This window comes from Setaria viridis, chromosome 7 (assembly GCF_005286985.2).
Source record: "Setaria viridis chromosome 7, Setaria_viridis_v4.0, whole genome shotgun sequence".
Classification (NCBI taxonomy): domain Eukaryota; kingdom Viridiplantae; phylum Streptophyta; class Magnoliopsida; order Poales; family Poaceae; genus Setaria; species Setaria viridis.
The window spans coordinates 200,863-272,056 of NC_048269.2; the positions used below are offsets into that span (position 1 = coordinate 200,863).

The 71,194-nt window shown below is 45.4% G+C and overlaps 3 protein-coding genes across 6 annotated transcripts; 1 reads left to right on the forward strand and 2 right to left on the reverse strand.

Moving 5' to 3' along the window:
• Positions 1-17,996: 17,996 nt before the first annotated feature.
• Positions 17,997-37,106, forward strand: LOC117863433 (uncharacterized). Of its 4 annotated transcripts, none has more exons than XR_011898644.1 (18): positions 17,997-18,605; positions 18,737-18,835; positions 19,831-19,887; positions 20,014-20,098; positions 20,687-20,785; positions 20,973-21,059; positions 21,370-21,593; positions 22,581-22,681; positions 23,118-23,192; positions 23,265-23,369; positions 23,444-23,554; positions 23,638-23,724; positions 23,796-23,888; positions 24,841-24,903; positions 24,975-25,007; positions 32,003-32,153; positions 32,260-32,538; positions 36,196-37,106. XR_011898644.1 is itself a non-coding variant. In XM_072294835.1 (16 exons), the coding sequence occupies exon 16, from the start codon at positions 36,457-36,459 to the stop codon at positions 36,913-36,915; it is 459 nt and encodes a 152-aa protein (XP_072150936.1). In that variant the 5' UTR covers positions 18,026-18,605; positions 18,737-18,835; positions 19,831-19,887; positions 20,014-20,098; positions 20,687-20,785; positions 20,973-21,059; positions 21,370-21,593; positions 22,581-22,681; positions 23,118-23,192; positions 23,265-23,369; positions 23,453-23,554; positions 23,638-23,724; positions 23,796-23,888; positions 32,003-32,153; positions 32,260-32,538; positions 36,196-36,456; the 3' UTR covers positions 36,916-37,106. The 4 variants fall into 4 exon arrangements, 2 of the variants coding, with proteins under 2 accessions (XP_072150936.1, XP_034603021.1); XR_011898645.1 differs by having other exon boundaries at positions 18,016-18,605; positions 23,453-23,554; XM_072294835.1 differs by lacking the exons at positions 24,841-24,903; positions 24,975-25,007 and having other exon boundaries at positions 18,026-18,605; positions 23,453-23,554.
• Positions 32,946-35,628, reverse strand: LOC117863431 (uncharacterized). The gene has a single exon (XM_034747127.2). The coding sequence runs from the start codon at positions 35,554-35,556 to the stop codon at positions 33,244-33,246; it is 2,313 nt and encodes a 770-aa protein (XP_034603018.1). The 5' UTR covers positions 35,557-35,628; the 3' UTR covers positions 32,946-33,243.
• LOC117863432 (mitochondrial uncoupling protein 1) lies at positions 37,079-41,746 on the reverse strand. The gene is made up of 9 exons (XM_034747129.2): positions 41,520-41,746; positions 40,826-41,068; positions 40,648-40,726; positions 40,198-40,328; positions 40,006-40,104; positions 39,821-39,925; positions 39,617-39,691; positions 37,658-37,744; positions 37,079-37,479 (listed from the first exon to the last, which is right to left on the reverse strand). Exons 1-9 carry the CDS (start codon positions 41,583-41,585, stop codon positions 37,459-37,461), a joined length of 906 nt encoding a protein of 301 aa, XP_034603020.1. The 5' UTR covers positions 41,586-41,746; the 3' UTR covers positions 37,079-37,458.
• Between the last annotated feature and the right edge of the window lie 29,448 nt (positions 41,747-71,194).

Below are 71,194 nucleotides of genomic sequence, written 5' to 3' on the forward strand. Positions count from 1 at the left end.
GACAATAATTGGTAGTAACATTTTATTATCTTTGAGAAAAAAAAGTGCGCATCCAAAGCTTCCAAATGCCAAACCTTTTATGCGTTCACAACGTTTTACAAGATACGAGAAGTTCTACAAGTAGTAATTGTCCGGAGAATTGGCATAGCACCGCACTTCCCAAAACTTTACCCAACGCTTCGTTCCTCGGACGTTTTGATTAACCATGGTGTTGATTCTTGACCTTGTTTAGGCCCTATTTGGGAGAGGGGGGCTAAAGTTTAGCACCCCCACTTTAGCTCATTTTAGCCCCCAAGCTTCCCAAACAGGTGGGCTAAATTTGGTGGGCTAAACTTTAGCCCCCCACTAATCTTTTAGCCCCTGAAGGGTAGCTAAAATGGACTAAAACTGTTCCCACACCCCGTTTTCCTCGGATACTGTAACGACCGACTCCTAATCTCTCCCAGTTAGGTTTGATCTCAGCCCTTAAACCTCCGTCAGTTGCTCTGTTGATCGCACTTAAGTGCTCAGTTTTCCGCCAGTTCCGACCCTTGAGATCCGACCCCTACTGCTTCGTTCCTTTTTCCCGACCTTGGCGAGTTCAGCCATCCGTCGGATCCTGTTAATCTTCCTCACCCGTCCGATCTTTTCCCCGGTGGACCTGCGAGATCTTTTCCAGATTCCCCGCATCAGCCGCACTCGAGTTGCATGGCCGCCTCAGAACCTTCCTGCCGCGTGGGTCGCCTTCTCCGACGCCACCGCTCAGTTTTATCTCCGGCAAGCGACCGAGTGGGTTCCCGCGCCCTCTTCCCCCAATAGAAGCGGAAGCCCTCTGCACCCCTTTCTGCAGAGCCTCGCTCCCCGCGCCCATCATCACGATACCAGATCTCGGCCCCGGAGACCGATGTCGCCCGTCTTTTCCGTCCTTTCCAGCAACAGTTGTGCCGCCCGGTCGTCGCTATACGACAACTCCCACACCGCCAACCCCGACCACGGCCGCGACAGTTCCTTCCCCCGCCCTGTCAGACGCCGCCCGACAATCTGTTGTTCCGCACTCTCCCCCGCGCCGCGTCCGCTTGTTCTCCCACCTGTGCGCCCTCGATCCTAGCGCCGTTTAACCGGTCGCTTCTATCACCTCTTCCGCACAGCGACGCCCGCTTTCCGCCAAATCTCAACTACCGGTCTACCCGCGCCTACGCCGCCCTGACAGAGTAGCGCAATGATCGCTGGCGTCACCCCCGGAGTTCTGTTGCACCGCCCGGATTGCTCAATCGCCGCCACGGCAGAGCACTCCATTGCTTCTCCCCGGCCTTCGCGCCGTTTCCCTTCTCTCTCTCCACGACGCTTCCGTTCCTCTGCTCCCGCAGCTATAAAAGGAATGCCCCGTCGCCGGAGTTCCCTCCGCTTTTGTTGCCCTTAGTTCCCGCTAGCTCCCTGCTCAAGCTCCTAGCGCCATCCGCCCAATCTTGAGAAGTTCTTCTCCCAGTTCCTTCTCAGTTCATCCAAGTCACCCCGCAGCTTGCTCTCTTGTGCTGCGCAAGAGCTCTCTTGCAATCTGCAAGAAGCACCGCCGCCGGAGCACCGCCGGCCTTAGTCCCTGTTTAAAGCTTTAGTTCCGTGCCCAAGTCTGCCTCTTCCCGACCCCAAGCTTTCCTTTCAGGAAGAAGGTGAGTGCCGACCCTAAGTCCGCTTCACCCGACCCCTCCTATCCGCCCGACCCCAGTTCCGTCTCGTCCGACCCTGTCTGTTTGCCGACCCTTGTCCGCCTCGCCCGAGGGTCTGGCTGTGATCTTTTCTTCAACTTGAGGGTGTAAGTGTAAAACGTGAGAACCCTTCAGCGCCTACGTATGAGGATCCCAGTTATCACGCCCTCTAGTTCAAGTATCAGACCACTCGTTTCTTTCCTACCCTTACCTGTTGATCATCATCCGCTCTCTCCAACTGCCTCCCCCTCCTGCTCTTTGTCGCAAGTTTCTAGGCTCAGGAGAGCCAGTGTTGCTGTCAAATCAAAACGTTTAAGCTAACCTTTGCATTGCATCCGTGTAGAGCTGCATCTCGCTGACGGCTTCTACGAGCTGCACCCGGCGCCCGAAGAAGAAGCTGTAACCGAGTTCCCGCCCGCTGAAGTTGAAGCCGCCCCCGAAGTCGAGCAATTTCCGCCCTCCTTGTTTGCAGGCAAGCCCCGGTTGCATGAAGATCCTATGTGTTCTTGTCAAACTTGCACATGCCTTCCGAATAGCATGTTTGTGCATTTACGTTTAGGAGTTGTGTGAAACCCTAGATGCATGACTTAGTAACCCTTGATATGAGCACTAGCTGTTGGACTGAGTAGCTGCTTTGCTTAAATAGGAAACGGTAAAAGCCGAGTGATCTCCTGTCACTCGCGAGTTGTAGGAGTTGCATGTGTTACTCTCCTGTTACAACTATAAGGACGATGGATGGGGCAGGGTTTGGTAACTCTTTGGTGGTCGGATGGTTGCCCCGTCTGTCTATGAAAACTTGCTAAGGCCCGACAGTGGTGGTGTTCGTGATCAAGTGTTTGAAAGTACTAGCCTCATACTTAGTATGGGATGAGGAAGCCTAGTACCTGATTGAACCTAGACGTGAGCGGTCGCCCCATTGTTCTTGGAACGGAGTTTCCCCTGCTGGTTGTCGCACGTGGTGGCAAAGCGTGGTCACAGAACGGCAGAGACCGGGTCTGTGGAACCTTGCACCAAAGGAAATGGGCCCGACACGGGTTAGGGGATCGATGGGGAAGGCCGACACAGGAAGCGACCTCCGGGTGCGCGGATGTCGTGGGGCTAGGTTCACCATGCATGGTTAAAGAACTCGAATCGATTCGTCTGCCTCTCACAGTTTGAGACTTCTTGATCGCTATGTCACCCTGAGTAAATGAGGAATCTGATGATGGCAATGATGTTGTTTTATATACACACTTGTTTGGTTCGATGTTGCTTAGAATAGGTTGCACAACTTAGACTGGTAAGTAAATCTAGAACCGGAGCTAAAACTTGAAAATAGTTTACTTAGTGCTGTTGGCAAAACAAACCCCTCGGCCAAGAAGCCTTGCATGTCTAGTTGGGAGAATAGTTGGCTCCTCCCCGGTTAAGTCTTGTTGAGCTTAGTAGCTCAGCCTTGTTGTGGCTCCTGTTTTTCAGGTGAAGTTGCAGTTCCCGACCCCTCCCTTGTTGGCGCTTGGCCGCCCCAGCTCCCGCCAGGCTGGACGGTCGAGTGGGACCCCTCCTCGGACGGCGAGGAGAGGACTCAGTGATGTTCTGGCTGGCCTCGCCCGGACGTCCGACCCCGACGAAGTCTTCCGCTAGTGCTTTCTCTGTTGTCTTTTGTTATAAAACTCTGATGTTAAAATTTTATGACTGAACTCTTGAGTAAGACTGTTTAAATTCAGTGGACTATCTGTATTCTTTTTAACCGCTCACCTTGTGTGGGTTTGCTGAACTCGATCCTGTAGAAAGTGGTTAAATCGGATGAAGTCCGACGGCGCTTCGCGTTGGCTTGAGTTAACCAGGGGTGTCGCATGTTAGGCGGCTGAACTCCGAGTAATCAAGCTAACCCGAGGTGGATCCGCCACAGATACCCCTCCCCTACCCCGACCCCCCCCCCCCCCGCACAGACGCGTTCCCCTTCTCCTCCGCGCCGCCCCAGATCTAGAGCTCTCCGGCGCCGCCACCCCGTCCCCGCACTCCTCCACCGCGAGTCCCTCCGCAAAATCCTCGTCGGCCCCGTCCATCTCCCTCCCTCCGTCGCCGCCGTCCATCTCCCTCCATCCCTGCCCGAGATCCGGATCGAGCCGCCCCCGCGCCGCCACCTCCTTCCCGCACTCCTCCACCGCGACTCCCTCCGCAAACTCCTTGCCGCCGCCATCCATCTCTCTCCCTTCCTCGCCGCCGTCCATCTGCCTCCATCTTCGCCCGAGATCCGGATCAGGACGCCCTCGCGCCGCCACCTCCTCCCCGCACTACTCCACCGTGACTCCCTCCTTAAATTCGTCACCGCCGCCGTCCATCTCCCTCCAACCGTCCCCGCCGTCCATCTTCCGCACTCGCGCCACCACCTTCTCCCGCACATCCTGTCATGGACGCCCACGGCAACGACCACTTATCCCAGCCGGAGGACGTGCTCGCCGGCAACGCCATCGACTTCTTATCCCAGGCGGAGTCCTGCCCAGGTCCTCGAGCCGGGCTCCAGGCGTTGGACCTCAACTCCTAGGCGGAGGAGTACGCGGACATCGCCACGTACTCCGACATCCTCCGCGGAGTTGCTCCAGGCCGCAGCAGTCGTTTCCTTGGCCTGCGCATGGTCCGCAATGGCGCAGGAGGAAGCACAGGCGGTGGTGGATCCATTGCGGGTAGAGGTTCCATAAGCGGTGGAAGCAGAGGTGGAGGCGCGGGGGGGAGCAGAGGTGGTGCCGCTCCTGGTAGCAGGGGGGGCGGTGCTGGAGGAAGCAGAGGAGGCGGTGCTGCTGGGAGCAGAGGAGTCGGCGGTGGTGGGAGCAGAGGAGGCGGTCGTGGTGGGAGCAGAGGTGGCGGCGCGGTGGGTAGGAAAGCGGGCGGCGCTGGACATGGTGGCGGGGCCGGTGGTGGATCCGGCAGGGGCACCGGCAGCCGTGGACCAACAAGGTCCTTGTTCACTACACCTTCCTGTGCTGGTGCATCTGGAAGTCGACGTCGACGAAGATGCCCGGCAAACGATGAAGGTTTCTATGAATTTGAGGGTGCAAATGATGGAGAGGTTGCTCCAGGCGTTGAAACTGTTTTTCCAGGCAGCAAGGTATGAATTCCTAAATCCATATGACTCAATTCTGTTGATTGTATTGATGTTATGTGCAGTGGTGGATTGGCAGTAGGAATGTTTGAGAATGGATGTTTTGTTCAGTACAATTCCAATTGTTTGGCTCCTGTATGGATGTTTCTATAGGATGTATAGATATGGAGTTTGCTCCTGTATGTGCCATGAGACTTGAATTTGTACTGATATGCATGGATTAAGTTTGAGTATGAATGTATAAGACTCTAAAATGTAGAATTGCAGCCATGAATGCATTCCTTGACTGATTGTTCAATAGGTTATGTTTCAGTACTATGACTGATTGTTGTTACTATAGATAATGTAGGATGTTGACACTTTCAAATGTGTTGTCCTGATTGTCCAAAATCTTGTCATTTCTTACATGAACTAGATAAATCATGACAAGGCTTTTTGGTCAGAAGCACATACACAACTGTTGTGTGATCTGTGTGTTGAGCAAGTTAGAGCAGGAAATTGTCATAAGGGCAGCATGTCAGCTAGAGGATACAAGATTATTCAAGAAAAATATTATCAGCAGACTGGGTTGAAGCATGAAAGGAGGCAGTTAAGAAATAGGATTGGAGGGTTGAAAATACTCTATGTTTTTTGGAAATCTTTGTGGACAAACAGTGGGTTGGGCAGGGATGAAGATGGAAATGTGGTAGCATCAGAAGAATGGTGGGAAACAAACTGCAAGGTAAGTTTATAATTGTGAGTTTCTGTTCATGAAAAATGAGGACAAGGAACAGAGGTAGGTAACATCAACTTCATTTGCAGGGTAGAAAATGGGAGTGCAAAAAATTGAAATATGGTGCACCAGATTACATTGACCAGCTTGAGGAGATCTTCCATAAGTGTGTTGTAGATGGATCTACTGCATTCAATCCTCTAGAAGACCAAAAGAAGAAGAAGAAGAAGGACAAGAAGAGCAAGAAAAAGAACCAACAACTGCTTATGTTGACAGCCCTGTTAGCATCAATACAAGGAAGAGAATGAGCAGTAATTCTTCAAAATCAACAGCAACTAGCCCAGGGAAAAAAATCAAAGAGTCCAATTGTTCAAGCACTTGACAGTTTTGTCTCCAAATGGTCACAAGCTGATGCAAAACAGCAGCAATTGATGAAGAGACAAGTTGACAAAGAGGTTAAGGAAAGAGAAGAGATCAAGAAGTGTCAACAACTAGCTATACAATGTGGAGTATCTCCAAGCAGCATGGAGTTCTTTGCTTCCCTGTCCTGTTTTGAAGTTGGTGCAAGAAGGGAGTTCTTCATGAACATTCCAACAGATGAAGCAAGGTTCCTCTTCCTGGAGAGATGGTGTGAGAAACAGATGAAATGAGGGTTTTCTAGGATAGGATGCTAGTGTAGTGCATGTGTTATGATGAACTTGTGGCTTGTTTGAACTTAAGTACTGTCTTGCTTGAATAAGAAGGAAACATATTTAATTTAGGATGCTGATGGTTGAATGCTTCAAGTGAACTGCTTATATTGACTTAAGTACTGTCTTGTGTTGTTTGTTATTTGGTTTTATTGAATTGAAATTCAGTGAGCTGCTTATGTTGACTGGTTCAATTAACTTCATTTGCAAGTGAGATGCTGGTGGCGTGCATCTATCACATTGGGATTAAGTATGATGGATATTAACAGTGTAATTTGATATTAACATTGGTGACATTTTTTTTTCATTATTTAGGATGCCAGTTCCTCAACAGAGTACTCAAGTGGTGATGAAGACAACTACATAATGGATGATTCTGGTATTCAAGACGAAACATTGGAGATGATACTGAATCATCGTAAGAGGAACCGCGATGTTGCCTTTTTCATGTTTGCAGTTGGTATGTATGCTGAAACTTACCTAAATAGAGGTCCAAGAAGGGTTCCAACAGTGACGGGGGTTGAGTGGGTCAATGACACACTGTCTAATGTGACATCATGCTATAACATGTTTAGGATGAGTGCTCATTTGTTTCATCAACTACATGACACACTAGTAGACAGTTATGGGTTGATGGGAAGTAGAGATATGTCAACATTGGAGGCACTAGGAATGTTTCTATGGATTATCGGTGCACCACAATCACTTAGGCAAGTTGAGGACCGGTTTGTTAGGTCATTGGAAACGATAAGCCGTACGTTCGATAGAGTTTTATGCAGTGTTCTCAAACTAGCAAAAGCTAATATTAGGCTAGTGGACCCAGAATTTAAGTCTGTGCACCCAAGATTACAACAACAACGGTTTGCTCCATACTTCAACAATTGTATTGGAGCTTTAGATGGGACACATATACCTGTTGTGGTTAAAAGCGATATGGTTGTTCAGCATACAGGAAGACATGGATATACATCTCAAAATGTCCTAGCTATTTGTGACTTCGACATGAGATTTACTTTTGTCGTTACCGGATGGCCTGGATCGGTCCATGACATGAGAGTGTTAAGTGATGCCTGGGAAAAATACGAAGACACCTTTCCTCATCCTCCGGCAGGTAAAGTAGTGTATGTACGATATTATCTAAATTAAAATATAGTTATTTAAGCTAACAATTTCGTATTGAATTTGTAGGCAAGTTTTATCTGGTAGACTCGGGGTATCCAAACCGTCCCGGGTACTTGGCTCCATATAGGGGTACAAAGTACCACTTACCCGAGTTTCGTAACGGACCAATGCCTAAAGGTATGAAGGAGACATTTAATTATGCACATTCGTCTCTTAGAAACGTTATCGAGAGATCCTTTGGAGTATTGAAAATGAAGTGGCGGATATTGATGGGTATACCTAGTTTTCCAATGAAGAAGCAAAGCAAAATTATTGTTGCTTGCATGGCTATTCACAACTTCATTAGAGAGAATGGTATTGACGATAGGGAATTTGAATTGTGTGATCGTGATGAAAATTTTATTCCAACAACTGGAGGTTCAAACTGTGAAGGGGATACGACGAACACACAAGGAGACGAAGACATAAACATGAATGTTTTTCGTGATCAATTGGCAACTGCATTGTACAATAGGTCGTAAATTATTTCTCTTGGGGATGTACAGATAATATACTTTTTATGTATTTTCGTGGTATTTTTAACTTTGTAATAAATATGAATTTTGCTTCTCTATTTGCACCACGGTTCAAAAAAAATCAAGCGCAGGCAAACTGGCCCAAGCAGCGCATGCAAATGGCCACACGCGCATGCAAACAGTGCGCCATTAGCATGCATGCAGGCGCGGCCGGCGCATGCAGCTGGGACGCAAAATGGCGGGAGGGGCATTAAACGAAGGGTAATAGGGTCTTTTGGCAGAACATGTGCTAAGTTTTAGTCCACCTGCCAAACACCCTCAAAGGCTAAAATTTAGCACTCCATTTGGGGGCTAAAATTTAGTCCAAAGACTAAATTTTAACATCCCTCTCCCAAACGGGGCCTTAATTGGCAATGCTAGGCACAAAGAAGCTACTGTGAACATAACGGTTATTTAGAATGTGCTATAAACACCCAACATTTCTTCAAATATGCGTCTTTTTGCAAAATTTAAATATGCATTCTTGACCTTGTTCCATTGTGAGATGCAATAACAATAACAAGTTGCATGTTATAATATCAATAGAATGCATAATTAAAGGTATATATATATATATATATATCTCAGAATTTGAATATATAAATCTTAGCAAGGCAAGGAAGTGTATCATAAATTGAAAAAAGAAATCATGGAAAAATTCATCGAATCACAATCTTAGAAAGCTGTGGGGATATTGGTCACTGGGCCATGTTGGGCCGTCGGGGTAGCGCTAGTCTATTTTGGGCTGAATGCGTCAAGCTTATTTAAGTCATTTTCGTTTTTCTAATATATGTACAATATACTACTATATATACACAATGTATTGATACAAATAATAGGTATTTACTTGAAAACACTTGACTTGAATTGAGTTGAGCCCTCTCTACAAAGCAGCGGTACCCGTGCAAGCCACCTTAGAAAAAAAAAAGGCATGGCGTCGAGAAGAGAAAATGACACTCGCCTTGGTGTGCCTGCAGATGTCCAGATGGCCCGCGGCCCGGCAGCCCGCCCAGGAGCCCCCTTTTTTGCCTGGTCCAAGCCCGGCTCGGCCTAGCGGCCTTCATTCCTGTGCTGGCCCGGCCCGCTATCTCGTGTCAGGCGCACCCCGGCACGTCGGGCGGCCCGCCCCAGCATGGTTTGAAGAGCTGGCCCATTAAGGGCCTGTTAACCTCCATCACATATAAAAGCAAAGGCAAAACCTAGCTGTTGCTCATTCTTCCGCCTCCCGCCCTTCCCGCCACCTGCCTTTCTCTCCAATTCTCTCTCTCGCTGCGCTCGGACCTTGGAGGCTCAGAGCCCCTCCACGCCTCTACTGCTGGCGCGGCGGCGCCGCCTCCCTCCCTCGTGGCCTCACCACGCTCGGTGATTGCCTCCCTCCGGCCGCCCACATCCTCTCCCAGCTCCAGCGGCCGTTCCATCCCGCCAGTGCCGCTCATCCTCTCCTCTCCTCCACCGCCGGCATCGCTCCCCCCTCCTTTCCTCAACCACTGGCACCGCTTCAAGGCTCCCCCTTCCTCTCTTCAACCGTCAGCACCGCTCCCCCTTCCCTCTCCTCTCCTCTCCTTCACCGCCGGCACCGGTCCTCCCTCATCTCTACTACCCCTCCTCTCCTCTACCACCAACACCGCCCCCCCACGAGCTATGGGCTAGCATGGCACACACATTGTGCCCGTGCTTCATGGGCTGGCCCTGCACGAAATGGGCTCATGGGCCCATGCCTGGGCTGTTGGTGCAGCCCGTGGGTGGGCACGGGCTGGCACGGTGGAGGCATAGTGCCGGGCTAGGCCCAACACGAAGTTGGCCGAGCCTAGCTAGGCCCGTGCCAGGCCAGGTGGGGCCGCCCGTTTGGACATCGTGTGCCCATGCAGCCATACCCCTGATGTTGTCGGCTGTCAAGGAATTTATTGGTGAAGATCAACGTTGTATCATAGCTACAAGAAAGCAAAATCAAACAAGAAAACAAATCATATCTACTCTCTCCGTCCCAAGTTGTTGCAGGTCGTTTTGGCATTAGAAATGGCCAAACGATCTACAATTTAGGATGGAGGGAGTAGAAAAAAAAACACGCACACATTGAGAGAATCTCCAATAGCACACCTATACTTGGAGATCTAAATTTTTTATAGGTAGATTACTAGAAAAAGGTTATGCTCAAGTAGCATACCTAAAACTGGATACCTATAATCCTTTTAAGGACTAATCCACAAATGAGGATTATTTTTTATATTAAAATAACTAGTGGAGATACACGTGCCACATGCATGTGTTTTAAAAAAAATCTGATAAATAAGAATTTTATATTCATAAAAAATAAGAAATAAAAGTTTTATATTTATAGTAAAGATGTATAAATGGCATGTACATATTTTCAAAAAACCTTAGGTGTTAGTGTCCACTACTACTAACATATATGTACACTTAATATCTTTAGTCACGAGGATTTTAATTAAGTGGCTAAGTGCACATATACCTACGGAGAAAAAAATAGTTTAAGACCTTTGAGTCATATAATTGATTTTTTTTAATTTCCAAAACAATGACTAACCATTAGAAGATAGAAAAAAAAATACAGAGCGATACCTTCACTAAACTTTAGCAACTAAAAGTTGCTAAACTTTAGTTGCTAAAGTTTAATCAAGGTTGTTTGGATACCTTTGCTAAACATCATTTAATGAGGTGGATAAAAACCTGTTTGCCCTTAATGAATGCTAACTAGGTAAGCAATAATGAGGGGCAAAGGGTGTCCACCCCACCTTTTAGTAAGGTTTAGCAACAAAAAACTTGCTAAAGGACTAAAGTTTAGCAACCATAGTTTAGCAAACTTTAGCAAGAGTGTTTGTCAATTTTTTTGTTAAAAGTTACTAAACTTTAGCTGCTAAAGTTTAGCACACCCCCTAGTTCATCACCAGAATCAGAGACAAATAAGTACTAGTCGGCCCCGCCCACCTCTGAATCTTGAACAAAAACCATGCCGCCCATCTCCTTGCTGCCCACGCGGTCGCAGCCCCCCTCATCCACATTGCCTTCGCCCACCTGACCCTCCTCCTTGCCCGCCTCCTCCCTGCCGCCCGCTCTGCATTGCATCTTGCTAGGGATTGCACCATGGATGCAGTTTAAATTATGGGTGGGGATGCTTCTGCGAGCGGATCTCGTGCGGTTTGATGCAGCAAGAGGAGGAAGGTGGGGATTGAGCGCCGATTTGGTCCATGTCGAGGAGAACGAGCTCCATCGGGTTGGTGGATTTGGGGGCGGGGCGAGGGGAAGCTGATGGGTGATGTGCGGAAGGGAAGGTAACGATTCTTTTATTTTAATCCGAAGAGAACGACTCGTTCACGCTGGTTGGGAGATAGACAATGGGGGTATTTTGATCTGTTCATATGTAAAAGGTGGGTTGAGAACTCTGAAAGTAATTATATTTGGAACAAATTTTGAACCCTTAAACTAGTTATATTTTGGGACGGAGGGATATACTCTTAATTTGCATGGACCAGCGGTGATCTTGGATTGGACGACCTGCCGTGCCTTCTCTGCTTGATGACCCGTTCAGAAATACATACAGTAATCAGATTAACGCTCTCAGCAAACGAAACAAACCTAGTACAGAAATACTAGGTGGCAACTTGTAGATTGTTATTATGTTGTCAATAATACAAGAGTAAAGGTACACCATTTCATATAGTAGAAAATAGGTTTCTGCATATGTACAGACGGTGCGCACATGGCATCAGGTGATGTGATCAGGACAGATGTCCTGAAAAAAAAATTAATGAATAATATGAGTTGTATTGACAGTGAAACAAGGAAGCGAAAATTCAGGTTTTGGCATGCCCTCTGTTTTTCCATCTAGTATGTATCTCCAACATATTCAGCTACGCTGTACTGAACCCCTAAATAAATCATCGTAAACATTCTATAACTAGGGAATTTTATTATATATCATATAATATCTGAACTGAATACAGATCACCTCCCAGCGACGGCCATGGCGAATTTATGGCGCGGGAACTGACAAAAACACGCGCGCACGAGCAAATCATGTCTAGTTTGCTGGTATTTATATTTCATTCAGTTTGATGGAAGTTGAGTTGGGGATTTTGTTTTGCTGATTTACTTATTCTGATTTCCCTTGGTATTATTGGGCTATGTAGTATTTCGGAGGTAAATTTTATTGATTGCTAACAAAACCTTCTGATTAAGCTGGCAACATGTAAGTGAAGTGATGCAGTCAATGCTGATTGCCATTGGCTGTATGTCTCTGAGGGATTGGAGGGTGTTCTTGAAAGGTTTCTCGAGAAATTCCAAAGGGTGAACATCATTAGTGCCCCTGCTGATACTTGCAATGTTGTATTCTGATTCATCGTTGGCAACTACAATGGTAGAAATTGATTAAATTTGCAAAGATTCTATGAAATTCATCCAAGGGTAAAACACTGCAAAAATCTTCTGTTGCAATTTATATGTGGCTCAAGCTGCACTCCAGAATTTCATGTCAGGTCCACTTGAAAATTTGGCAAGGGAAACTAACCAGGTGTTAGGAAGGGAACCATCTATTTAATCCAGCTACATTATGTGGACCATGCTCTTCGGGACTAGTGATTCAGCAAAGCTTTAGCAAGGGCAGAAGTGAGTCACGAATTTCACATGCGACTTTTGTAACAGAAGGCACGGCTTCTGTTTGGACCCTTAGTTCCTAAGCCTTACATTATGTTTTGCCTCATCTAAACCGGCTTTGTCTGTAAGTTTATTTTTAGAGAATCTGTTTAAATTATGTCTAGTTTGCTGGTATCTATATTCTCATTTAGTTTGATGAAAAATTGAGTTGGGGATAGCTTTTCTGCTGAGTTACTTAGGCCAGTCTTAATGCAAAGTTTCATATTTATTAAACAGTATACCACATCAGTAATTTTGCTGACTTGGCATGGTCATATGAGAAGAGAGAGGGCGAGTTTCATCATATGTGAGTGGAGTTTCATCCCCATCACACTCAGGTATAGCATGTTCTCAGTCTTGATAACCGTGTAATGAAACTGTGCATTAAGACTGGCCTTATTTTGATTATAAGTTTCTCTTGGTATTCTTGGACTATGTTGATATGGCTAGATTGTTGGCAATAGATATAGCTCGAGGTGGATGGATGTCTCGCCCTCACACAGGAGGCTCTGAGATTTGATTCCTCTACTTCATGCTTGATTACAACTTAATCTGCCAGAACTCTTATATAACGAGCCGGCCTAACAAATCTCAACTAACTTCAACTCTATCTCTAAACAGAATCTAATCTTAACTAACTAGTGTCGCCTAAAGAAGCTGGACCCTTAGCCTGCGATGGAACTTCTTGCCAAAGAAGGTGTCCATAACACTTCCATCACCCTGGAAAACAGGTTGCCCTCAAGCTGAAATGCTGGATAGGGCTCCTTGAAATCCTCCAATCGTTCCCAAGTCGCCTTAGCTGGACCACGACCAACCCGCTGCACCAAGAGCTCCCAGGAGTTATTGTTAGGATGAGCACGGACAACAGCATCCGGAGTAGGAAGAGCACGACCATGAGCAATGGTAGGGAGAGGCACCACCTCAGCAGGTGGCTAGCCGTGATGTTTCTTGAGGAAAAAAAACATGGAAGACGTCATGAATATGAGCACGCGGAGGAAGCAGCAGGCGATAAGCCACTGGTCCAATACGCTCAAGCACTTGGAAAAGACCATAGTAATGAGGTGCCAGTTTGTGATGCTGTCCTAAAGTAATGCCTGAAGCCGTACGCTGATGCAGTCGTAGCCAAGCCCAATCGCCAATGGCGAACTCAACATCACGATGATTCATATCATGTGCAGCTTTCTTATATATAGTCCTAGGCCTGAAGTAGACGCTCTCGAATCTCAGTCAGAAACTCATCCTAGTGCTGCAGTTGTCTATCCAGCGCTACCACGTGAGCCAGGCCTGGCTCATATGACAAGAGCATGGGCGGATCACGACCATAAACCACTCTGAACAGGGTTGTCTACAAAGCTATCTGATATGAAGTATTGTAACAAAATTCTGCCCAGAACAACCACCGAAGCCAATTCTTGGGACGGTCACCGGCCAAGCAACGAAGATATACGCTCAGGATACGATTTGTCACCTCGAATTGACTGTCCGTCTGAGGCCTGAACGCTGAGCTGAGGCATAGTTTGACACCTGCCAGAGTGAAGAGCTCTGTCCACAATGTGCTAGTGAAGACCGGGTCACGATCACTGACAATGGAGCAAGGCAAGCCATGTAAGCGGACAATGGAATCGAAGAACGCCTATGCCACTAACAAGGCCGTGTAAGGATGTCCAAGGGGCACAAAATGAGCCATCTTGGAGAAACGATCCACGACTGTTAACACCGCTAATTTGCCACCAACCCGAGGAAAACCTTCCACAAAATCTATGGCGACATCACTCCAGATCGTTGTCGGCACGTCGAGTGGCTGCAACAGACCAGGGGGATGCAGATGCTCAGTTTTGCTGCGCTGGCAGACTTGGCACCCTTGAACGAACTCACGAACCAGCTTAGCAGCCCCTGGATTACAGAAAGAGGCCCTTAGGTGATGCAAAGTCTTCTGAGCGCCCTCATGGCCAGTACCACGTGCAGTCTCTAGGATCTGCAGCTAGACCTGGGAAGAAGAAGGTACAAAGACGTGCCCACGGTGCATGACAAAGTCATCGACGATCGTCCATGCTGCCCCTGCAGTCCCAGCCTCAATTTCCCGTCGCTTAGCCACAATCTCTGGAAGTAAGACAACTTCCTGCTTGAAGTCCTCGAAGAGCTGAAGTTCTGGGCGCGTAATAGATAACGCGTGGAGGGTGCTGGTGTCTTCATCGCAACAAGAGAGAGCATCAGCTGCCTTGTTCTGCTTACCCGGCCTACACTCAACCGTGAAGATATACCCAAACAATTTGCTGACCCAAGTGTGCTTTGGAATAGTGGAGAGGCGTTGGTCGAGCAAGTATTTGAGGCTGCAATGATGTGTTCTGATCCTGAAAGTGCGCGTCAAAAGAGATATGGTCGCCAATGACGGACAGCATGAACCAGGCCGATCAACTTGCGCTCATAAGCCACAAGTTTGGCATGCTGTGGTGCGACAATACGACAATAAGCCATTGCCCTGATGGAGGACCGCGCCAAAGCCAGTTCGTCCGACGTGTCACAATGGATCACGAATTCCTGTGAAAAATCCGGAAGCTGGAGCACCGGACCCATAGTGAGTGCCTGCTTAAGCACTCCAAACGCATCTGTTGCATCCGGGGACCACCGGAAGGCCTCCTTCTTCATCAGGGCAGTCAGAGGAGCAGCAATAACCCCGTAGTTGGCGATGAATTTCCGGTAGTAGCCTCGATCTTGGACTGGTCCATGGCCACACCTTCAACACTGATTACATGACCCAAGCAGGCGACGTTCCTCCCCGAAGACACACTTGGACTGCTTGAGGAAGAGATTGTTGTGTCGTAGGACTGCAAGGATGGCGCGGATATGTTGTAGGTGCTCTGACCATGTCTTACTGTAGATTAGTATATCATCAAAGAAGACAGATACGGAACGGCGCGGGAAGGGGCGTAGAACCTCATTCATCAAAGCCTGGAACGTGGACAGGGTGTTGGTGAGGCCGAAAGGCATGACGAGGAACTCGAAGTGGCCATGATGCGTCCAGTGCCGTCTTGGCGATGTCATCAGGTGTGCACACCTGGTGGTAGCCACTTCGGAGTGGTGAAGTATCTGGTGCCCTTGAGTTCGTCGAGGAGCTCACCGGCAATCGGGATTATTGGCAATAGATATAGCTCGAGGTAGATGGATGTCTCGCCCTCACGCTGGAGGTTCTGAGATTAATTCCTCTACTTCTTGCTTGATTACAACTTAATCAGCTAGGACTCTTATATAATGAGCCGGTCTAACAAATCTCAACTAACTTCAACTCTATCTCTAAACAGAATCTAATCTTAACTAATTAGTGTTGCCTGAAGAAGCTGGACCCTTTAGCCTGCACTGAAACTTCTTGCCAAAGAACGTGTCCATAACATATGTATTATTTTGGAGGTAAGTTTTATTGATTGCTGACAAAACCTTCCAGTTAATTTATAAGCTTGTAAAAAAATTCTAGTTAAGCTAGGATAATTAAGCTCACTGATCCAGATTTTTTTTTTGAAAAAACAGGAGGGGGAGGTCCCCTGCTGATTATATATTTATAAACATGAAAAGGAGTATCTTACAGGATCATAATTAGGAGACAAAGAACGAAACAAAGAAGATCAAAAAGATTACAAGTTCTAATCTAGCCATTGAGACATAGGTTGCTTCCAAATGTCTTTTACCATGTGAATAATCAGAGTAAATATATGCTTGAAACGAATTATTGTGCTCTGAATTGTTGGTTGAATGTTATTAAAGATCCAATCATTTCTTGCCATCCATATACACCAACTCATGATTATGATGACTTCCGTGAAGAATGGTATTTGCAATTGATCCTTGAAAGAACTAAGAACTGAATATGGCTCTTGATTTAAATCCATGAACAAACCTAGGTGAATCCAACATTCTTGCGCAAAAGGGCACTAGAGCAAAAGATGGGATAAAGTTTCCTCGTTATCATGATGGATTTTTGGATGTGCATATGCTTTGCTGTTGTGGAGTGAGTTTTTCTAACTGCTAATTTAGAATATGTTGCATCGTATAGATGTTTTGCAGGAAATTATCACCAATCGAGAATATTCATAACTGATTGTTCTTTTGCTGCAGGGGACCTGGTGCTTTCTACAAGGGTTTCATCGCAAACTTGTCGGATAGGGTCATGGAATGTGATAATGTTCTTGTCTCTAGAGCAGGTAACAAACATGCAGATGCCTTTTTTATTCTATGTTGTTTAAAATTTAAGGAATATAAAGTGCCAATCTTATCATTGAAGGTCTATTATTTCGAAGAAAAAAAATCATTGAAGGCCTAAATTTTGCCGCAACTGCATTCCTACTCCTGCTCCCATGAAATGCAGAAAACCACTGATTCTTTTTTGTATTCGTGTTGTTGAATGAAACAGGTTAGAAGATTGTTTCTGTATGGTTGACGCCAGTACTACACTGCCAGTAGGGGTTGTGCGGCCGGGACAATTGAATGGTGACATATATGATCGGCATGCATACATGGTTGAATGATGATTTAAGGAAAAGCTACAGGTTCCCATGTTGTCAACCAACAGAGAAGCAGCCATGCCATACTACTTCCACATCTGTCTGTCATTTAGATCGCATCGGAGAAATACGCTCTCATTCTCATGCTGTATTTTGATTATTACAAGTTGTATAATCTCCTATCACAGATCGATTATGAACCACTCAGTTGTTGGTATATTAAAGAGAGCGAGCAACAGACATGTGTCACGAAGTTTACGCATTCAGATGTATGTGAAAAACCATAAGGATTGCATATAGGACAATAATACTCATATTGATGCAATATCCATGGAAAGGCACACAAATCTGAAGAAAATCCAAAGAAATGGCGTCGAAACCATTTGGATATGTTTCCTAAAACAATTGATGAAGGAAATAGGCATTTTTAATTTAACCGAAGAGAGTTGTGGCAACTGATAATTGGTAACTTTAATAAAGAAGGGAAATCAAATAAGCTCCGGCGCCATCAGGAGCAACTCCGGCCAGACCTCCTTGGACAGCTCGTAGAGCTTCTGGTCGCTGGATTTGTTGCCCGGGCCGCCCTTGTTGATGGCCGAGAGGAACTTGGTCTTGAGGCCGTGGAGCTTGCTGCTGATTTCTTCGCGGGTGACGTTCCGCCGGTTGAGAACGCCTTTGGCTTCCAGGGTGCGGAGGAGCTCGGACGGCAATGGCAGCCGGCCGGACTCGCGGAGGCCGGCGGCGAGCTCCATGAGGATGGTGCGCTCGTCGCCGAAGCCCCAGAGCTTGTAGGTCGGGCCCAGCCTCTTGCGCTTGCGCGCCGCTGCCAGCCGGTTGCTGTTGGTGTCACCGCCGCTGTCGTCGGATGACAGCGCGATGGGGCCGATGTTGGAGTCGACTGACGACGACGACGAGGAGGGCACGATGATGGTGGACTCCATCTCCATGGCCGCCGGCGGATGGAGTGAAGGGATTCGTGTGGAAGGGTGTAATCAGATTGCTTGATAATGCTGCTGGTCAGGAGTAGAATTTATAGGTGAAGGCAGGAAGCTAGCGCGGAATGCTAGCAGACGATATCAATCTCATCTCGTGATACCCGCCGGCGGGAATCCTGCGGCTGCTTAGCTTCCTAATTAACATATATACTCCTTGATTTGCATAGACCAGCGGGTCATCAGACTAACGCTCTACAGAAATCTCTACTCCTTATGCTCTCTATCTCTATCTCTTCTCTACTCCTAAAAAATCTCTTTTCCGCTCCGTTCCGCCGTCCGCAAGCACCCAGCGTCCTCCGCTGTTAACGCGTGACCCTCCGATGGAACCAACGCCGCGAGTCACCGAGGGCCGTCCGCTGCGCGTCCTCCGCTCCCGCGCTTCACGCCCAGCGCTAAGATCTTCCGCTTGCTCGCACTACGCCGCCGCCGCCGCCCGCAATCAAATAATCATCCTCACTCGCCCTGCTTCGCCGCCGCCGCCGCCACCAACCGCCGTCGTCCTCTCCTCGGCTCGGTCACCCTGCACCGCCGACGACGACCGCCCTCCTCCTCGGCACGGCCTCCCTGCACATCCGGCGCCGCCAGCCCGCCCTCCTCTCCTCGCCGGGGATACGGCGCCAACGAGCCAGGTTGTTCTGTATATTATTACAAACCAATTAGTTTCTGCATATTCCTTAGACTAGCACTTCCTTAGACTAGCAGTACTTGAACGCATTCCCTTTAGTTTTGGGAGGATTGGCCATCTGACTGCTCAATTCAGTGCTTTATTCAGGCCATCGTTGATCTGAAGAAGGGCGAACATCTCCTGAAGTGCGGCAAGAGAGGGAAGCCCAAATTCTGCGCCTTCCGGCTATCATCTGTGAGTAATTCTGGTGATACGCGGATACGCCCTTGCAGATCATGATTCTATTTTTTTTTCTTAATACATGATCTATATACCTGGGGGCGATAATTCTGAAGTTATAGGTACCTCGTGACACTTAAACGATTATGATAACATTCGATTTTTACCTACCCAGATCAATATTTTTTTTCTGCAGTCTATTCAGCTAGAACTATTGAACTAGATGTTTATTCCTTGTGCTCTTTGGAATTGTTGAAATGCCCTGTCACAGATAGACTGGCATGAGGTTCGAATAAGTTGGGTAGCAATTAATATATTATTCTGAACCAATTAGTTTCCGCATATTCCTTAGACTCGTAATTCCACTTGCTGAAATGTCACAGAACTGCATTTGAAGTTACTGCCACCATTCCAAGTTGCAATTATAGAGCAGTCACATTTAACTGTATTATCCACTAATAGCCATACAACTATTTAGATTTATTTCAGTTTCAGTCAGTTGGTTCAGTGAGCCTCCTTCAGACTTGCTATCCCTCCATCTGTAATGTGTTCTGGGCGGTGTGGCCATTGTCCCTACTTGTACTGTTGCATGTTTTTTTTTCATTCTGCCATGACTAATCAGAAGTGCTGCATCTTAAATTGTAATGCATGGGTTTGAATAATCAAGCTAGAAGAAGAGTAGTGAAAGACCTTGTTTCAGATATGCATCACCATTGCTACAATCTAAGAGACCAAGTTATAGTTCTCCATGAGATCAATTGTGTAGTATTCATTTTAAAGGAGTATTCATCTGTGATCATCATACTTCAGTGTTGGCAGAGGGGCACTGGGCACGTGAGCAGCTCATCCTCACCGGATAATATTTTTTTATATATTCAGTGTTATCATTTTTCTGTGGTCTGTGTCAACTTTCATCTTATAAGTCTTCATTCTATAGGTTTGTTCATTTTCAAGTATGTCGGTTTATTTTATTTTATTCTCATTATTTTTTAACTACAATGACCCTGTAGCTTCTCCAAGTCTTCCTGCATGGTGTTTTCTTCACCAAAAAGTTTTCTGAGGTTAATGTAAGTCTGTAACAAATTTCAGTTAACAGCAGCACATGGTTTTCTCAAGTATTACCGTCAACCCATCTTATCAGTTCTTTCTCAAGTATTGCCATCAACCCATCTTATCAGTTCTCCTTTTTACAGTTAGTTTATAATTGAATAATAAATTTGGAGGAAAGCAGCTAGAGAGGCTAGAACCTTGTCCCTCTGCAGACTGCAGGTCATTGAGGTTCGTCCAGTTTTAAGTTTCTGTTTCGAATAAGAGGTTTCTTTAGTTTTCAGTCATAATTTTTGTCCAGTGTTTAGTTACAGAAGGTATCATCTATGACAAACTATATGCTAGCTTTTTTTTCTTTAGTTAACACTTTTTATTTGTTAACACCTGAGATAAGAACTTTTTTTCCAATCCTATAGAGATGATACCTCAAGCAAACTATGCAGTGAAGCTACCTTTGGTTGTTTAAACAATTTATAATGGGAGATTGGGAAAGAATTTGTACAGTATTTGTAGTGTCAGTCTCTTTTATTTTCTATGCATGAAGGTTAAGCAATATGTTCTGTTTTTCTAGGATCTCTAGATTAAACTATGTTGTTATGCCTGCACTTGCTATCCATCCAATTAAAATCGGTAGCTGATCTTGTAGTGCCTACTGAATTCCTTTTTATTACCTTTTGATGATTGCCTTCCTCATCAGTTGTTTATAGCAATGGTATTAGTTTCTGAATATTTCTTAGACTAGCACTTCCTTAGACTAGCACTACTTGAACGCATTCCCTTTAGTTTTGGGAGGATTGGCCATCTGACTGCTCAATTCAGTGCTTTATTCAGGCCATCGTTGATCTGAAGAAGGGCGCACATCTCCTAAAGTGCGGCAAGAGAGGGAAGCCCAAATTCTGCGCCTTCACGCTATCATCTGTGAGTAATTCTGGTGATACGCGGATACACCCTTGCAGATCATGATTCTATTTTTTTTTCTTAAGCTCTGTGTCTGTTGTGGTTCTTGGACAGAAGACTGTACGCAGTTCATTTTGTAATGAAAAAGACATGTTCTCCATTATTCATTGCATACCACAACTATTCTAAGGATTTCATAATTTTGCAGATAAAATTTCTGCGACAGCGTTGCCCGGATAAGGAGTCCCAGTCCTTATCACTTATTTACAAAAATGGAGAGCGATCACTTGACTTGGTATTTGCATTGCAACATTTTAAGTCAGTTTGCTTTGTAAGCTTGTACTGTCCATTTTTCCTTACTGGCACCATATCTTTTGTAAACTATGACCAGATCTTTTCTTCTTACAATAGTTGTGCATGCACTTCTTTTCTTGGCTGTTTTTGCATGTCTTATCTTGGCACAAATTTAATTCTTCATATAGGTGCATCTTGATTTCAGTAACCTTTGTGACTGCTGGATGAGCTTATAGTGAATTTTGGATATTTAGCTATGATATTAACACCTACCACATTTGCTTGTTAGCTTACTTTCTTTTCCTTTTCAGACATTGTTGGCTAATTGGCAAGGTACGGGCCCCTCACAGATTCTGTAATCGCCCTGCAGGCCAACATTTTAGCAGGAGGGTCTACCAATTTTTTAACTGAAACAACAACTCATTGAAATGCCATTCTCTTGAAGTATAATGTGATTTTGTTTATCTTTTCTCAGTCAAATCATTCTGTGCATTTCAGGTGATTTTTTCAGTCAAATCATTCTCTGCATTAGAAGGTACTTACCCAAATCATGTCAGCTTTAGTGTGGACTCTTTATTGTTTCTATTTATTTTGGAAATTTTGAAAGCATGGTAGTGTGGTACTATAGTATGTATGAATTTCCAAGACAAACTATCTGGGGTTTATTTGCAAACTATTGCTGTAGCAAAAAATTATGGTTCATGCCTCCTTGTCAATGCAATTAAGGTCCTTGCCTCCTGGTCAATGCATTGCTCCATTATCTATGTGTTTTGGTAGTGATAAGAAATGGCACTCCAGAAAAACTAGAGTATGCAAATGAAAACTGTGTATAAAATTGAGCAATGCATTTTTCCTGTAGCCCATAGGCCATGAAAGCCTGTCATATTTCAGAACGAATGTTAGTTCTGTATCATGCTGAGTCTAAAAGCAAACATTCTTTAAGGTGGTAATAGCTAAAAATATTGAACATACATGCATAACCAAAGCATTGTGGATGTTAATCCAAAAACAGAGTTGCTCTTCATGTTCCATCTTTCTAGGGTCAATCTTCTCCAGCCATTTTATCAGCGTTCTGGGACACAAAGGGACCATCTGTAAAATATAAATCAAGTTCTTTAACAAGTTTGCCTCTTTTGGTGTTTGCAGTGGGGGCCTCATATTCTTATATGCCTCCAAAATACTACGGTACCTATTGTCAATTCAAATTTTAAGGTCAAACTATTAAATAATTTTGCCATAGGGCGGTATCAAAAAAGTTTTTGCCCATAGGACATTGAAGTGCTTCAGCTGTGTTAATTCTACTTTATCCAGGACATCCTATAACATTGCCTATAATATTGCTAGATTGTAAAAGAGGGCCGTGAATCAGTTTTTCTCTCCTATTAATATTCTCATTTGATCACATACAAGTTAAGTTGAATGCACATGTCCTGTCCTGTTTAATCCAATGTGTACTGCAATATATACTAACTGCATCATCTATCTGAATTGCTCTAATTTTGAGACAATTGTTCTGATTCAGGTTGCAGCCTAAGAGCCTCCTGATTTCCGCAGTTGAGTGCCTTGAATGTTTCTTCAGTAGCAGATTGTTATCTACGAAACACTGGCAGATTTAAGTTACAGGTCAGTGCTGATTTACCAATGTTTTGCCTTTGTTCCAAAATGCTGCAATAGAGGTAGCGCGTAGTCGGCAAATTCTGAATGTTCTGTTTCTGAACCACATACCCGAATGTTACAGATTATTGGTTGTGGACTGCCTTACAGATTAATATATGAATGCATTCCTCAGGCAAGAAAATAAACCTATTGATATAACCTGTACACTAACAAGTACATGCTATAGGTGGTTAACTGATCCAATCAAATTTTAAATTAAGAAATCCTATCAGTAATGTAAGACCTGCCAAGCTAGAGTAGGAATAGTTCCATGTATAATTTATCAGGCCTGTATCCCTATAGGTCTTCCCTGAAAGTTAGCAAAAACTAAATGAGATGCGGAAGCAAATTGTACACATCAATTTTTTGAAATCCGATTTTGCCTTTCATTTGGCTTGTGCAGGTACTATCGTGTTGGTGGAAGGGTCAAGGCGGTCTAGGGAACCTTTTAAAGAACTCACAAACATAACAATTCTAGGTGAGGATACAATTGGACATTTGGGTCGTGATGTACTATGGTCACTTATTATGTCATTTCAATATGATGAAGGTACGCAAACCCCGGATCATGTAGATCCTAATGAACGTGATAGAGAGGGTAAGAGGAGAAACATGGAACAAGGTGCCATTCAGCACATTCCAAACCATCGCCAAGGTACTATTGTGTTCTTCGTTTCACTCCACTTCTACATCGTTATTTTTTCATGACAAAATAATGAGACTAAATAGTTTATGTAGATGACAGTGTACACATGGAGGCAGATGAAAACGATAGCTGGCTCCATAGGGGAGATTTGGGAGAAAATAAAGACATACTTCATGTGGGGACAGGTGAATCAGGTGCGCCTACACACTTTTGTTGTTTTGGAAAAACATCATTGTTTCAGAAGGTGCTTTATTTTTATGATCTTTTAAATATGTAGACGTATATTTAATCAATGATGAGGCTACTTTTGGTGAGATGGAAGATTTATGCGATCAAAGTTGTATCAACCCTATATGTGAAGGAGGTAACCGTGTGCTGAATAATCATATGATCTGACTCTGATTTTAGGAATTTAAAGCTCTAAAACTTTTTTAGATATAAACGCTGCATTACGCATTGATGATGCTACTCTTGGTGACATGGGGGACGTTTGCGTTGAAAGTTATAGCAGTACTGTGGGTGGAGCAGGTAATCCCATGGTGGCTAATTATTTAGTGCTTCTTAATTATGACTGCTTCCTTTAATAGGTTTTTTAATGAAAACATCGCATTAATAAATAAGAGGCGGCGTGATACATATGCCAAATCAAATAGAGATCTTGCTATTCTTAATTGTTGCCATCTTAATGCACTAAACACATTAACCAAACATCAATGCAACTCGTTATTTAGGTGATGGATTAAATCCATGTTCTATGGATGATCATGACCTCTCACCTAACGAGCGTAGGCGTAGAAGGGATAGGGCACGGAGGGCGGCAATGTCTCCTGTGTAGAGGGCTGCAATAAATAAGAGGCGGCGAGATTCATATGCTGGAAAGAGATTATTTATGACGCCAGAAGAGAAGAAAGAGAAAACAAGATAGTCTAAGGGAGACTATAGAAAGAGGGCCAAAGAACAACAGGCAAGCAATTTGCATCCCGACTCTATCGCTATGCCAAGTCCTCACTTTACCCCAGAGTTGGTATTCCCTCTTCCTGATAAATCGCCATCAAGAATATCGGACGAGTTGGAAATCCCCCTTGTAAATGGCAGGCCTGTTTATATCCAGTCAGCTGTGGAGCAATCCCCTGGAGTCGTTACTCCTCAGCTGGTCCCTGCAAACCACACCATCCATAGCAAGCCTGTGTCTCCTGGAATTAGGAATTCAACCACACCATCCATAGCAAGCCTGTGTCTCTTGGAATTAGGAATTCACACCTAAACCGGCGTAATCAAATGTTTGAAGCAACAATTGGCAGAAATACCAAACGGTCTGCTAGTGAAAAATTCAATTATACGAGCCAGTCGACTCAAACATCTTGCGTCATGGACACCGGTAATTAGCTCACATCCTTGGCCCACCTTAGTATTCATATATTCTATTTTTATGAAATTTAAAGTTACCTACATCTATCCTACTTATATTCTATTACTAAAGGTGGCACCCAAACGGACGCTCGCGACTCCTATCCCTTCATTGCATCTAATGTATTTGGAACGGGTAAAAAGAAATTCACTTTGATTATTTGTTAATACCAGTTCTATGTTTCACCTGCAATTCATCTTTTGCAGAAAAAACTAGGCCTGCACCTAATGACGCTACAGGTACTCAGACACAACCATCTATTGTTGATGAGATGTATTTAATGCCTCCACATTTTAAAATTTTGGCGCGAAAATGGTATAAATTTTTGGCGGGAACGACATTTCTGGGGTGGGTAACGCCATCACTCCCCTTGGAAAATAGTTTGCAAGGGCCAGTCATGGCGTCACCCGCCCCTGAAGATACCATCTCTAGGGGCGGGTAATCAGCCCCTGGAAATACACTTCAAGGGGCAGATGATGGCATCACTCGCCCTGGAAACGGCTTTATAGGGGCGGACATGTTACCCGCTCGTGCAAACAGCTATTTGTAGCTGCGAAAACCAGGAAATGTTGTTTCAACCGCACAAATTGAATACTATTAGGTGGCAACTTGTAGATTGTTATGATGTCAATAATACTACAAGAGTAAAGGCACACCATGTCATGTAGAAATATGTATAGGCCGTTGCATATTTACAGCTGGCGTGAGAAAATAGATGACATCAAGTGATGTGATCAGGACAGAAGCCCAAAAAAAATTACTCATCAAACTCATCACGGAGTTCATCATTAGAATCAGAGAAAAATAGGTACTCGTCATCGTCGCCCCCTCCCATCTTGAACAAAATAGACACATTATTCAACCATAGCTCCCTGGCGAGCTGGTTCTCGCCGCCGAGGCTCACCCAAAAACCACACTGCCCATCTCCTCGCCACCCACGCGATCACAGCCCCCGTCGTCCACCTGACCCTCCTCCTCGCCCGCCTCCCGCTCTGCATTGCATCTTGCTAGGGATTGCTCCATGGCTGCAATTTAAATTGGGGGTGGGGATGCTTCTGGGAGCAGATCTCGCACGATTTGATGCAGCAAGAGGAAGGTGGAGATTGAGCGCCGATTTGGTCCGCGTTGAGGAGGACGAGCTCCATTAGGTTGGTGGATTTGGGGGAGGGGCGAGGGGTGCTGCGCAGAAGGGAAGATAAATTCATTCACGCTCGTGGGGAGATAGATGAAGGGGGGAGGGGGTATTTTGGTCTGTTTGTATGTAAAAGGTGGGTTGAGAACTCTATAAGTAGTTATAATTGGAACAAATTTTGAACCCTTAAACTAGTTATATATTGGGAAGGAGGGAGTACATTCCATACGCTTCGTGTATAAATTGAATTTAACCTTTAGTGAAACAATGCCTATGGGAGGAAAAAGCAATCAACCTCATCAACAGTACTGGTAAAGAATCCACACGTGTTACCAGCTGCCAATGTTTTCAAAACTAAAAAACTTATAATGATTGCACTACAAAGCACACTTAACTTTCACAAAACTATTACATAGCAGCCTATTTTTTGAAAACGTCTATCAAATAACAGTTGGTTTTGTCAACAAGCAATCAACCATGTTCTAAAATGTAGATTCGGTAGGCAAGTGACTCTGCGCATCCATAAAATGACCAAGCAATGAGCATGCACAAGAGGTACTTCAACTCCGGCTTCACTAATAAACCATGTCGATCAAAAGATGCTACATGCTCTAGGACAACAGATAGGAAGGAAATTCAATATGAAGCTTTACAGGTTCCTGTTAAACAGATCACCAGCTCAAATACATTATGCAAGTACAAATTTGAAATGCATCAGGATGGTACTGTTTCCTCATATAAGAACCAGCTCACCATGCTTGATGGTCAAATGAAAATTTGTAATTTGTCAAATGAAAACAGTTTCTGTGCATGTTAGCAGAAAAAAGGTTAGGCAGAATACCATTCCATTCAGATGGAGGATGCTAGTAGCACAGCCATCAGAATTCTTGTATCTCATTAGTCATTACTCACATCCATCAGATCTGTTATTTCATATTCTGAGAATGAGTAAATAATATTCAAATTATAAAAAGGATAGAGACTAAAAAAAGTAAAACAGCAAATACTAAAGGCATTCCATCGAGCATTCCCTACCAACTGGGTAATGTTGCAGGCTTGGACAATACGGATACTAAATCGCCTAGAAACCTCCAAAAGAGATTAATCCAGGAAATAGGCTACGGAAGGGTGATAATCAATCTAATAAAATTATGCTCTACCGTTGATCAATAGAAGATATAAACCAAAGATAGGACCCTATAGTTTATGGCAACTTATTCGGTTATTTCTGATTACCAAGATCAAACAACTTCATCTTCAACATAACCTCTATTCTCCGATACTGAGGAAAGTAGGAAACCAGTGGTTTGCAAGTTTGAATGGATAAAAAATAATTGGTTTTTAGAACCTGCAGTAATAACCAAATTTCTTAGTAGTCCCTATAAAGAAAATCATCAAATTTAGTACCTGTCTATCATTGTCTCAGTAATCCCTATAAACGAATCTTTCAAAAAAGTAATTCCTATAAGGTGAACAGTATAAAGCTCAGAATATATACCTTCAATCAGAACTTTTTCCCCTCATAGGATATCTCAAGACAACAATCATTTCTGGTTCATTTTGCCTCATAGGGCACCTACAACAACACAGCAATCATTGATGGTTCAAGTAATCATCCAATTGGCAGCAAATAGATGTTAATAGATCATTTTGCTTTCTGAAATCATATATAATATCCATATTATAGTCACCACTCACCAACTAAAAAGTTCTACAAATGGCTCAACAAGATGATATTTTCCCTTTGGTGGTGATGGTGGTGGTGGTGGTGTGTGTGTGTGTGGGGGGGGGGGGGGGGTTTAGGGATGTCAACGGGCACAAATTACCCGCGGGCAAAACCGGTAGGGTGAGGATACGGGTGCTATTTTGTGCCCACGGGTGCGGGTTTGAGTTTGTGCCCGCGGGCACAAAATTAGCTGGCATAAAAATATTTTACCCGTGCCCGCAAACCCGCGCCTGACATGTGGACCCCTTGTACAAGTATATAATCCATTTCTAGGGTTCCTCCTATCTATCCTTATCCTCCCGCAGTCCACCTCTCCGCCGCCCGCACCCCCACTCGGCGCCTCAGCCGCTCCCGCACCCCGCCGCTACCTCCCCATCAGCCGCCCTCGCTCCCCGTCACCACCTCTCCACCGCCCGCTGCCCCTCATCGCCGCGGGCACGGATGTGCCTGTGGGTAGACTGTGCCCGCGGGTGACGGGCGCGGGCACAAGTTCTTGCCCGTGACGGGCGGCGGGCACGAGTACAAGGTTTGCCTCGCGGGCGCGGGTTTGTAAGCCCTCTGCCTACAGGTAATGTGCCCATTGCCATCCATTTGGGGGGGGGGGGGGGGGGGGAGGGGCAGCATCTGTGAACAAGTATGTGGACAAATTAATTCAAAGAATGAAACATCTTTGAATAGAAAAGTGCATATTGCTTGTTCATCAGGTGCAGGTTCCATCCCCACCACAATAACTGGTGCCTTAAACTGTTAACATACAAATCAAACAACACAAAACAAAATGATGCTTCAAATGTGGCCAAAACTGTGACAAAAGAAAAAAATGTATCCAGAGAACAAGGTTTAACGTCTACATAGACGGAGAATAGTAAGATGGATACAATCACCTACATCAACAAAATTACCTGCTACAGATGGAGGCCCAAGACCACTGATAGTAACATGCGAAGGAAAAATTGTTATGGTTGGAGATGCATGAGCAATGGGGCCTATTTGCAATTTATGAACAATTAACAAGCAAATTGAAATGTGTCTCTAGTAATCATTGATCTCACCAGCCAGATAACACCAAAGCACTGGATCATTTGAGTATGCTCGTCGTTAACAAGCAGAGCTGAAGGTTGATAAGGCAATCTTCTTGCTGTTTTTTTTAAAATGCCATATATGGGTTTCATTTTTGCAAACTTACCCATGGATTATTTTACAACCAGACAACACCATTTCTTCTGGTGACACTAATTTGACAACCGAAATAATTTGACATCCCCTGTCCATTAATCAAAATTGTCATAGGTCTGAGAATTCACCTGGGAATTGAAACAACATCAAGTCATGTAGTAACTTCCTGAACTCGTAATAGACAAATACTGCTCTGGTCAGTCAAATCAGAGGGAGACAGGGACTATCAATTTGCTAAGGGATGAAAATTAAAATTCAGTGCATTTACCATCATTTCCAATGAACTACTTAGCCCAAAATTCCTCCAAACCGGACAATTGTATAGTATAAGATGTATATGTTTCATTTTAGTACAACATTTGAAAGTGTTTAAATTGTTTAATTTTGGTCTTTCCAAGAAAATATTCAGTTCCTAAAGAGGACACTAACAGAGTCATCAAATGTTTATGTTACCACTTGCATCCCTATTTACTAATTATTACGGCAGCACCTGATTATGTATGGCACACACTGCAAGCAAAGATCATTTGCACAAGCTTACAAAGGTATGTTGGGAACACAGATTGCTACTATGAAAAAGAGAAGCTGTGAATAGCTCTAAAAGCATTTGATTTGTTACAATACAAGAGCTAGATTGATGGAAACTTGTGGAGTAGCATCTTACTCTTTTGCCATTAGCACCAGAAGCAAATTGACAGTTGTCATGAGACCACTTGAGCCCACATTCCTGAAAAATGTGTGGAAACATGGCATTAGTAACATGAAGCTGCAGTAAATTTATGCAAATATGTACATGCATCAAAATTGCAATTTTGATATATATGATGTGATATATTATCTAGAGATAGGAACAGCTCACTTAAGGTTTATGGCAAAGTTTGCTAACTGCATGTCTCAGGCATAGAAATCATGCTGACAGAACTAAACTCAAAAACCAATACTGCCCTTTGAATAATATAATTGAATAACTCGGTGGCATAGAAACCAAAAATAAGGATCTGCTGAGTTCATTTATTGAACTTAATTCTTACTATGAGCTTCTATCCTAGCTCAACTCTTTCTGCTGGCCGTGCTACTCAATAAATATTCACTTGATTTAAAATTAAGGGCTGCTAACATCACAAAGACAAGCAAATTTAAAAATACCAATGATATTGACCAGCACATCTATACATACCAATCGAATATGAAGCCACATGCTCGCATCAAATACCAAGCAAATTATTTGTACGATCCTTTATTGTAGTTTTATTTCCGTAGCCAGGAGGGAGTAAAGAGTTTTTCAACAAACTGATTTACTGCAGCCAGGAATAACTTTCCATTACCTTATGAATGTGCTTAATTTGGTTTATCTGCAAAACAACATATATAAATCCTATTTACTCTTAGCTGACTTCAACTTAAGTGTACAAACATGTGAAGAACTAACAAAGCAAAGGGAAAGCTGGCCTATCCCATGTATCTGTTTTCTATATTTGCATACAAATTCTGCTCACGCCCAGTGATGCTTGCTTCAATTTTTTTCCATTCTAAATAAGTGCTAACAGGTACAAGCATCCTTGCCATACTGACGAAAAATATTTAACATGGTACAGATTTACATGTAAAGCTAGCCATTTAACTATGCACAAATGTCCATATATAATGATCAGGTTTGTAATGAGAATAATTATCAAATTTTATCTAAATTATCACATTATGGAGCACATACAAATTCAAAGAACATCCACATACCATCAACCTCACGTCTTCTCCCAAAGCTCCATTCCAGCATCAGTAGTGAGCAACTTGGAAAGGTCAGAGGATGGCGTTCACAACCATGTCAAGCTGGTAGAGTTCCTGCACCGATGGAAAGCTTGGTTAATCAATCACAGGACTTAGCAGGGGTATGTACCCTGATTTGGCATTATGTCAAAATAATCAGAACAAATCATATACAAAGAACAGTGACTTAGCAGGGGTATGTATCCTGATTTGGCATTATTGTTGGTAATTTTGAAACAGAAAAAGGCATTATCCACAGTGATATTAAAGAAGTAATATCAAAAAAATTGAGCAGTATTGTATAATGACTTGACAATCTTCAGGTAGGAATCAATACCTGTATGATGATTACACTGATTTCATTACTGAAATCCCTTGGCAAATCCCTCTGCATCTTTCTTTCCTTTTCTGCAAGCACATCCACAACAAAAGACCATGCTGTTGCTGCCCAGTGCCCAGAGCACATCCGGCCTCGCACAGGAACTTTCCTGCTGCTGGGAGAAATTAGGCCTCGCACAGGAAGAAGACAACATCAGAGTTAGCACGTATGGTGAATTGGTGGCAGTAGCTACCAATTTATGTGCTGCAAAGTCATTAGAACAAAGGATCTTCGGGGAAAAATTAAAATAAATAGTGCAACAGTTGAGAGCTGGATCTAAGAAATTACTGATATGAAATATAAGAAATTAACTACTGTTAAAAAGTCATCATACGTGTGTCCTAGCAAACAATGGAACACAGATATGGATAAGAGCATGAATAATTGAATGAAAAAAAAAACAATAGGGTAAAGTAACAGAATGGATTAGGGGCTGCCCGGATCTAGAATCTTAGCAAATATAGTGGCTTAAAATCGAAATTCTAAACAAACAAGTAACAAAATCATGTAGTCAAATGAATGGAACATGCAGAGGGCAGATAAAGAAATAGAATGCGGTGGTACTCACCTGCTCCAATTAGCAAAAGGGATCAGTAATTCCTTGCCACATATTCAGAGAGTTTCTATGAAAGTTCTTTGTATGCGCCTTCAGATGATGAGATGAAATCTTGCTAATATTTATCATAAAGAGAAGAAAATTCCTCCTCATTACACTTACGAAATTTCCTCCTTACTACTCTTCTCATTTTGTTGGTACTAGCAAAATTGTGTACGTTGCAATGGCATAATAAATAAAAATGTTACATGTGCATGCATAATTCATGTGAAAATGGTATCATAGAGGGGATACAAATGACAAGCATGTAGATAATTACTGAAATGTGTAAGTGAAATAAGACAAACAGTAAATCCCTAAGGCAGGGTGGATAAATAAACCAAAATTTATAGGCAAAGTAGTGGTGATGGTAAACAAACCATCATCAGCAACTCAAATGTTTTAAATAGTAGAGATAGAGATACTAAAAGAGAATGTGAGAAAATGGTTTGTTTTTTGCAGGCCACAGAAGGTTCCCTGCACTTCAGTATAGACACTATGTCCGGCACGTACCCAATTGATCATTATCTCTCACTACTGAAAGTTGGTGGCATGATGGTCCTTCTCAGCTTCCCTAGTGAAATCAAAGTGCAAGCTGCAAATCTGAATCTTAGTAATGTTTCTTTCACATATATTGCTGGCCAAATCTGGAAGGAAGAGGCAACAAAGGGAATTGAGATGCTTAACCTGATGTTTTACATGTGCATGGTGTCTATCAGGTAGCGTAACTGGTGGTACAAAGGATATCGAGGAGATGATCAACTTCTGGGCAGCAACAAAAATATACCCGGAGGTTGATATGATCAAACAACTATATCGATGTGGCCCTTCAGAGGCTTATCGACCAGGATGACAGATACCCCTTTGTAGTTGACAGAGAATCTTTTCAAGTACTGAAGTTATAGATTTAGATTTAGGGACACTGACAGGATGCATGGAGTAATAAGTGAACTCTTAAATGGAATACTGAAGACTGGAAGACATCTAGTACATTGCCGGTATGTCTCCTTTCTATTGTTGAGTATATTTGCTCCTGTACTTAAATATTGAAAAGTGCTGACTTTTTTGTAATTGCAAGAGTTAAACACCTATTGATACTTTGCCACAGAAATAGATAATCAAACAGAAATCTATTGGCCAGAAAGCAAAGAACTAGAAATTAAACACACCACATGATGAATAATCTCCTGGAGAGAAATCACCAGAGTTATTTCCAGCATTAGTGTGTGTGTGTGTGTGTGTGTGTGTGTGTATTGAAGTTGGATAAGAAGCAAAATTAGCTTTAGGACTACCAAGAATATAATCTCCTGCACACAGGAGAACACCTACTGTTGAGCTCTGGGTACTGACATTAAGAGTTTAGGTTTCAGACTTTTGATAAATAATATTAATTTCAATTCTGATATGATCGAAAATGGATTATTTTCTGCGCAAAGGCTTGTATTTTATATTCATTAATACCTTTAGCATCTGGTAAAACTTTCATCACCCGTGTTTGTTTTAAAGTGGCAAGAATGTCTAAGATAAATATAACCAGGATATTGGCATTTGAAATGCAATCCCAAATCGTGGCACACTTTTCTGGAAACGAAGATGGTTATATTCTACACATAAGCCTGCTTGATGACATAACAAGCAAGCTCTATGGCAGAAAGAAACTGAGACTGGAACGATCTAAATTCCAGAAACTGATTACTTCATTCTCATTGCAGCCACTTCATCCTATTGTGTGGCTCCTTTAAGCGGGCAATGAGATGCTTCACATTGAAACCCAATTGCTGTAAATGCTTGGCTTTTTTCATCAAACGTGCAATTTCAGAAGCATGTGTATCACATGATGTCTTAAGCACCTCCTTAGCCAAGTCAACTAGCAAAAACCATAGCCCAATGTAAGCTAGATCTCCTAGAGCTTCTTTGTTAACAAAACCTCTGTAATGTGGTTTCTGGGGAATGAGTTGAAAGAACACAGGATACTCCCTCATGGCTGCTTCAGCGTAAGGGTCATTGAAGCTTTTCTTCAGGTTTTCTCGCTTCCTTCCACTTAAATCATCTTCATCTGCACTTTCCTCCCATTGTGAGAGGAGCCCAGAGCAAACAAACTCTTCTAGTTCTAGGGCAAGTTGCATATCTTGATCTTTTGGATCAAGGTCACTCTGTTCGTCGTCATCATCCAGATTTATTACTTCACATTTATTCTCATGCTGTTCAAGAACAATGCATTCATCATCACTGTCAAGTAGTGCCAATTCATCAAATTTCTTAGAGTTAGAATTTGGATCTTCTTCAAGTACAGTGTACTTCTGACCTTCCAATTGCAACGGATTCCTTTCTGTGTTACTTCTGACTTTGCTTTTCTTCTTATTATTACCCCCATCTTCGGCAAATTTACCTCCTCTTTGTTTCATCTCCTTCTTCCGTTTCGCTGAAGTAGTTCTGCTGTTTTTATCACAAGCCCTAAGGCCAAGGACAATCACCTTTGTTTCGTTATCATGACTTCCCTGATCTATCTGCCCCAGCTGCTCTTCTCTGATGCAATTGTTGTGTTCTGTCCAGGTGGCTTCTGTAAATTGATCAAGTGCTGGCACCAGAGCACGTTTCTTATTTACATTCAGTTGCAACGAACTAGATCCATTTTCATGGCCTCGTACCACCAAGCAACCATATCGATCATCAACTTGATGCCTGTAGAACTGCCCACTGCTGCACCACGCAACGTAATCTTCACTCGGCATCCCATATCTACCGACACCTGGTATCCACATCTCAATTCCCTCAAAGTCAAACTCACCAACAATAGACACAGGAGCAGCCTGATCATAGCCAAACTGTCTCGCAACAAGGTGAGGATTGTACAGTACCGAATTTTCCATGTCATCACCATGAAACCCGGTCAACACTGTTTGGCTGATAACAGCAATGTAATCCAGCAACCACTCCGGCTTAGCTTTACCTCGACAGCTTACCAGAACAGTGTCGACCTCGAACCACTTGGGTCTCATCCAGTTCAGGGAGTTGTGACGATAGGGCCTCCAATCGAAACATCCTTCTTCCTGCAATATCTGTAGAGCCTCCTCGGGTATGGTGGTCCTCTTCCTCCGGGTCCAATACAATACCCGGACATTGGAGACAGGGAACTGCGGCGCCTTGAGCTGCGGTGGGCGCAGCCTCACGTAGCGCTCCCACAGCCACACCTGCAGCAGCCAGAGCGGCGCCCAGACATCAACACGGCCACTGACGCCATTGGTCGCAGCCGAGACAACAACCTTATCCATATCCGCATATAGATTCGCCACCATGGCGGGGCCAAGGGAGATGCGCTCGCCGAGACTAAGCCTCGCGGCAAGTGCCAAGGCAACCTCCGGCAGCTCGGCACCCCTCGGGCGCATCCGTGGCGTGACAAAGAAGGCGAGCCAGTATGCGAGGAAGCCGAGCCGGCGCAGGTCGTCGTCCTCGCCTGGGCGTATACCGCCGCCGTTGAACCACTCGAGCCACACCTCCAGCGACACGCGGCGCGCGGCGCTGGCGCAGGGGTGGAGCACCCTGATCTTCTCCCTCTCGACGACGAGGCGGGCGCGGAGGGCGTCCTCCTCCGGCGTGAGGGCCCGGTCGAGCGGCGCGCCCGCTGGGGTCAGGCCGGCAAGGACGAGCGCGTCCTCGAGGGTGAAGGTGGCCGGGCCCGCCGGCAGGCGGAACGTGTGGGTACCCGGGTCCCAGAACGAGAGCAGGGCGGAGAGGGCCGCGCGGTCGGGGGCGACGGCGGCGGTGGTGGCGGCGACGGCGTCGGAGATGGCGGACGAGGCGAGCGTGGGCGCAAACACGGGGTCGCGGAGGGCGGCGGCGACCCATGAGGACCAGCGCGGGCAGGCGGTGAGGTAGCGGAAGGAGAGCGTCGGGACGGAGTGCGGCGGCGAGGAGGGGGGCGGCGGCGGTGGGGTCGGGGTGCGTGGGGCGAGGGGGAGGGGGAGGTAATCGGGAGGGTCGGGATCGTGGAGGCGGTGGCCGGTGGAGGCTGGCATTTCTCGGTCGGTGGGTTGGGATGGCCTGCCGTGCCGGCGGCGGTTGGTAGGCAGATTGGGCGGGGAGTCGGGAGACGGAGGGAGGGAGGGACTGGGAGTGGGAAGGCGAGGGGTTTTGGGTGGGTCAAGCATGCCACGTCGATTTGCTCGTGCGCGCGCGTTTTTGCCGGGCGCGGCACCTTCCCCGCCAATTTCCCGCGCCATAAATTCGCCACGGCCGTCGCTGCGAGGTGATCTGTATTCAGTTCAGATAAAATTTCTTAGTTATAGAATGTTTACGATTTATTTAGGAGTTCAGTACAGCGTAGCTGAATAAGTTGGAAAAACAGAGGGCATGCCAAAACCTGAATTTTCGCCCTTCATATTCTGCTTGTTTCACTGTCAATGCAAGCCATGTTATTCTTTTTTTCATGGCATCTGCCCTGATCACATCACCTGATGTCACCTATTTTTTCACACATGCTGTAAATATGCAACAACCTATTCTCTACTATACGAAATGGTGTACCTTTACTCTTGTATTATTGACAACATTATAATAATCTACAAGTTGCCACCTAGTATTTCTGTGGGTTTGTTTCGTTTGCTGAGAGCGCTAATCCGATTACTGTTTGTATTTCTGAACGGGTCATCAAGCAGCAGAGAAGGCAGGTCATCCAATCCAAGATCATCGCTGGTCCATGGATGCAAATCAAGGAGTATAGTATATATTAATTAGGAAGCTAAGCAGCCGCAGGATTCCCGCCGGCGGGTATCACGAGATGAGATTGATATCGTCTGCTAGCATTCCGCGCTAGCTTCCTGCCTTCACCTATAAATTCTACTCCTGACCAGCAGCATTATCAAGCAATCTGATTACACCCTTCCACACGAATCCCTTCACTCCATCCGCCGGCGGCCATGGAGATGGAGTCCACCATCATCGTGCCCTCCTCCTCGTCGTCGTCAGTCGACTCCAACATCGGCCCCATCGCGCTGTCATCCGACGACAGCGGCGGTGACACCAACAGCAACCGGCTGGCAGCGGCGCGCAAGCGCAAGAGGCTGGGCCCGACCTACAAGCTCTGGGGCTTCGGCGACGAGCGCACCATCCTCATGGAGCTCGCCGCCGGCCTCCGCGAGTCCGGCCGGCTGCCATTGCCGTTCGAGCTCCTCCGCACCCTGGAAGCCAAAGGCGTTCTCAACCGGCGGAACGTCACCCGCGAAGAAATCAGCAGCAAGCTCCACGGCCTCAAGACCAAGTTCCTCTCGGCCATCAACAAGGGCGGCCCGGGCCACAAATCCCGCGACCAGAAGCTCTACGAGCTGTCCAAGGAGGTCTGGCCGGAGTTGCTCCTGAAGGCGCCGGAGCTTATTTGATTTCCCTTCTCTATTAAAGTTACCAATTATCAGTTGCCACAACTCTCTTCGGTTAAATTAAAAATGCCTATTTCCTTCATCAATTGTTCTAGGAAACATATTCAAATGGTTTCGACGCCATTTCTTTGGATTTTCTTCAGATTTGTGTGCCTTTCCATGGATGTTGCATCAATATGAGTATTATTGTCCTATATGCAATCCTTATGGTTTTTCACATACATCTGAATGCGTAAACTTAGTGACACGTACTTGTCTGTTGCTCTCTACAATATATCGACAGAGTGGTTCATAATCGATCTGTGATACGAGATTACAACTTGCAATAATCAAAATACAGCATGAGAATGAGAGCGTATTGTCCTATGTAATCTAAATGACAGACAGATGTGGGTGTAGTATGGCATGGCTGCCTCTCCGTTGGTTGACAACATGGGACCCTGTAGCTTTTTCCTTAAATCATCATTAAACCATGTATATATATAATGCTGGCCATGTATGTCATCATCCACTTGTCCCGCATAACCCCTATTGCTGGCGTCAACATTACAGAAACAATCTTCTAACCTGTTTCATTCAACAAGACGAACACGAAGAATCAGCGGTTTTCTGCATTTCACAGGAGCAGGAAAGGAAGAGCAAGAAAAATAGTCCTTAAATTTAAGCCTTCAGCGATGAGACTAGCACTTGATAGTCCTTCAATTTTAAGCAACATAGAATAAAAGGCATCTGCATGTTTTGTTACCTGCTCTAGAGTTAGGAACATTATCACATTCCACGACCCAATCCGACAAAAGTTTGCGATGAACCCCTTGTAGAAAGCACCAGGTCCCTGCAGCAAAGAATAATCAGTTGTGAAAATGCTCGATTGGTGATCATTTGCTGCAAAACATCTATATGATGCAACATATTCTAAATTAGCAGATAGAAAAAAACCACTCCACAACGACAATGCATCTGCACATCCAAAACTAGATCAGCGAGCTTCCACAGTGGGGGTCTCCCCTGCTGTATAGTTTTCAAAAAAGATCAGCGAGCTTAATTATCCTGGCTTAATTAGAAATTTTCTACCAGGTGAATCAGAAGGTTTTGTCAGCAATCAATAAAATTTACCAAATCACTAGTCCCAAAGACATAAGGTAAGGCATAGGAACTAAGGGTTCAAACAGAAGCCGTGTCCTCTGTTACAAAAGTCGCATGTGAAATTCGTGACTCGCTTCTGCCCTTGCTAAAACTTTGCCAAATCTCTAGTCCCAAAGACCATGGTCCGCATTGCAGTGTTTTACCCATGGATGAATTTCATACAATCTTTGCAAATTTAATTTATTTCTACCATTTTAGTTGCCAACGATGAATCAGAATACAACATTGCAAGTATCAGCAGGGGCACTAATGATGTTCACCCTTTGGAACTTCTCAAGAAACTTTTCAAGAACACCCTCCAATCCCTCAGTCAGAGTCATGCTGCCAATGGCAATCAGCATTGACTGCATAACTTCACTTACATGTTGCCAGCTTAAATCAGAAGGTTTTGTCAGCAATCAATAAAATTTACCTCCAAAATACTATATAGTCCAATAATACCAAGGGAAGCTTATATCAGAATAAGTAAATCAGCGAAAAAAAACTATCCCCAACCCAACTTCCATCAAACTGAATGAAATATAAATACCAGTAAACTAGACATGATTTCAACAGATTCTCTAAAAATATATTTACAAACAAAACCGTTTTAGATGAGCCAATACATAAGGTAAGGCTTAGGAATTAAGGGTCTCTATTACAAAAGTCACATTTGAAATTTGTGGCTCACTTCTGCCCTTGCTAAAACTTTGCTGAATCACTAGTCCCGAAGACCATGGCCCATCCCATAATGTAGCTGCATTAAATAGATGGCTCCCTACCCAATACCTAGTCAGTTTTCCTTGCTAAATTTTCAAGTGGGACTAACACTGGAGTGCAGGTTGAGTCACATAGAAATTGCAGCAGAAAATTGTGCAGTGTTTTACACTTGGATGAATTTCATACAATATTTACAAATATAATTTGCTTTATACCATTTTAGTTGCCAACAATGAATCAGAATATAACATTGCAACTATCATCAGGGGCACTAATGATGGTCACCCTTTGGAATTTCTCAACATACCTTTCAACATCACCCTCCAATCCGTCATGTCACTACACTTACATGTTGCCAAACTCTAGCATGCCAAATCCTAATCGATTTGATTTCGGACTTTAAAAGAGTCGTGCTAACACATGGCAGTATTCCTTGTTTTAGACTATGATTCAACTGAAAGAACATTTTCTGAACATTGCAATCCCAGGCTTCAACTATAAAGACCTGGCAATATTCTTTACAACAATTCACAGACTGAAATCTAATACTTTAAATGTAAATATTGCAGCATAAAATGAGTGGCTTATATTTATACTGTAGTGGCAGTCAATTCTGTTGTGGCCAGTAACAGATTGCTCAACTGAATCGATGGTCAAAGCTCTAGATATTGACATGGAAGACACTTAAAACTTCAAAGTGACAGGGGTTCAGGCCAGATGGATATTGACATGTTGGATGTATACAGGATGTATACACAATGGAAAGACCTCTTATGCTTGCTACAAGTACTAAAAGATCTGTGGTGCCCAAAAGTAATAGACCGAAGAAATTAACAGAAAAATCAGGGAAAGGATTTCATACATCATTCTTTAGTGTCTTCGCAAAACAATCAAGTGTACTTCTGTACGTTGAATCACCCATCATTCTTGATTTCACCTAAACAGAAATCGTGCAAGTTAAATTGGGAAAACACAAGGCATACATCCAAGCAGGGTTCAGAGGAGCTAAAGATATATTGCAACTGGGAACTCGGTAGTGTGCCAATCCAGAATTTGCTGAGCATACCACATCCACTGGAGAGCCAATGCAAACAGCAAAAAACCCAGCACCAAGTCCAGCTAAAAGATGGGTAAAAACGTTATCAGTAAACCCAGGAAGTTTTAGAAACATCTGCATGAACAGAACAAAGGAATGAACAATGATAATGAAAGACAATGCCCATCACAAGACAGAAGAGAGTCAACATGTACCTGTTTGAATTCGTCGTAGCTGGCCAACTCAGCAGCATTAATTATGGCATTGCGTGCAACATTTGGACCAAGGCCAGTCCACAAAGCTCCAATACCTTCCTGTAGATACGTAGAATTTAAGGAAGGATCATTACAGAAAAGAAATAACCATCTAAACTAAATGCCCATGATCGCCATGATTGTTGAAACAACCTGTCGGATTATAGTAGCATATGCATTAAGGGCTCCAGAATAGTTCCTCTTTACAGTGTTAGCCTTTCCATCAGCTTGCAATCTAACTTTGACAAGATCAGTTGGATTTGCCACAACAATTGCTATGACACCTGAGAATAGACAAAAAAGAAATAATCATTTAGCAAAATGTGCTTCTCCATATGATGTGAAAAAGGGAAGAAAGCATTCACTTGTGTACATGGTAAGCCTGACACTGACACAAATCAACAAAAGTCAGCCATTATTCGGAAATGGAAAGTAAATAAATATAAGTTATGGTTCACATGATTTATGCTTCACTGGAAAAGTAGTAAGATGTCATGTCATCATAATAACTGAGCAAGCGCTATGCGGAAATTAAGAGCTAAGATGGCCATGTTGCATTCTGAAAAAGAATTGAACTTGTCAGAGTTGAAGTAGAGTACCAACCAGTGGTGAGAGCAGCAAGAATCTTGCTTATTAAACTGACATCACCCACAGCAGTACCCCCGACGAAGAAAGCTTTGACCTGCAAGGGAAGAGAAGGGAAATTCGCTTTGTTATTGTGAGGAAGTCACTTTGAGTCAGAAGCAGGAGAGAAGGGCGTGAATGTGGGAGAAGTACAGACAGGCTCATACAAGCCGACGCGGAGGCCACCATAGAGGAACTGTCGGTGAAGGCCAGGGATGATTCCCTTCCAGAGTGCAGCCACCCCTTCGTCCCTGGCGATAGACAGGATTGTGGCCAGCGTTCCTCCAGCACTGGCAGCCCATCCTGCCCCTGTGGCTGCAGCAGCAGGTGGCAGTGACTGGGGTGCCTTCCTTTGCAGCTGAAGGCGCACTTTGGCTGTGTCCAAAGGAATGGTGCACACCTGATTATACCATTGGTAAATCAAATACAAATCGGAACCCAAATTATATCGGCTTATGTTATGGATCCATCGTCAACAGATGCATATATACTTGGGTTGAATGGACCAGAGCCAATTCGACGAAGAAACAAACTAGAATGCAAATACCTATGCTGGGTCCAGTAGCCCCAAACTAAGTCGCAGTATGGACAAAGACAGACAATACGACACTAGAAATCCTAAAAAAGAAAAAAAAATTCCTCTTCGGTCGATCCTTGCTACTACCATTGGTCACTACAGTCCTTGAATCAACAGCTACTTACTACTAGTGCAGTGGTGCTGTAGGGAGGGAATGGAGCCGCCCCAATTTGGCTGAATCCCACTCCGCCTCCCAGATGGATCACGGATGCGATGAGCGAGCTAGTAAGGCTAGGAAAGAAGAAAATGCGGGGGAGCGGCGGGCGGGTAGTACCTCAGCGAAGCAGGCGGCGAAGGCGCTGCTAAAGAAGACAGCGGCGAAGGCGGAGGCCGTCGCCATCCCCCACTCTCGCCGGCGGCGGCCGCTCCGATGGTGAGGTTTGGTCAGGGCCGAGAAGAATCCAGTACGCAATCAGTGCACTGCAGTGCGGCGGGGGTTGGTTGGCTTCTTTTTTTTTAGACCAGGGTTGGTTGGCTTCGTGGACCGCGGCGCACACACAAACTACTACTGCGCTGGAAGTAGTAGAGTAGAGTAGATCCCACTCCCACTCCCAGACTCCCAGAATGCTGTGCTGTGCACGTGCCAGATCCAGATCCAGAGCCAACACCAAAAAACTCCAAAAGGTCAAACGTTGGAATTGGAACACCAAATTTCAGACACGAATCGGGATGTGTTTCGCACGGGTCCTAAAAAGCTAAAAGTCGAGTCCAAAATTCTTTCTTTACTGCATCATTCAGACTGTCATTTCAGATTTTGTACGTGGTGTTCCTTGGATGTTACATTGAATGATTTTGTGGTAGATTGAGTGCCCGGTGCAGCAAACTAAGGCCTTATTTAGTTGCCCAAATTTAGGATACCAAAAATACTGTAGCAATACTGTAGCGTTTCGTTTGTATTTGTGAATTATTGTCCAAATATTGACTAATTAGGTTCAAAAGATTCGTCTCGCAAAATACAACAAAACTGTGCAATTAGTCTACATTCAGTACTCCATGCATGTACCACAAGTTTGATGTGATGGGAAATCTTCTTTTTGCATAGTGCCAAATTTGGGATTTTGGAGTGAACTAAACATAGCCTAAATTGGAAGAACCACGCCAAGGTGCTGTGGATATTTCTAGCACAAAATATTGAAGAAATAGTTTCGACGTGCTAGCAGATAATGTTCTAAGGTAGTCTGAATCCACGGACTAAACTTTCAAAACTAGAGGGCATGACCTGTATTTATAGGCTCAAGAGCCTGACAACTACTAGCCAACTAGATGGTAGCTAAGGGTACAACCAGATATTAGTCATAACAACTCAGCTATTGCTCATTAAAACCTAAGACACAACTTCTAGAGCAGCATAGTAGCTTCAAGCAATATAATGACATATGCCATGATGTCATAATCTTCTTGGCTAAGTTAACTCTTTATGAAGTATGCATTAAAAAGATAAAACTCAAATTGACTTCTTATTCTTGATAGCAAAATTCACATTTACTTGTAAGCTCGATAGTTTTTGAATTTCTACTATGATGTCCCTCCCCTTCTTGATTGGAACTCAACCTCAAGTTATCTTTTCTTGATTGGAACTCAACCTCGAGTTATCTTCATAAAGTGCTTGTTCTAAATGATAGAGTGATAGATCAGCCACATTAAAAGTGCTAGAAACATTCATTTCTCTTGGTAGATCAACTACATAAGCATTATCATTTATCTTCTTCAAAATAAAGAACGAGCCATATTTTCTTTGCCTTAATTTCCCATTGACTCATGCTGTTGGTGTTTAGACTCGGTAGAGGGATGCCCGTGGTAGTGTTTTGATTAGTGGGGCTCGTTGAGATCAGGAATTCGAAGGTAAACGCAGACACACGATTTAGATAGATTCGGACCGCTAGATTGCGTAATACCCTACTTCTTGTGTGTTGCTTTGGAGGAGGTCCCTGCCTCACCTTATATTGCTGGGGGTAGGGTTACAGATCGATTGATTTACAAGAATACTAGTCGGATTCGATTAGATGAGTTCTACTCTTATTGCTACGGGTACTTTTCCTAATCATAGATAAATTCTCATCTTGCCACGTAGAATACGTCGTCTAGCGTCATAGTCTCTATGTCAGATACATCTTGGTGTCCAACCCTGTATTTAAAACTGTCCAAACCTTCTGGTGGGCCCATAGATGTATATAGGACAAGCTTCTGAGTACTTTTTAGTCAAATGCAGCAGTTCCGAATACTTTTGTAGACATTACCGACTAGTCTTGGTCCTCTTTGAGTACTTCATCAAGTTGAGTTGTCAAAGGTACCCGAGCACTGCCATGCAGCTAGAATGTGCTCAAGCCTCATTTAACTTAGTCTTGTATCCTTCAATCTTGAATTTTTATATGGAAATGTGACGAAAGTCGCACTCCATATGGAGTAGCTCCCGAGCCTTAGGTTGAATCGAAGAATCAGGCTGAGGGTCAATTTGGAATTTGTATCACTTTCCCCTTAAAAACCCAGAGAGAAAAACTTCTTTTTTATCGATGGGCACGTGGCACACAGCCCCTGAGCCGTTATCCGACTAGTTAGGTGGGTATAAGGGTCAACCTCTGGTCAACGTGACCATCTTAGAAACGAAAATCTTATCTCTTCCGAAATTAGAGGTAACTGCCAATCAGGTGTCGCGAAATCTTCGGGTCCGTTAAACCTGAATATTCCTGTATTCTTGCTGCTGTTACTGCGCCACGGTTATAAATAATGGAGGAAATCATCCCTTCCATTTTACCTTTGCCATATGCTCTTTCAACTTCGACACTGTAGCCCTAGCACCACTGCTGCCCGATTCTAGAGCGCTAGCGCCACCATCCCCCACCACTTAGCCCCTGAGCGTATACGACAGAAAAAACTCATGACAACCAGGATGGGGAGAAAAGCTGCTGCTGTGAAGCCCATTGTGGAGGACAAGAAGAAGAAGGCTGACAAGAAGAAGGAGCTGCAACTGCCAGCGCAAGTATGGGAAGACAGATCAAACCGCGCTGCCAACTCCTGCGTGTGCTTAGAAGCGATCATCTCTGAAGGAGGAAGAGATCAAGGCATTGGTGACAGCCAATCTGCTCCAAGATCAAGATTTCATCAACTGGAGACCCGTCTTCGGCAACCCATGGTCATTGGAAGAGTACCTAGATGAAACGGTAATCTTCGCTCACTTCATCGAGTGTGGTCTTGCTTTGCCTGCATCCAATTTTTTTCAGGGTCTGCTGGAGTATTACAAGAGCTTGTTCACCTAAACCCCAACGGCATTCTGCATACTACTATTTTTGTGCATCACTATAAAGCTTTCTTGGGGATTAGGCCCCACTTCCAACTTTTCCGGAAGTTCTTCAGTGTGAAGCCGCAACCTAAGAGGGAGCATACCCAAGTAGTTAGCAATGCTAGAATTTAGATGAGGGAGAAGCTCAGCAGTCTATACTTGGACTACGAGCTTATAGATTTACATGCCACATGGAAAGAGAAGTGGTACATTGGCAACCACGATCCCAAACTCCCTAAGCTAACAGGGCATCACCCTACTTGGAACCACCAGTGGCTGGATGAGCCAACTCACGGAGACTGCCTTCAACTACCCGAGCTCCTGGACAAAATATCCAAATTGAAGCAAGAAGGATTGACTAGAGTTGGAGTAGCATTCAGCTTCATGAAGCGGTGAATTCAGTCCCTGCAACAGCAATGCCACTAAGGCTACGAGTACTTTGGTGATAATGACCCATCAAGATTGTCTCCTAAGAAACCCAGAACAGACGAGATTATGGTTAGGTTGAAATGGATGGTCAAGCATGTGGGCGAGATCCCCACCATTGTGCGAGAATTCTGCGCTGCCAACCCGCCAAAACCTGTAAGTACCCGTGGGCGTAGCCCCCCGAGTACTTATTTTATGGTATTTGGGTGTACTAACTTGTCTTCCTGTGCTGGAAGATGTCGATTTGTACTACTCTGTTCCTCCTCCTAGATCAGAAAACATTTGTGAAGCTGCTCCTCGTGTTCATACAGCAGAGAGCATGGAGAGTGACGACAAGGAGGGAGAATAAGTACTCGAGGCCTCTAGCAGCTTTAGTTCTGATGCTGCGGAGGATTTCGAAATCAAGGCCTGACCATCTGATAAGGCTGAGTCATCCTCTGGATCGACGAAATGCACAGATGAGGAAAATCTTGAAGCTACAATTCCTCCACCACCGAGGAAGAAATGGTCCGTCGCTGCGAAGCGAGCCGTAAAGAAGTCTGTCACCACAGAAGATTTACCTCCCGCGGCAATAACTTATGAGGAAGGACAAGATCCTGAGGATCGAGTACTCCTAGTAGGTAATTCCAGTACCACCATGTCTACTCAAGATGGCATTGGTGGTTTGCAGAACTCGAAGAGGTGACCAAGGTGGAGAACGCGACTGTTGAGGCCGCTCAACATAAGCTGCCGCCCATCAAAGAGGTGATTGAAACTGAAGATGATCCATGACCTCTTGTTGCTAAGGTGGACCCTACCGGTGCAAGAACTATTCAAATAGCAGAGGCAGTGGCGAAGGCTAGCGATGATCATGCTGCATCCATTCAAGCCGCATCAAATAAATTGTCTTCAACTATCAAGCCATTGCGCCTGATAGGGGAACCTTCTCTGAAGCTGAGGAGAGCCACAAGGTACGCCTTACTACTCCTTTGAGTACTAATTGTAGCTCATGATCAACTTGTTTTATGTCTCTAAAACTTTGCCTTATGTCTGAAATCTTCTGATGTGGAACTTGGAGGGCCTAACCTGAAGCTCGTGACTGATGGTAGTAGCCAATTGGTCCAGGATGTTTCGCTGGCTCGAGCAAGTTCATAGACAGAATAACGCGCTGCGATCATAAGCAATCCAGGTGATGTATCTCTTGTAGCAGCATTGATGCAGGATGTTATATCATCATTGACTGACGTTGTAGTGCCAGCCCCCGAGCAACAGATGCCCAAAGATATAGTGGCAACTACCTCATGTACCATGGTTACTCTCGTAGCTCCTGACCAAAGGTTGAAATTGAAGCGGCGGGAGTACTAGAAGTCATGGCTACCGACACATCTTCTGAGTCGGGTCCGTCAACAAGACTTGTCGTGGTTCCACTCAGTATAGTGGATTCTAAAGCTCATGCAGATCCACTAGCAGCTGGCAAAATTTGTCTCGAAGATATCCAGTTAATCGATGACCCGTTGTTGAATGTGGATATGGTAACCGGGATGATGGAGATGCACCGTCATAACGGTGCCTATGTAGAGGTAAGCTTGATTCGGCTTGTTTCATCACTTGTAATTATGACGGTGCCTATGTAGAGGTAAGCCTGATCCGGCTTGTTCCATCACTTGTAATTATTATTTAGTACCCATACACACGGAGAGGGAGTACTCCTGTAGACTACTGATGAAGTATGACAGACAAGCCGCTGAATATCGGAACCGTATCTAGCAGCTAGAGGAGGAAAAAGACCGTCTCAAGGGGTGCAACAAGTCGTTGAACCAGCAGATGAAAGGTAATTGCTCTTCTTCCTTGGATCCCGGGTACTGATTTTGTTTGTAATACTAATCCTCTTGCATATTATTTGTGCAGCACTCGAGAAGTTGAAAGAAGATCTCCAAGGACAAGTCACCGATTGGAAGAACTCTTACTACCGAGTGACAGATCAGCATGGTAAGCTGGTAGCATTATATGAGAGCCTAGATCATCACCTGAAGAAAGAGAAAAATATGGACAAAGATGGTGAGGTCGACTTGGTTAATGCCATGAAGACCATTCAGGAGCGCGAAGTCGAGCTGGAAGCTGCAAAACATGCTCTGAAGGAGATTTCTGAAGTAGCCCAGCCGATAGCGGAAATGGTGGAGCCCGTAGGGTGTAGAGCCCCGCCCGCTGTCCGAAGTACTCAAGGACGTGCCGGCGAGATTCACCAACTACATTTAGAAGATGGTAAAGTCTGTCTCCAACCAACTACTGAGCTTCGTGAAGTCCTTCTATCCTCAAGCTGATTTGGCTCTTGTTGCTGAGGGAATAGCGGAGGACTGCTCGGACGAGCTCTTTCAGTAGTACTTGCAAGAGATGGACCCCATCATGAAAGAAGTATCGAATCATCTAGACCTTGAGTAGTTCTGTATTGAAAACAAACATTAGTTCTTGTACTGTAAATATCGTATGAATGCTTTGAAATGTAAATAATTCCAAGTCTTGTTGCAATTTTTGTTGTTTTTGACATTTTATTTTAGTGCATCTTATGATCTCCCTTGATAATTGCTCGTATGGTAGATGTAAGTGTCTACGCACACGGGTTTTTTGATGAGCCTCTTTAGATACACAATGTAGAGTACTTAGGATGCAACTCCTTTCTGGAGAGCACGAGTACTCAAGGCATCTGGCTAGTCAGACCTCTTGGGCGAGTAGTCTCTTTAGGGTTTCTACGACTAGAGCCTATATTCACAACCTCTCTGGGTTGTATAGATGTTGCGCTCTAGAAAACCTGGAACTGCAAACTTGTTATTACAAGTCGCGACTAGACAAACTTATCTCGTAGATAATATCTTAGGTAGTTTAGTAAATTCCTGAGGTACAGATGGCTTTATTTCTGCAAGCCGCTAATGGTCAGTTCCGTCCATGAGTTAATTAACTTATGAATGTTTACTGCAGACTTGCTTTTGCAAGCCGGCGTTTGGACAATTTTGTCTAGTGAGTGGAATAACTTATCAAAGTTTTGCAGACTTGTCATTACAAGCTGCAATTTGGGCGATTTTGCCAGGGAGCTGAATAGCTCTGCGAACTTGCTTCTGCAAGCCGTATTTAGGAAGAAATAAGTAGTTGAATTTACAACAAAAAATATGACTGCTTTATTGAATTATAATTTCTACAACTAGGGCTGATGGCCGATGTACATGAATATGTAAACTAGGGATAAAATCGACAGAGTTGCTTGATGTTCCACAAGTTGTTGACGTTTTCACCAGAGAGATGTTGGAGCTTGTACGACCTAGACCCAGTGACCTCGGAGATGATGAAGGGACCTTCCCATGGTGAGTTTAGCTTGTGCAACCCCTTGGTGTCTTGGATACGCTTGAGGAGCATATCACCTATATTGAACGAACGTTCTTTGATGTTGTAATCATGATAGCGGCGGATTCCCTCAAGGTACCTTGCGAATTGGATGAGTGCTGCACAGTGAGCCTCTTCGAGGTTCCCATACTAAGTCTAGACACCTTGTTTCTTCTGTTGCACCCTCTTCATACTGCTCGATTGTTGGAGATTTCCACATGATGTCGGTACAAAAGACAACTTCGGATCCGTAGACTAGGAAGTAGGGTGATTGCCCTGTAGACTTGCATGGCTGGGTACGGAGCCCCAGAGGATATTGGGTAGTTCTTTGAGCCACTTGCCCCCTTTCGTGTTTCCAATATTGTGCAACCTTTTCTTGAGAGCTTCCGATACCATCCTATTAGCGCGCTCAAACTGTCCATTGGCTCGCGAATGAATGACAGAGACATAGTGGACATTGACCCCATTGTTCTCGCAGTAATCCCAGAACTCATGATTGTTGAAATTGGAGCCCAGGTCTGTGATAATGCGATTAGGGAAGCCGTAGCAGGGAACGATTTCGTTAACTAAGTCGAGTACTTTGTCTGCCTTGGGGTAGGTTACTAGCTTTACCTCGATCCACTTGGTAAACTTGTCTATTGCCACCAGTACTCGGTTTTACCCTCCAGGTGCCATAGGCAGTGGGCCAATCATGTCAAGCCCCCAGCATGTGAAGGGCCAAGAGGGTGGTATGGTGGTCACTTGTAGGCAGGGACTTGCTGCTGTTTAGCGAAGAATTGGCATCCTTGGCATTGGTGGACTAGTTCCTCGACGTTAGTGAGAGCTGTATGCCAATAGAACCCTACTCTAAAAGCTTTACCCACGATCATTCGTGAGGATGCGTGGTTGCCGCAAATACCTTTGTGGATTTCCTCCAATATGTCCTTGCCATCTTGCCGCGAGATGCACTTCATTAGTGCTCCTGATGATTAAGGATGGCAACGGTGTGGGGTCGGATCGGATGGAGTGTTCTAGGCACCCAAAACCTGAACCTAAAACCCGAATCTGCCCTGAACACCAATTCGGATGAAAATCCATCCCCGAAACCGAAACTTGCGGATCCCCAAAACTCGACGGATTAACTGAAACCTGAGCACGAGGGCATTCAACGATAACTTCCCCTCTTCCACAGCAGAATCTTTTTGTCCCCTTTCCCCTCTGCCCCAACCCAACACCTCGATCCCCATCCCATCTCCGGCGAATTTGTGCCGAACGGCCATGCACAGCTGCTGATAGAGAGGAAGCAAGCGATGATGCCACCGGTCATGGACGAGGGCTACGCAAACCGCCCAACTTAAACTGGCTTAAGTGCGCCTAATTACTATTAGAATAACAATTATCCAAAACGCACTTAAAACAGTGTAAGTCCGGTAGTCTGTCGAGGGTTCACAGAACTCCTCGAAAACCTCCACGGTATATTCCATAGCCATACATCAGGATCGCATCCACGATGGGATAGCATCAACAAATATTACATTTTTATATACATACCCGAGGAACGATTTATTACAAACCATAGATCGAAGGAAACTTAATAGTGCAAGTTAAACCATTACTAAGAGTTTAAAATATAAACCAGTCCGGGGCAAGTAATTAAACATCTAAGTTTATTCTGGGGTATCATGAGACTCATAAGATACCCTAGTTCTTCGGAGCTTCGTCCTCGGTGGGTCCCTGCTGGGTTTCTGAAAACAGCAACAAAGGATCCCCTGAGTACGAAGTACTCAGCAAGTCTAACCCGTCTAACCAATATAAATACTTTTTTTATACTGTATGATAGCTTTATGGTGTATCATCTGACTCACATTTTGTAGAAAGAGCTTACTATAAGTGGAACCTTAGTTTTATCTTTTATTTCAGATTGAGTTTGTTACCTGACCAGTCTAGATGATGAAATATTTTAGCAACCACATGGAACTAAGTCATACAACATATTTATTCAAAGCAAATGGTTCCCTTCTCTTCGTTACACTACGATGCTTAAACAATGATCAAGTGCACTCATATCTGAGGATTGCGGCAATCCGAACCGATTTACATCCTGCAGGAGATACCCGACCACCAGCTATGTACAACTACCCAGGTTGCACATAACGACCTTTTGATTAGCTGTACCCAACGATCGGAAATATGACTACTCGAACCCAGGGACGCACCCCCACATGGGACCCCACATCTGGCCTGATCTCCATGTGAGTTTCAGGCTATGCCCCTGCCCTTCCACTGCACGCCAAGCACGGGTATGAAATATTTCCGATCAGAGAGCCAACTAACCTACCGGGCTTGCTGGGTCCCATATGGTAGTAAGTAACCAGGTAATATCACTTGATCACTAGTTAAAACAACGAACGGTCCTTAATCAAATTAACCGAGTAGACAGAACTATGGAACTCAAGACTCCTTTCTTGGTTCCATCCAAACTTCGTCCACTATCTTCCAAAACAGGTCATTTCCTTGATATACATATGTATGACAATGTTACCTTAGGTTGCTGAGTACCATAGGTACTCAGAAAGGATAAAGGTAGCGTGACTATGCTTTGCTAAGCATGGGATACTTACTAATTATTTGGAATAGGTGGCAAAGATGTCCTTAATAACAAGGTTGGATTATGCATAAAGTAAGTTTTCAATCAACTCCTAGACTTAATGCATTCATAAAGAAAATAACCAATAGTTGGACACATGAAATAATAACTCCAAAAGTAGATAGGCTTAAATGCACCGGGGCTTGCCTTGATCCACAAAAAAGTTAGCGTCTTCAGACGACCCTGCTTCACAAGGGACCAACTCAACAACCTCCTCAAACTCCGGAGATTCTTCAGAAATTTCCAGAAATTCCACTTCTTGAGCTTCAGTGTCTACGATAAAGTGCATGCATGAGTCAAAGATGTAACTTTTTAAGCACAAGACTATACAACTTCCTTCATGATAAAGTTGCAAGCCAAAAATGTCTTAGACAACTTAACTTCATGATAAAGTTGCAAGCCAACAAAACTCTACCCATAACGACTAACCCACGATTTAAACTTCCTTTATTTATCCCATATTAGGCTTTTCTTTTTATTTTTGAAAAGCATTTAAATTAATTTCTAATGTAAAATAAAACTTAGAACTATAGATTAACATTTATTTGGAATTAATCAAAACATTTTTCAGAATTTTATTTATTTATAAAGCTTAAGCATTTACTTAAATATTTACTTAAGGAAAAGCATTAAATAAATACTTAATCTTTATCTTTTTATTTAAATACGTAAGTCTTTTCTTTTATTTTTGAAAAGCATCATAATTATTTTCTAATCTTAAACTTCTAATTACTATAGATTATGGTTAATTTGTAATTAGAAAAGCATTATTTCATATTTTATGTATTTTGGAATTATTAAGTATTTATTTAATACCTTTAATTAAAGGCACTAAATAAACACCCAAAATTTTTGTATATGCAATTAAGTTTTCACAATTTTAAAGTATAAAGGAGATTAAAACAAACCTAGAAAAAATTATTTCACTATTTTTTGGTACTTCTAGAATTTATGGTGAATTAAACATCTAAAAAATGAATTTCAGCTACTTAATCGCTAAGAGGAAATTCTCAACATTATCCACTCCCTCCCGCGAAAACTTTTCTTACTCAGCCCCTACCTACCCCCTGCGACTTACCTATGGGTCCCAAAGCCCGGCCCTCTTCTACCTCGCGCCAGGGGCAGGGCACGGCGGTAAGGGCGGCAGCTCACCGGCGACTGCCTCCCCTGTGGTGTGGCCAGGCTGGGGGGGGCATCCCCAGGCCACAGCGCACCCATGGGTGGCAGCGGCCTCCTTGGAGGCGGCCTGAGCCGGCCCCTCCACGGGCGGCGGCACCATGGCCGGTGGCCGGCCGGCGCAAGGCCTGGCAGCGGCGCAAGAACGGCCTCCGGCGTGACCTACGGCCTCTACACGACCTAGCTATGCTCCGAGGACCAAATAATCAAAGGGAAAGGGTCGGCACAAAGGAGCTCACCGAGAGGACAGTGGTGGTGGCGGGCGGATTAAAACGGCGGCAATTCGGAGCTCGACGGCGAGGAACTGAGCAATGGTCGGTCTCAGGGCGTCGTGGCGAGGCTAGAGGGGCTGTTGATGGGCGGTGGCGTGAAGGGAACGGCGGCGGGGGTGATGGCCGGCGATGGCGCTAGCTCGCTCGAGCTCTGTTCTTGCCACGGTGAAAACTTACGGGGGGTAGAATGGATAGGCGCGGGAAGTGACTTATACAAATTTTTACCGCTGCATGTCGTCCACCTCGGCTTGTGGCAGGTGTACGTGGATGCCAACGTGGCTCAGCTCGTCGCGCTAGCCGGTGCTCTGAGATGCCGCCGGTGGCACGGCTCCTCCCCTGTTTCTCTGCTCTGCCTCCCCTTTTTTTCCTTCCTTTTTCTCCAATTTTCGGAGCCAAAAATCTCTAAAATTTTGAACCAATATCTCAAATCCTTCTTAAGAAAAAGTGTAGAGGACACCAAGGACAATATTTTTTAGATTGGCTCCGAGTCAAGATTAACACTCTAAGATCGAGATTTTTCAGCCCAAAGTTCGGCCAAAATACACTGTAACTGAACGTGGAAGATTCAGTTTCGTCAGGTTCCAAAACAGGGACTTCTACCCTATGTTGAGCTCAATTTAAATTGCTCAAACTCATTCCATATCATCCACCTTTCACCTATCTTTGTTCTCCAACTAACAAAGATTCCATTTTGCACAAGAACCCATATAACTTTTACACTGTATTTTTCTGAAATTTGCTCCAAACATTGCTAATCGATGCTGTTTTTCAGACTTCGACGAGAAGGCTGAAATTTGCGTATCTTGCCTACTTTGAGCTTCATTTTAAATTTGAATTCCCCACTTTCTCTGGCCAACAATATTCATTGAACTCTTTCATAGACCCTATTTCACTAATATCCAAAAACATTTGCTCACTTACATGGAAGATTCTTCAGAAACTTGTCCCAAAGTTGTGTACCCACTAATATTTTCAAATTTGCATGTTTTCAGATGATGCATAGTAACTTCGTCGATTTGAGAGGTTTACGACTTGAATTAGACCCCAAGCTTCACTCTTTTGAGTTCTAAATACTCTCAAGTCTCAATTTCATATCTTTGCCAATTTATCCAAATTTGAAACTTCAAATTGCAAATTTGGTCGAATTCGGCTCAAATTTGACTTTGGCCCAATTTACCTTCCTTTAATCCAAATTTTACCATTAGCTGCTTAATACCATACTTAAGTTGTCATTAACACCGGTGTTACAGCCTCTTCCCCTTAAAAGAATCTTGTCCCGAGATTCCAAGTGCTAAAGCCTCTGCTGGAGAGTGGAAAGAAAAATGCGTCATACAAACTTCCTTCTCTATTCTTCATAAAAGGAATTGGGCGGTTGTTTATCGACGACTGTCTACCTGATTTCAGCAGCCTTAAACAACTCGGGGTACTTGGATTCCAACTGCTCTGCCTGTTCCCAAGTGGCCTCATCTGGAGTATGATTTTTCCATTGCACTTTGTAAAATTTGATACTCTTAGTACGAGTATCTCTGGTCTTTTGATCTAATATTTTTATGGGCCTTTCTTCGTAAGTTAAATCTGGTTCTAGCTCAACTTCAAATTCTTCCAAGACTTCTTCTTCTGGAACTCTCAAGCATCTCTTGAGTTGAGATACGTGAAATATGTCATGTATTGAGGCAAGTTGGTCTGGTAATGAAAGTTTATATGCAACTGGACCTTTCCGTTCCAGAATTTCATAAGGACCAATATATCTCGGAGATAATTTTCCTTTAACTCCAAATTGGTGCACTCCTTTCATCGGAGATACTTTGAGATATACAAAGTCTCCAACACAAAACTCCAAAGATCTTCTTTTATCCGAATAGATTTTCTGTCGGGACTGAGCTATTTCAAGATTCTTACGAATTTTCCAAACTTTTTCCTTAGCTTCAATGACCAGATCTGGTCCCAAATGTGCTCTTTCTCCTAGTTCCGACCAATTTAAAGGTGTTCTACACCTGTGGCCATATAATGCTTCATAGGGTGCCACTTGTATAATAGCTTGATAACTATTGTTGTAGGAGAATTCTGCCAGAGGCAAACATTCATCCTATTTCTTCGAGAAGGTAAGAGCACAGGCTCGAAGCATATCTTCTAAGATTTGGTTTACCCTTTCTGTCTGACCATCAGTTTGTGGATGGTTAGCAGAGCTCCTAATTAGGGTAGTTCCCATTGTTTCATGCAATTGTTCCCAGAATCTAGAGACAAATTGGGAACCTCGATCAGAGACAATTGTCTTGGGTACTCCATGTAAAGATACTATTCGAGACATATAGAGTTCCACATAAGCTGGCATACGGTAAGTAGTCTTGACAGGAATGAAATGAGCCGACTTAGTGAGCCAATCTACAATAACCCATATGGAATCATACCCCTTTGAGGTAGTAGGCAATCCTACTATAAAATCCATGGAAATGTTTTCCCACTTCCATTTAGGAATGGTTAAGGGTTGCAATAAGCCAACCGATTTCTGATGTATAGCTTTCACCCTTTGGCACGTATCACATTCAGAAGGTTTGTATTCAGCTTCGTTGTTGTCCCAGAAGATTTGTAAGACGTATTTGAGTTGTTCGCCTTTGGGAGATATTAAGAGTACTCCTGCAACGACGCCCTCGATCTTGAGTGATCTTTCAAAATACTTGATCCGATGCTTTTTGACGCTCTGCTGATGTTGGTAGTTGATTCTCCCATCACTCTGCCATGAAATCGACTAGGGCCTCGAACTTGATTGCAGTCCTCGACTTGAATTCTAGGGACAATACTCTGAGTTCTACCTCCCATTTAGATATTCTTCCCATTGCATCCTGATTGTGGAGAATTTCCCCCAGGGGAAAGTCGGTAATGATGAAGATGTTGTGCTCCTAGAAATAGCATCGTAGCTTCCGCGAGGTGAGCAGTATTGCGTATAGTAATTTCTAGACTGGCGGGTATCTAGCCTTGGAATCTGACAACACCTCGCTGATGAAGTAGACAGGTCTCTGTACTTTGTATATACATGGCCTGGTTCTGATCTTTCAACCACGATCGCCGTACTAATGATGTTAGTAGTCGCGACGATATAAAGTAGCAAGTCTTCATTGGGGTTTGGCGCTGTGAGGACAAATGGCTTTGATAGGAAGTCCTTTAACTATTGCAGGGCTTGATCTGCCTCCTCGGTCCACTGGAATTTGTCTTGCTGCTTGAGTAGTTTGAAGAAGGGTAGGCCCCGTTCTACAAGTCTTGAGATAAATCTGTTGAGAGCCGCCATGCATCCAGTTAGCTTATGGACGTCTTTGATGCATGATGGGGCATGCATGTCAGTGATGGTGGAGTTCTTCTCAAGATTAGCTTCAATTCCTGGGTGACTTATGATGAACCCAAGTATTTTCCCGAAGGGTACACCGAAGATGCACTTTGTCGAGTTGAGCTTCCACCAGAACTCTCGCAAACTTGCGAAAGTTTCTTTTAAATCTGAAATTACATCAGGATCTCTTGTCTTTACGACCATGTTGTTGACGTAAACCTCTACGTTGCAACGTAGCTACTTCTTGAAGCACTCTTGGATTGCCTGTTGATAAGTAGTGTCTGCGTTCTTGAACCCGAAAGACATTGTTATGTAGCAAAAAGCTCCATATGGGGTGATGAATACAGTTTTGATTTTGTCCTTTTCCTTGAGAGTTATCTAGTGATACCCTAAGTAGCAATCAAGGAAACAGAGGAGGACACATCTAGTTGTGGAGTCGATGACTTGATCAATCCTAGGGAGCCCGAAGGGATCCTTTGGACAATGCTTGTTAAGGTCTGTGTAGACGACACACATCCCTAACTCGTTATTGTTTTTATTTCGCAGTAGGATAGGATTGGCAAGCCACTCTGGATGATAGATTTCTTTTATGAAGCCTGCCACGAGTAGTTTGGCTAGCTCCTTTTTTATGGCTTCCCTTCTATCTTGGGCGAATCATCGTAGGCGTTGCCTTTTCGGTGTAGCTTTTGGATTCACATTCAATGAGTATGTTGCCTTTTCCACGCGAAAATGTCTCACTTGGCATGGAGGAAGCTGGCGAGCGCACTTTCCTATTTTGGATCCAGCCCTATGCCAATCAAGGTTGTCTTGGAGCTATCACCAGTCCTAATGTCAATGGCTTTGACGTCTACTTTACTTGCCGACTTGATCTTGGTTGCCCCCGACTTCTTTTATGGGATTTCAAGTTCTGATGGGGATAACTTTTTGGATGCGATGAAGACTTGCATCATCGAGTTTGGTACTTGGGTAATTGCTGCTAGATCAACGGCTTCTGCGTCGCAATCATACAACCTCTTCAAGTCTCCACGCAGGGAGAGTACTCCCTTGGGTCCTGGCATCTTGGGTACTAAGTACATGTAGTGCGGGATGGCCATGAATTTGGCCAATGCTGGTCTTCCAAGGAATGCGTGGTATGATGTTTCGAAGTCTTCTACCTTGAACCGGATGTATTCTGTCCGTTAGTGTTCTTTGGTCCCAAAAGTAACTGGCAAAACCACCTTTCCGAGGGGTACAGCCTCGTTGCCTGGGATGACCCCATAGAATGGAGAGTTTGTTGGGGTGAGCATATTGGTGATGTCAAGGCCCATCTTCTTCAGTGTCATGGCAAACAGTACGTTGAGACCTTGATGAGTACTTTAGTAAGTCTATAGCCAGCAACAACTGGGTCCAGGACAAGGGGATACCATCCTGGGTCTGAGAAACTAGTCCATTGGTCCTTCTTGGAGAAGGTAATTAACACCTGGACCATTTGAGGAACGTTGGTGTTGCAGGTTCAATGGACATTATCTCTCAAAGGGTGAGCTTCTAGGACCGCTTAGTAGCAGTACCTTGTGTTCCGCTGAAAATGATATTGATGGTGTTGGATGGGTTCTGAAATTTGCCATTGTCACCATCATCTTCATTTTCCTTGGCCTTGCCCTTGTCTTTCGTGCTAGATGGTTCCGGTAAATCCTTCATGACTCTGTGTAGACTGAAATAATATATAGTAGAGTGATTGTGGTATGGGTGCCATGGGCACTATTTCTTCACGAACTCGTTTAACGAGGGTTTGTCTTGGTTCCTACTGCCACCTTTGTTGGACAACTGTGACATTACCGCAACAGTATTGTCTGGCTTTCACTTGTAGTTGTGACCTCCCGAGTAGTTATTTTGGTTTTCATTGTTATGGCAATCGTTGTGGTTCTTGTCGTTGCATTGACCATTGTTTTGATTATTGTTGTTCTATCCCTTGTTGCAATTACACTCGAACCTCTCGATTTCCTTATCTTCTTCATCTGTCCATGCCTATACCATGATTTTGAGAGATTTGACATCAGCGGGGCTGAAGCGTCCCCACATAAGTAGAGACTAAATGTGATACAAATATCAGTCCCAGGAGGTTGATAACACATTTATTCATCAGATGGTTCAAGAACCGTACAACTCCTGAGGGAGTGGGCGTGAAAGCCATGCTGAAAGGATAAGTAAAACAACAATAGTAACGACCCAAGCTATTGTCCAGAAGCGACCACCTACTCGATGTCCTCGGCAACGAAGTCTGAATCTTTCTTTGAAGCAACAAAACAAGGGTGAGTACAAAAGTACTCAACAAGTCCAACCACGCCCACGGAGGGGGAAACAACAAGAGCATGCACAAGTCATAACAAGGCTAAGGTTCATTTGCAATAAAGCTAGATTTTTAACACATGCAAGGGTTCACTTTGAAAAGGTTTTCACAAAGCATTTATTTAGTAAACGAATAATTGGTTGGGGTCGATCCTACACAAAGGATCCAATTTTTAATGCTACCGGACTCCCCGTCCATGGTAGCTCATGGCACAACTGCCGGACACTTCCAAAATCTAACACACACCATGACAATCATCCATCTCCCAAAAGCTAGTTATGTGCCCAAACCGTAACTCATCCAATAACGTGGACCCGGCTATTCGAATAGGTTTCAACTCTGCAGAGGTGTACACTTTACCCACAAGTAGGGTATTGTAGCATGATCACATTAGTGTCAGCGCGGATCCTATCAAAGCCATTACCCACCTTAGCTAAGACCTGACTAGCCAACATAGAAGCAACCAAGGGGATGACGACCTACCAACGAGGTCTTAACTGGGACCTAAGCCACATATGCTTACTCCTTCTCCATGGTTTTCTATTGCTCACCAGCTCTCCTGATGGCTAACAGACTTGCTAGTGGATTTGTGCTAAGCCTTTGCCGTATACAAAATTCGAGTGGTTGCACGATAAATTGGGTTAGGCAGGATGACACATCAACTTGGTCCTGAACCAATACAAGACTGATATCTCCCAACCTACTCAACCACTAAGCTATGAGCCCAACTTGGCATTTTACACAAGAAACACCCATCTGTCTCATCTAAACATCCTTTTTATCTTTCAGCAAAACCCCATTTATTTTCACCAAAACACTCACGCATTTACCTTTAGCAAAATATTGTATTCGTGATGGAGTTATATTAAAGAAGGTAATCAATTCCTAAGCATTCTAGCAGCGATTATCTTCTAAACAGAGCATATCATATTTAGAGATAATTCTAGGTCATCAAGGAATAATCATAGCAATCAAGAGGTGGCTATCCAACCGGGTTTTAAGCAGTAAAACAATATGCAATTTATAAAATGGCCAATAGGTTGTGTCTGTAAAACTAGGATAAATATGCATCAATAGATTGGACTTGTTATCCTCAAAGCCTTCTAGGAGTTCCTGCTTGCATTATGGTTCCTCGGGCTCTGGATCGTGGTACTGGCCTCCAAGCTCCTCTTCAGGCTCCTCCTCCTCGGTCACTCCGCGACCGAAGACACACATGAGCGAGCACACAATAAATAAAATAAAATGGAGTTTTACCCGTTGAGCTCGGAGAGAGAGAACCATATATAGAGGAAGGAAGAGTGTTTTCAGGGAAATAGTATATGACTCGGTAGAAATATGTTTAAGAATGTCGTGGTCGAATTTGGGGTTCATAGGACAAAATTTGGCACATAAAATGACCGGGTAAAGGCGCTTTAGGGGCTAAAATAGAGGGCTATGGGCCTTTTTGTCAAGAAGTTTGATAGAGGGAGGGGGGTCTCGGTTAGAAAGGAAAAAGGGAAGGGGCTTAAAGACAAAATGTCCTTCTCTCCCTCAGAATAGAGGAGGGAGGCCGGTCCAAGGGTGGTCGGCCGGCCGGCAGCGGCGGCAGCGCTCCAGGGCGCGGTGGCGGTCGGGGCCTTGGGGAAAAGAGGGAGAGAAGCGCGGGAAACCCGTTCCTCCCCTAACCTCAGGCGAGGGCGGCGTGTAGAGGTGGCTCCACGGTGGCAGGCAGAAGGCGGCGGTGGTGGCTACGGGCGACGGCACTGGGGAGCACTGGAGGGAGAGGGAGATGGCCGGGGGCGTGGTGGTGGAGTGGAGGTTGGCGCCAATGCCTTTTATAGGCCGGAGGGCATGGGGCGGCGGCAGGCGGTGCGAGGGCGGCAGCGGTAGGGGATGGGCGTGGCATGCGGGTATGCGGTGCGGGATGGGGTTATGCTGGCACGGGCGCGGTGGGGGTCGGGGGCGCGCGGTGCGGCACGGGTGAGCGAGGCTCGGGGGGCTTGGTCGCAGCGAGTGGCGCAGGGGTGCAAGTGGGGCCAAGTAGGGGACACACATGTGCGGGCGTGTGGCGCAGCGTGAGGGGGGCCGGGGGCGCACGACGCGGGGTCGGGCCTAGGGAGGTGGCGTGCGCGGCCAGGGAAGGAGGAGGGGAAAAAGGAAAGGAGGGAGGGGAAGAAGAAAGGAGAAAGAAAGGGAAAGGGAAAAAGGAAAAGAAGTAAAAGAAAAAGAGATGAAGTAAAAAGGGTGAAAGGAAAAAAGATTGGAGTAAAAAGGAAAAGATATAATTAAACTGTGTGAAAGAGAGAGAGAGGGAGGGAGGGAGATGGTGGGAACGACGGAAGCGGTCAGGCTGGCAACGTGGCATGACACGCGGGTGAAAAAAAAAGAAAATGGACAGTGGTCGGCTTTGGTGCCTGGACGGCGAAATCGTCGGGAAGACGAGGTTTGGGAGCTCAAGCGGTGAAAAGATTTTGAAAATGATTTTTAGCGCGTAACTTAATTTGGTGAATTTTTAAGGACGTTACAGGGGCGTCTTCTGCCAGAGTCTTGTAACATCCGGTGATCGTAGAGATCGTTCTGGAAGCAGTCTATAACACCGTGCTCCGTGATATCCATGATTGTGGCCTTATTGTCGAAAAAGCGATGTAAGTCGCTCCACAGGATCTCACCTTCTTGTTGTTTAACTTGAGACAAGTCGATCCTCAGGTCGCTGCATTGCCCCTGCGTAGTTGTCTATGAACACCACCTTGAGGTCCTTCCATGAGTCGATGGAATTTTTGTCTAATGATTCAAGCCATGTGAGTGGCGCTACCTCCATGCAGATGGGAAAGTAGATGACTTTGGTATCGTCATTTCCCCAGTTGATTGTATTGACAGCGAGTAGCATCGTAGCCATTGGACTGGGTCCTGCTTGCTATCATACTTGGTGATATTTGGAGGTTTGAATTTTTTAGGTAAAATTGTCCTCCTCCCACATCTTGAGAAGGTGGAGAACCCATCAGAATCATCTCCTGGGTACTCGACTTCTTGCTCGCGCTTGCAGCATCATCCGTTGATGATGGTACGGGTGTCGCGGTTGGCATTGATATTGTTGCGGAGGTCTACTGCTGAGCGCTCAGGTTCAGGATTAGCCCCATGGTGGCCACGGCCTCCCAAGGGTCCCGCCTGACTACCCTCTACTCCAGCTTGGCTTGGTCTGGTGCCTCCAAGTTGGCTTGGTTTGGACGGAGGGCCACTATGGCTACTGCCATGTTGACTACGTTGGGATGGGGAGCGTTGGACTGACTGTATCGGATTCTGCTGATCGAGTTTTCATAAGTGAGTTCCACCAGTTGAGCCAATTGTCTTATGTACTTGTTCTGAGGCATCACGTGGGTGATATCAATAGACATGACGATAGCCAAAGGAGTATGATGATGATGTGTTTGAACAACTTCAAAGGCATTAAGCAGGTTCTGGATTGGTAAGTCTGCTGCAAGGTGGCAGCGGTGATGCTCTGCTCTTGCAGCGTTTTTTGCTCGTCGTCAAGTTCTTTGAGCTTTAGTGTCTTCTTCGACAATGTTGGCAATGATCTCATCCTATGAGACATCATCTGGGTGATGCTCGTGCCTTGGGTTTCTATCCCACTGCTCTTCTTCTTCGTTCTCTTGTCCAATAATGAGAGTGAAGAGTTATCATTCTGGAGAGTAGCTTCCTAAACTCTAGGTGATGACCTCGATGGTGCCGCCTTCTTCGTAGATGGGCGATAGAGGGGTTCCCTCCTGGTATGTGTCCGTGTTTTAGACCGGAAACCCACCTAGGGTACCCCCTAGGTGGTCTTTTATGCGGTAAGGGTCATCGAGAATCAAGGAATCAATGGTGACGTAGGGAACACGATTTAGACAGGTTCGGACCGCTAGATCGCGTAATACCCTACGTCCTGTGTGTTGGTTTGTATTGATGTATGATGATATGGTGTCTGTGTTTTGAGGGGTGTCCCTGCCTGCCCTTATATGCACGGGAGGGCAGGGTTACAAGTTTGAGTCCTAGTCGGGTACTATTACAGAGTTCTACTCGGTAACGGCCCGAGTAGTTTTCCATAAACATACTTGACTAGTCCAAGTAGGATATGCCCATCCTTGTTCTGATCTTGTCCGAGTACATCCCTTGGTGGGCCGTTCAAGGCCTACTCGTGGACCTGGGGTGTATGCCCGACAAGCCCCCGAGTACTTTGTAGTCGTGTGCCACAGTCTTGGGCACTGCGGGCACTATCCGAGTAGCTTGGTCGTAGAGGTTGCAAACTGAAGTGCTTGAGTATTGTCGCGTGGCTAGAAGGTACTCTTTTTGCTCCTTCGAGTTATTTCCTTCCCGAGTAGTTTTATATGGTAGTACGATGTCAATCGCACTCCATATGGAGTAGCCCCCGAGCCTTAGGTTGAGTCGAAGAGTCAGGCTTAGGGTCCAACCAGCTTTTGTCCATTTTACCCTTGGAGATCTTTGGGAAAAGAAAAAACCGATCAACGGGTACGGTACCCGCAGCCCCCGAGCACTTAGGCGATCTTTGTCGTTGAAGTGGTCAGCAGTCCGTTGAATAGAGTAGCTGTTGGATGTTTAAGGCGATTAATACGCAAGTAATCTGTCCGTTGCGTAACCGACGTGTGGAAACCAGGGCTGGCGGAGATAAAACTAGAAGCCCCCCTTTCGGTTGCTGTTACGACGTACGGCAATCAGATCTCTTTTTCTTCCTCCTCTGCGCCTCCGCTCTGCGTTTTGCCGCCGCCAGTGCCGCCACCGCCGCTATTGCCACCATTTGAGAAAGATCCGAGTGTGAGCTTCTTCTATCTTGAGGTTGAGTCCGTCAAATGCGCACCAAGAAGATGGGCAAGAAACCCGAGAAGATCTAGGGCAAGGCTCCGGCGACGGGCAAGGTGAAATCCAAGAAAGGGAAGAAGCTGGTGCTGACGGCGCCAAAGGTGGGGCCGACGAACCAAACTGCGCCGCCGCCGCCTGGGGCAACCTGGCAACACTCGGTGATGAAGTAGGAAGCGGTCCAGGCGCTAGTCGAGGCAAAGCTCCTTCAGCCGAAGGAGATTCTTGAGTGGCACCTCGCGTTTCCCAATGCGTGGCAGTTTGAGGAGCATCCAGGCGAGACAGTGATGCTCGCGCATTTTGTGGAAAGGGGGTTGGCGGTGCCCACCTCCGACTTCTTCAGAGGTATTCTCGAGTATTATAAACTTCAGCTCGTCCATTTGAATCCCAATGGTGTACTGCACATGTCTATTTTCGTACACCTTTGCGAAGTTTACCTGGGAGTTCCTCCCAGCCTCGAGTTGTTTAGGAAGCTGTTCCGTTGTAAGCCTCAGCCGAGTGCCCAACGGACGGAAGTCTTTGGAGGCGCCGGATTCCAACTCAGGAACTCGGGCGTGTATATTGAGTATAACCTGACCGACTCCCATGGGGAGTGGAAGAAAAGGTGGTTCTACATCGGGAACCATGAACCCCACTTGCCTGTGGTGACTGGCCACGCACCCAAGCATGCGAAGAACTCGGTGAGCGAGCCTGAGGACACCCCTGAGCTTGATCACCTGATGCAGCAGATCACCGAGTTGAAGGCACTCGGTTTGACTGGGATCAATGTGGCGGCCAGCTTCCTGAAGAGAAGGGTCCAGCCACTTCAACAACGTGCTCACTCGGGAAGTGAGTACGTAGGTCTGAAGGATCCATTGTGTATGTCCGATGAGGACATATCCGATGATGACGTAGAGGCGCTGCTGGCTAAGTTTTTTAGGAACTATCAGGGAGTACCAGTAATCCCTGCAGCCCTTCGTCAGTATGACGCCTGGTACGAGCCAGAAGTGGTATGTCTTTTGCTCCTGACTTGTTCTCTTTTGACTTATGTGATACTTGTTGCTGATACCGACTTGTTGTTTGTAGTCTCGAGTTCTTGCCGGCTACTTGGCGCAGTCAGAAGAAGAGTCGGAAGCTGTTGTCGAGGAGTCGGAGGACGAGCCTTCTCCTCCTGTTAAGAGACGCAGAGTAGTCCGCAAGATGTCTGCGGCTAAGTCTGCTTCAACCCCTGAGAAGTCTCGGGGTACTAAGGTATATAGTCGTGAACTTGTCTGTTACTGATGGATTTGAACTCGTTATTCATGTGGCAAATTTTGTTTTTGTTCATGAAGGCTGTAGATACGGCGCTTGGTGAAGATGAGGCTGTTTCTGAAGAAATGGCCGTGACCGACCTAGAAGTCGGTAATGTGTCTGTTGACATGGTGCCGGAGGTGCCATCAACAGAAAATGGGGTAGCCCCTGAGCTACCCGCGCCTACTCCATCGGCTGCCATGCCGCCCATTGCTGACCAAGCGGTCTTGGGGCTGCCTGCTGGAGTAGCGGGCGTTGCAAAGGAGGTGTCGCCACTACTTGCTACTGGTACTTTGCTATCCAATGTGATCGCCAGTGGTAAGCATTGTCCCTTCCGTTTGTATTCGATTGAGTAGTACTGTAGTCTTGACTTCGGTGTTGTAGGCCTTGGCGAGAGGACAGCGCCGGTGGCTATTCCCGCGGCTCCTAGTACTCGGCCGCCTGTCGCCAAGAAGAAGCGTGTGCGACTACCGCCACGTTCAACTTGGTGAGCTCTCTTCTCTGTTTGAATGACGTTGGGTTGTCTTGAAATCATGTAGTGACACTGTTTGGTGCAGAGAGATGCAGAGGAGACTATCCCTGTAGAGACAGGGGTAGTGCCGGATCCCTCGACTACAATGTCTGTTCCTTTGGAGGACTTGACTGTTGGAGAGGTACCTGAGGTTGACACCGGTCGTCTTGGAGCTACTATGTCGATGCTTCAAGACATAATTCGCTCGGTGGAGGTTCCCGCCGCTGCATCGGGCTCAGGAGGCGCTGCATTATTGTCATCTACTGGCGGATCACTGGCCGTAGTGGATGTTGAAAAAGCCAAACAAGCGACTGCTCCAGGTATGTCTCTGTAGTCTTTTTATTGTAGTCGTAGCCGGTAGCTCATATGATAAATGTTGTAGGTGCTACTCTGGGTACGATTCCTCATCTTGTGGAGAGTACCCAAAGGCTAGTACTTAGCCTGCCTTCTGACTTGGAGTTTCAGCGAGCCATCGATGCTTTCCGGGGCTTCTAGGTATATTTCCTTGTTGAGTTTGTTGCATGTCCCGAGTAGTTGTGAGACTTGAAACTCACCACACCATACTTGGATTTTTTTCAGGAAAGAAGCCATCAGCTGGAGCAGGAATGTGCCCGACTGACAGAAGCTCTGTGGGTTCATGAAGTCGGGGCGAAGTCCTTTGCCATGGAGCGCGCGGATCACGCGGTTCTGCAAGAAAAACTGGAGAGCCGCTACAAGTCCTTGAACAAGAAGTATCAAGGTAAGCATTTCAACTACTCTGCGTGTGTCCAACTGCAGTTGGCTGTGGCCTGACTTCTTTGTTTTGTAGAGCTCAAGAAGCAGGAAGCGGCTGCAAGGAGCCAAGTCATCGACTGGAGAAACGCTCATGACCGAGTAGCAGATGAAGCCGAACATCTTTGGGCCGCGCTGACGGAAGCACAGGCTGCTTACGAGCATCAGCGGGACCAAAAGATGCAAAATGGCGTGATGCTTGCCATGGCCATGGTGGCATGCAGAGACCATGCCCAGACCCTGGGAAGACTTCAGGGTGAACTCCAAGAGCTGTCTGGAGCGGCCGAAGACTTGGTGAACGCCATAGCCCCCGTGGAGGAAGGCGCAGGGCCGCAATCGCTAGTCGAGCGACTAAGAGCTGCCCCGAGTAAAGTGGCGGGACTTTGCAAGACTGTTTGCAAATAGGTTCTTGCAGTTGTGAAGTCCTACTACCCGAGGGCAGACTTGGTGGTAGCTGGTAATGGCATGGCTCGCAACTGCACAGAGGGAGCATATGCGCAGTACCTCGAGGAGGCGGAGCCTATTGCATCCAAGATGTCGGAATTTGTCTCCTTAGACGAGCTTTGAGCTTTTGTATGTACTTTTGTATTTGTATCGAGTACTTTGATACTTTTGAATATCAAGCCTTTGGATTTGTTTGAAGTTTGTTGTCTTGCGAAGAGTAGTTTTACTCCATTTTGTCCAAACCGAAGTGCTGAAGTCGGCTGGGCCTGACCCTCTAGGGGAGAGGCTTCGTCTCGCCCGACCTTGAGTCTTGGGGTCGGCTGAGCCCGACCCCTTCGAGGGTGAAAACTCCGCCTCGCCCGACCCTGGGTCCTAGGGTCGGAGTAATCCAAGCCCCCGGGATGTAGGCCATGCTTGGCTTGTAGTAGTTCCGAGTGTCGAGTAGTCGTAATGCTGTGGAGTACTCATCATTTGAGGGACACAGGTGTACTGTACTCCTTTGTCCTTTGTGGATGCATGGGTGTACTACATTCTTTTGTCCGTTGTGGCATAAGTGCTGTCACGTGGGCAGAGTCAGAAGTCGTCAGACTTATTGATCACGGGTGCATACTAACTCTTGGGCAGGTGGTAGTTGTGGCTTTTGGCTATAAATAGGGCCATATGGTGAGCAAACAAACTCAAGTTCCTGAGTAGCGATGGATTGCCTTCGGTTGCTTCTATTTGAGTGTAGAGAGCCATCAAAGAGTGCACCGGTGCTAGAAGATTCCTCGTAGATTGAGGCCACCTTCCCTCCACAGACTCCTGCGCTCGTAGGGATAGCCGCGAAGCTAGAAGAATCCTCGTAGGAGGTTTCGTCGCACGCCTCATCTTGCAGCTCGTGATCCACTAGGGTACACGCTAGAACTCGCGAGTGATGGGTGATGAGTGTCGTGGTCTTTATTCCGCTCTGAGAGAGATGGAGGTGCGGCCGTAGAGTAGATGGGCTCCGCGAGGCTAGCAAAAGAGCAGCCTTGGTTCCCTCTAGGCGCGTCGTGCTGGATTTTTCGTTGCTGCTGTCAAGGCAGTGGCGATGCTGGAGTTCCTAGCATTGCCTTGGGTAGGGTACCTGGGCATGGCTGCGTTTTGCATAGCTTCCTTGCGTGTGGGCCCTTCCTCTTGTGGTCGGCAGACCTGAGTGGCCTTGTAATATCTGTCTATATCTGTTCGCCGTGTTTCTGTTGCAAGTTCTTCGTTGTATTGTTCAACGGATGGTGATTGCCACATGATGTCGGCGGGTAGTATGGCTTCCGAGCCATATACCAGAAAATAGGGTGATAGCCCCGTAGTCTTGCACGGTTGGGTACGTAGGCCCCACAAGGCATTGGGTAACTCTTTGAGCCATCTGCCACCTTTGGTGTTGCCAACGTCATGTAGTCGTTTCTCCAGAGCGTCGAGTATCATGCCATTAGCACGCTCGACTTGTCCGTTGGCTCGCAGGTGAGCAACCGAGACATAGCAGATGTCGATGCCGCTGTTCTCGCAATATTCCCAAAAGTCGTGATTATTGAAGTTTGACCCTAGGTCTGTGATAATCCTGTTGGAAAAACCATAGCGGTGTACGATTTCGTCCAAGAAGTCGAGGACCCGGTCTGCCTTGGGGCAAGTGACTGGTTTGACCTCGATTCATTTGGTGAACTTGTCAATTGCCACGAGTACTCTGTTGAATCCTCCTAGCGCAGTTGGTAACGGACCTATCATGTCGAGCCCCCAGCAGGCAAATGGCCATGTTGGAGGTATTGTGACTAGCTTGTAGGCCGGTACATGTTGCTGTTTTGTGAAAAAATGACAACCTTTGCATTTCTGAACTAGTTGTTTTGCGTCGGCCAGAGCCATTGGCCAGTAGAAGCCTGCTCTAAAAGCCTTGCCAACTAGTGTCCTCGAAGAGGCATGGTTGCCGCAAATTCCTCTGTGAATCTCTTCTAGGATTTCTTGGCCATCTTCTCTGGTGACGCACTTCATGAGTACTCCAGATGATGCACCTTTCCTATAGAGCTTGTCTCCGACTAGAACGTAATTCTTTACTCGCCGGGAGATTTGCTCAGCTTTATTCTTGTCGGATGGTAACTGGTGATCTTTGATGTAGTTGATGAAGGATGTCCTCCAGTCGACTTCTATCATCATGATTTCTCGAGAGACGTCAGTAGCCGAGACTACTGGTGGTGTGACTTGTTCAGGTATGGACGGCTTGCGCAGTTCATGTACGAAAATTCCTGCTGGTATTTCTGCACAAGTTGAGCCCATTTTGGATAAAACATCAGCGGCAACGTTGTTGTCGTGGACGATGTGATGAAACTCTAAGCCTGAGAATTTGTTTTCCAGATTATGGACTTCTTTGCAATAAGTGTCCATGTTGTCCTTGTTTCGGTCCCACTCATCATTGACCTGGTTTATAACGACTAGAGAGTCGCCGTACACCAGTAGGCGTTTGATGTCGAGGGAGATTGCGAGGCGAAGGCCGTGTAGGAGTGGTTCGTACTCAGCTTTGTTATTAGATGCTTCCCAGAATATTTGCAGCACGTACTTGAGTTGGTCTCCCTTGGGAGAGATGAGTAAGATGCCTGCGCCGGCTCCTTCAAGTTTGATGGATCCATCGAAGTACATTACTCGATGTTCTGGTCGTTCGACTGGTGTTGGAACTTGATTTTCAGTCCACTCAGCTATGAAGTCAACCAAAGCCTAAGACTTGATGGCTGTCCTTGGCTTGAAGTTCAAAGTAAGAGCTCCGAGTTCAACTGCCCATTTGGAGATTCTACCCGTGGCATCTCTGTTATGTTGTGCTCTTGGAAGTAATGGCGCAGCTTCCGGGAGGTGAGCAGAATAGCGTATAAGAGCTTTTGTATCGGTGAATACCGAGTTTTGGAGTCCGAGAGTACTTCACTGACGAAGTAGACAGGTCGTTGGACCTTGTAAGCGTGGCCCGGTTCAGACCTTTCGTCTACTATTGCCGTGCTGACGACATAAGAAGTAGCGGAGATGTATAGGAGCAAGTCTTCGTTTGGAGAGGGAGCGGTGAGTACAGGAGGCTTTGACAAAAAGTCTTTGAGTTGTGTTAGTGCCTCATCTACCTCTTCCGTCCATTTGAACTTGTCCTGGTGTTTGAGAAGCTTGAAGAAGGGTAGTCCCCGTTCTCCAAGTCTCGAAATGAACCGGTTGAGAGCGGCCATGCAGCCTGTGAGTTTCTGCACATCCTTAATGTTGGCTAGTGCCTGCATGTTTGTGATGGCAGATATTTTTTCCAGGTTGGCCTCAATGGCACGATGGCTAATGATGAACCCGAGTAGTTTATCGGAAGCTACTCCAAAGACGCACTTAGTAGGATTGAGTTTCCAACGGAAAGCACGGAGACTAGAGAAAGTTTCATCCAAGTCAGCAATGAGTTCCTCCCAGTTTCTTGTTTTGACGACGACGTCGTCGACATAAGCTTCGATATTGCGGTGAAGTTGCCTTTCGAAGCACATCTGTATAGCCCTTTGATAAGTTGCTCCTGCATTTTTTAGTCCGAAAGACATTGTTTTGTAGCAGAAAGCTCCGAAGGGCGTAATGAACGTTGTTTTGGCTTGATCTTCTTCTTTGAGGCTTATCTGGTGATAGCCGGAGTAGCAGTCGAGAAAGCATAGCAAAGCGCACCCAGCGGTGGAGTCAACCACTTGATCGATCCTGGGTAGCCCGAAAGGATCTTTCGGGCAATGTTTGTTGAGGTCGGTGTAGTCAACACACATTCTCCATTCGTTGTTTTTCTTACGAACAAGCACGGGATTGGCGAGCCAGTCAGGATGGAAGACTTCTTTGATGAACCCTGCCGCGAGTAGCTTGGCTAACTCTTTTTTGATTGCTTCTCGTCTGTCCTGAGCGAAACGGCGCAGTCGTTGCCGTTTTGGAGTAGCTTTGGGATCAACATTGAGAGAATGCTCGATCAGTTCCTTGGGCACACCTGGTATGTCAGCCGGCTTCCAAGCGAAGATATCATGGTTAGCCCAAAGGAAATTGACGAGCACGAATTCCTATTTAGGATCTAGCCCTGTTCCGATCAGGGCTGTCTTGGAAGGATCACCGGTCTGGAGGTCGACTGATTTGAAGTCTTGCTCACTAGCGGGTTTCACCTTTGTGGACCCCGACTTGTTTTCCGGGATCTCCAGTTCGGTTGGATGGAGCTTCTTTCAAGCTGTGAAGACTTGCTGCATGGGACTAGGAGATTGAGTAGTCGCAGCAATTTCCACGGCTTCGGTGTCGCATTCGTAGGATCTCCGGAGATCTCCTCGCAGCGTGAGCTCCCCCTTGGGGCCTGGCATTTTGAGTACCAGGTAGACATAATGTGGTATGGCCATGAACTTGGCGAGTGCTGGCCGTCCGAGTATAGCATGATAAGATGTCTCGAAGTCGGCGACCTCGAATCTGATGTACTCGGTGCGGTAATGTTCCTTAGTTCTGAAGGTGACCGGAAGGACAACTTGTCCTAGTGGTATAGCCACGTTTCCGAGCACGATGCCGTAGAAAGGTGAATCCGTTGGGGTAAGCATTTCAGTAACGTCAAGGCACATCTTCCTTAATGTCTTGGCGAAGATAACGTTGAGGCCGCTTCCGCTGTCAATGAGTACTTTGGTTAGCTTTGATCCTGCCACAACTGGATCCACGACTAATGGAAAACGGCTTGGTTCTGAAAATTTTGTCCATTGATCTTTTCTGCTGAAAGAAATTGGAACATCTGACCATTTTAATGGTGTAGGGTCCGTTGGCTCAATGGCCATGATCTCCCTGAGCATGAGTTTGTTGGCTCGCTTGGATGCGGTGCCTGGGATACCGCCGAAAATGACGTTGACGGTTTTTGAAGCTGTTTGGAAGTCGCCTTCCTCATCTTCGTCGTTGCGGACTTTATTTTTGCCCTTATCTCTGTTCTTGGTGTACTCTTCAGGGGGTGGTGGTGCGGGCAAGTCTTGCATGACTCGGCGCATGCTGTAGCAGTCTATCGCCGAGTGCTTGCTAGTCGGATGCTATGGGCACTACTTTTTGAGTAGCTCAGTGAAGGTTGGCCCTTCGTCGTTTCTGCGGTGTCCCTTTTTTCCGGAGTTGGTCATGGCGGCAACGGTGTTGTCGGGCTTCCTTTTGCGATTGTGGTTAGTCGGATAGGAGTTTCGAGCGTCGTTATGCCGAGCTCTATCTGGTTCATTGTTGTGGTTGTTGTCGTGTCCGCGGTTACGGTGGGAACCGAACCGTTTTCGCTCTTTGTCTTCTTCATCAACCCACTGTTGCACCATGACTTTGAATTCTTTGACATCAGCTGGTCGCCGGCGACCGAAGTCTTGGTATGTTCGTCGGTC

Bases quoted from the DNA above. Each gene is read 5' to 3' on its own strand.
- LOC117863431 (XM_034747127.2), bottom strand. From the start codon at position 35,556: ATGCCAGCCTCCACCGGCCACCGCCTCCACGATCCCGACCCTCCCGAT.
- LOC117863432 (XM_034747129.2), bottom strand. From the start codon at position 41,585: ATGGCGACGGCCTCCGCCTTCGCCGCTGTCTTCTTTAGCAGCGCCTTC. The intron at 40,329-40,647 runs GTTGGTACTCTA...GTCTATTCTCAG, and splicing joins TCTTGCTGCTCTCACCACTG to GTGTCATAGCAATTGTTGTG. The intron at 37,745-39,616 runs GTATGAAATCCT...TCTTTGCTGCAG, and splicing joins CGAAGACACTAAAGAATGAT to GGACCTGGTGCTTTCTACAA.
- LOC117863433 (XM_072294835.1), top strand. From the start codon at position 36,457: ATGGAGATGGAGTCCACCATCATCGTGCCCTCCTCCTCGTCGTCGTCA.